The 68,648-nt window shown below is 37.6% G+C and overlaps 2 protein-coding genes across 5 annotated transcripts in view; one reads left to right on the top strand and one right to left on the bottom strand.

Annotated features, from left to right (window-relative positions):
- zfand6 (zinc finger, AN1-type domain 6) overlaps positions 1-6,755 on the bottom strand; it is a 19,843-nt gene extending 13,088 nt beyond the window's left edge. The window contains exon 1 of one of the 2 annotated variants that reach the window (XM_051712263.1): positions 6,591-6,755. The gene's annotated coding sequence lies outside the window, so the exon portion shown is untranslated. Of the gene's footprint in view, positions 1-5,526; positions 5,614-6,590 lie in introns of those variants that run through there. The other variant, XM_051712271.1, reaches the window with a different exon arrangement.
- A 1,937-nt stretch (positions 6,756-8,692) lies between these two features.
- On the top strand, positions 8,693-42,560 carry mthfs (5,10-methenyltetrahydrofolate synthetase (5-formyltetrahydrofolate cyclo-ligase)). Of its 3 annotated transcripts, XM_051712321.1 has the most exons (5): positions 8,693-8,992; positions 13,923-14,187; positions 16,421-16,608; positions 39,997-40,092; positions 41,996-42,138. In XM_051712321.1, the coding sequence occupies exons 1-5, from the start codon at positions 8,882-8,884 to the stop codon at positions 42,002-42,004; spliced, it is 669 nt and encodes a 222-aa protein (XP_051568281.1). In that variant the 5' UTR covers positions 8,693-8,881; the 3' UTR covers positions 42,005-42,138. The 3 variants fall into 3 exon arrangements, with proteins under 3 accessions (XP_051568281.1, XP_051568292.1, XP_051568285.1); XM_051712332.1 differs by lacking the exon at positions 39,997-40,092; XM_051712325.1 differs by lacking the exons at positions 16,421-16,608; positions 39,997-40,092 and having other exon boundaries at positions 41,996-42,560.
- Positions 42,561-68,648: the final 26,088 nt, after the last annotated feature.

Genomic DNA, 68,648 nt, shown 5'->3' with positions numbered 1-68,648 from the left:
GATTACACTCTGTTATTGTAATTTATGATGACACTGATACTACTGCAAAGATGGGTGTATAAAGGAGTGTTAATGGGCAGAATACAGACAAAAGAATTATGATATCTTACTTTAGGAAGATGTGTGAATGGCTTTTGGCTGCAGATGGCACATTAGTGAAGCAGCATATCAAAATTAGGGATGCACCAATACCACTTTTTCTCTTCCGATCCGATATCGGAAATCTCAGTATCGGCTGATACCGATCCCGATACCAATGTTGTTGTTTTTGCATAATCAGTTTAGAATATCTTTACATTATTGTGTGGAACTAATTGGGTGTACTCTTTAATATGTAAAGAAACACAAACCTCTGACTACACATTATTTCAATATAAATGTATAGCTTATTAAGAAAAACTTTATTGTTAACTAGTATACTGGATAATGTAGCAGCAAAATTTACAATTTTACTGGAATTAAATTATTCCAGTATAAATCATCAGTAGAAAAGAAGCCATTTTTTTTTTTTTTTTTTGCAATTTTATTTTCAACTTGTATCTGGACTTTAAAGGATTCAGATCTCTATTTTGTTCAATTTAGTTGTAAGAAATCAGCTCAATTTTCATTCACACGGTTATTTTTTGGAACCCATTCAACTTAAATATTATTATTACTTGTTTACAAATGATAATAATAATAATATATTATAATAGTAATATATAGTAATATATCTCAATCATGCACCTTTTGTGGGCACGATTAGCCGAGGGTGTGTGTAAACAGCACCTTATTGAATGGCGCTGCTCTGGAGCTGCGCATGCATTTTATATATTTACTTATTAAACACTTATTAAGCCTTTTGTGATTCACAGAGCTATTGCACGTCTTCAAGTGGCTTTGAATAAAATGCATGAGTCACATGAACTACTTTGTGTTTTAATGGTTCTTTTATGCCATTTTTTGAGCTTGACAGTAATGAACATGACAAACACACAGTATCGGATTTGGATTGGGCTCGTCCGACCGATACCCGATCTGTTTAAAAACGACAGTAACGGAGCCGATACCGATCCAGGTATCGGACCGGTGCATCCCTAATCAAAATGTTTTCTTATTTGTTTGAAATTTTGAGTGAATGGGAACTTAAAAGTATATGAGTAGATGAGATTTCTTTTGTAGACAAAATTCTTTGCAGGGTCCTTAATGGACTGCACTACTAATCTGTTAATTGACCAATGCAGTAAAACAAAGGTTGTAAACTTTACTGATTGGGTATAGCTTTAAGAGAAAAAGCACCTACATACAATTCACATAAATTTTTCGGCTTGCCTTGTCAACATTCAGTGCCAAGGACCATGTGAAAAACGTTTAGTAAACATAAACAAGGACATAAACAATAACAAGGGAATTAAAACGCTTCTGACCCTGAAGCATTTCCGGTATCATTACCGGATCCTTTAAATAAGGCTCTAAGTGAACATACTTTCCCAAAGAACATCAAACTTATCCAGACGTGTTGTTGATACTGAGCCTCTATGCGAGAGAGGCGATTAAAGTGTACCGTATTTTAGATGCTCACAATTATTTCCTCAGTGGAAAGATCTGGAATATTGGATCGCTCCTATTATAATCTATGAAGCCGTTGAATTAAGCTGTCTGTGTGACCTGCAGAGAAGGTAAGGATTTTTTTTTTTTATTATAAAAATACTTTTCTTGCCTGTTTCTGCTACTCCAGCTACTCTGAGAATTTAATAGTTCGATACTGCAGATATTGTTGACTTTTGTGTGACAAATTGCTTATGTTCCTCATTTGTAAGTCGTTATGGATAAAAGCATCTGCTATAACTAAATGTAATAGTAAATGACTTGCGCAACTTCATTTATTATAATGGGAACAATCTATAGTGTACCTCTCAAACTTACAATTAGTTGGCATAAATTTCATTCATATGTCCATTTGCAGTCGCTTTTTTGAAGATCTAAACACTTGAATTTCCATTAGTTCCAGGCATCTAGCCACCGTACAACATGGTCCACATTTTAATAATAGCATTTTATGACAATCTTGTTAACGTTAGTAAAGTTAATCGTGTTAAAGTCACTATGAATGAAGCATCTCCTGCAGTTGTTTTGAATGAGTTTGACAACTAGTAGGAAATGTTCAAGGGACAAAGACGACACTTCCATAAACCAAGGAATAGTCCTTGAAATTGTCTAAAGGACCTCGATTACAATAACAATTAGCATTCTGTTTAAAACATCACATTTGTGGCAAGATTAAAAGGAAAAATTATGCTGACATGAGTAACACACTGATATAGTGACTTATGTAGTAATGAAATCAGAGACTCTCCCTAACCCTAACCTAAAATCTTTTGACAACATTCAAAACAAATGCTGCTAAACAATCAAAGCTGCTTCAGATCAATTCAATTAGCTGGCGGGAGGTCATTAATCCCTTGACCGACAGGACTCCCTGCTGAGTTAATGGCTCTGAGAACTGGGAAACCAGATCAAACTTGCTAGAAAAAAATCACTCTGTCGCTGGGACTGCTCTAGCAGTCTCGTCAAGTGACCAGTGAGACTCTTTTAGTGAAGACTTGACAAGACGTCATACTGAAATTTTTTATCAGCAATTGCACTCACAGCTGCACATCATCACAAACGTCAACTGCAATCCATAGTGATTCTGACTCCAAGCATTTTCACTGGGGTTCTCCTACACTAAAATGATAATATAACATAAGCGTTCTACAGCAAGGATCAAGGAGATAAAAAAAAATTAAAAAAAAAATCACACACATTCACGGGGTAAAGTTACTCCATGAATTGCATCCTAAATCACTCTACTACAATATTTTATGTTCATGCAGTACTCCTGTTGTTATTTCGGCGAGTTCCAAGTGACAGGCAGAAAGAGTCGGGGGGAGTTGGTATGTCTGTCACCCCACCACCATTCTGAATCGGCAAGTGTGTCATACCTCTGATTGAAGAGTGCGAGATCTCTGTAAAAAAGTTGGTAAGTGTGACAAAATAGAGTTGTTTGGAGTCTGCTAGTATAAAGCCAGCTTAAGCAAAAGGATCACTACTTTGACTCTTGAATTGAACAGACTGAGCAAGAAAGAGCGTTTGCCAAGTCAAAGAGCACACAATACAGAGTCAATTTCAGACGGCATTTACATCTGAAAATTTGTCAATTTATACTCAATCTTTATTATTTATTTTATTATATATAAATCTTTTTTTCTCATTTCATTCAAGGTCACACTAAATAATACTTTTCTCAATTCTTACCTCTAGTTTCAGTCAGACTAAATGATTTTTAAAGTATGTAGCCTACATTATGACCCTTCTCTTCAGTCACTTGTTTCCTAGGAAGACGTGATGCAAACATTTGCTGAATTACATTTATATTGTTGTTCTGGGCTGATACCTTTAACAAATACTTTAATGGATGGTTAAAGGGCAGTTCATTTGAAAATTACATTTCTGTTATCACTACTTACCCTCACCCTCAAGCCTGTATACATTTCTCTCTTCCATGGAACAAAAATTAGATGTTAGGCAGAATGTTAAGTCTCAGTCACCATTCGCTAATATTTACCATTCACCAATCCCTAATGTTTCGTGCATCTAATCAATATTATATTCTTATTCAAATGTACATTGCAAAACCAGCTCTCTTTTTTGCAAGCAAGAGCATGCATACCAATCTGTTTTTTTCCCCTATCTGTCTTTTGGCAGAAAAAAAAAGGTAGAATTAAAATCATACAGAGGGACCACTTCTGTTAATATGCCCATCAAACATAGTTTTCGGACGATGTGATAATCTAAAAATGCCAAATAACTGCCTGGCCGATGAAATGGACTATCACAAATGTCTAAAGTTTCAGCACTAAATAGTACTTTAGCTTTGCATGATCTTATTGATATAGACATTGTCCACAGCCCTTTAACCTCATTTATAAGAGTACCCTGACCAGAAAGATACAATCACTTTTAGGACAAGTCATTAATAAAGTCATGCTTGTGGTGCTGTTTTAAGCAGTTACCTTAAAGAAAAAAAGATTGATTTGGACAGTTTGTGACACAAATACTCTAGTCCTTTTAGTAAACTCTTACGAGCCCCTAAGGGGACATGGTGGGGGAAAAAAATGAGTAGGGAGGGGGAAAAAATAATCAATGCTTTTGTGTTCTCTTGCAAACCATTTGCGGTCCCCTGGGAAATGTTGCATTCGCTTGCAAATTGCTTAATTGCAAATAATCAATGCTTCTGCGTTCGCTCGCAAAACTTTTGCGTTCTCTCACGACTTATGTTTCCATATATATTCCGTCACTTGAATGCTCAGCAGACTATTGCATTTGCAAGAGATATGTTGAGATGACAGGTGCCAGTTTTTTGTAGAAGTACTGTATCACGTAAGAAAAGTGAGAAGATATGGTGACTCCTCTTTCTGTATTGCATCACTACGCCATATATAAATCTGATATATTGCAATATTTAAAACACATATGAAAAATGTTCATATATGGTTTTCACTGAAATAAAAATTTAAATATTTGTACTGTACATATATACAACATATTTTTAAATAATACAAATGATTCAGATATGTAACACATTCTTTACCAAATCCCTGTGGAATTTAATATGTACATATATGCTTAAATATATGAAATATTTATAAGGCCATATATCAGATTTGAGCCCTATACCTTTCAGCCCTCCAAAGCTCTCACAGTGGAAGTCTTAGAAAGGATTAGTGCAGAGGGATGGTCATTTCCGAGTTGTTCTTGACCAAAACGAATCTTACTGTCCTTTATTATGTAAAATCTGTGTCTATAGATTAACTATGAAACTTGACATGACTTTCATTGTAATTAAGAAATGTTAGGCCTATTTATGGAGGGGAAAACACCACCATCACCACAACAACAATTATTGGCCTAATAATAATAATAATAATAATAATAATAATAATATGCAATTTCCATGTTTTCACTACAAATAACAACATAGCAAATCTTTTAAAATTAGGGATAATGCTTTGTGCATACCAATTATACTTGTTATAGGGCTACTCTTTTCATTACACAGCTGAAACCTCTCATGAAAACGCGAATTTTGTGAGAGAACGCAAAAGTTTCTCGGGAAAACGCATAATGTTTTGCAAAAGAACACAAAAGTATCGATTTTTTCCCCCTCCTTCTATACTACTGCAACCATGTCCTGTTTGGGACTCAGTAAAACTCAACAGCCATATGTTGTTCAGTACACTCTTTAGGACCACGCTATTTAGCCCGTGAAAAAGAAACATATGATTGTAAAAAATATATGTAAACAGACGATTAACAACTTAATACAACTATGATTTGTTGCAATTTAAACTGAGCAATGGTGCATCTTAGTTTTCAAGCTAACTTGCACTGTTTACATTGTGTCCTTTGTTTTTCATACAGTAACAATGAAATCATCATTTAGCAGCTGATTTCATCGTAATATCGTGTCATAATCCGATGCATTGAGAAGTATACCCTCCTTACCTGTGTAATCGTCTTTGCTACCACCTCAATGTTTTTCTTCAACTCAACGTCGACTCGCTGTCAGTTTAAATGAAAGCTGGACGTAATCACGCCCACTAAAGCGCTATTGGTGGCGTTCCGCAAACCACGCCCACACACAGTATAATAAAAAATAAATAACCACACAGAAAAGGTAAACAAGCACAGCGTTTGATCGATGTCATTTTCGTTTAATTTCAATTTATTACTCATCATCAACTGCTAAGAGCGACAACTCGCAATGTCTTAGAAAAATATAAAGTTAACTCTTAACACGACGACAGCACCTCCGTAACGATAGAAACAACTTCTTATATGCCGGTGTTATGGATCAACTGGGGATCAGCCTATGATGCTTTAGTGTTGCATATAAAATAATTCCACTTACGATTTACTGCTCTGACAAGTGTAATCAACAGTTCCCATTCAAACCAGTGTCCCACGTCAACATGGAAAACCAGACGTTACCCGGTGAAACCATTAAAATCGCGCTTAATCTGTGTAAAATTCATTAGAACAGACATCGATGAAACTACTCTGTTTAATAATGATACCAGCATTTTTCTAAATAATATGCAAAGCGTATTTTCTTTACTTATTGACAGTTCACATTGAACGAATCTGCTGAAAAGGCAAGTAAAGTTATTCACATGCACGCGCACATCCCTAGTTAACATGATCCCCAGTTGATCCATTACGCCATTTAAGTTTCAATAGATGACAATGGCGTTTAAGTAGACAGCGAATTATTGCATGAACTACAAGCCAGTAAAGCTTAAAAAGAAACGGCCAACATACTAGTAACTTTGGCAAAACCAATCTTTACTTTTCAAGCTCTCTGCTTAAACACATACGTTGGTTTGCGACCCATTCAACAAACACACACCCGGGCTTTCCACTCTCAATTATTTCTTGATCGGCAAAACTAATGTGAAGCACCTTTCGACACGACGCGATCAAATGTGAGATGTCTTGCTCTTGGCAAGTTGGCAAAGTAATCACAAAACTTTGCAGCTGATTCAATCGATAACACCTTATATACTCACCTCCTGCTGACTTCTGATGATTTACACTTTACGGACAGGTATCGCGTTGTTAAAAGTTTTCTCCTCTGTGCTTTTTTTCTAATTGACTTATACCATTAAAATGTTTGAGAAGTGTTTTGTGCCAGGGCAAGTTCCCCTTCCCCCACCAGAAACAGCCTGTTTGTTACTTTGTATAATCCAGCCTCCACTTTAACCTTGTCGATGACGTCATAAAGGGTCAAATAGTTTTCAAACGTTTTCAAAGTACTATTCAGTATACAATAATGCCTTATATACCATATCACTGTTTTACAAAAATACAAATAAATAAATAAAATAAAATAAAGATGTAGAGGGAAACTGCTCTTTTGGGGAGGCGCCACATGAATCTGCATTAATATATTTATTTTATGATTTTGGATCAATATTTGCTCACTCTCATGATATGACAGGTGTGTATGACTTTCTTTACCACAACACATTTGAAGAAAATTGAAAAATATCTTAGCTCATAGGTCCTAAAAATGCAAGTTAATGGAGATTTTTCTTTTGAAGCTCCAAAAATAACAGACAGTCAGCATAAACGTCATCAATACGACGGCGGTTAAATTAATGTCTTCTAAAGCGATACAATCACTTTTGGTGCGAAAAAAAGATCAATATTTAAGTACCTTTTAACTATAAACCATCGCTTCCGTTAGGTTTCATGAGAGGGTGGAGTCCAAGTGGTCTCTCGTGTGGCGTATTCGCATTGCCATGACACAGAGGTAATCTCACATTCTCCACTCAGTGGAGACATCCAGGATGAGCACACAATCACACCATTGTGAGTAAAGAAACAGATAAATACAGATCTAAACCAAAACCAACCAAGCTACTGTACAGCTTTCCTCCTTCTCACTTGTAAACAGCGCTGCTCTCCCGGCTGTGACGCACTTGCCTCAGTTCTCGTATGTTTCAAATTCCAATGCGATTACGTCACACGCGCATACCACTGCAGAACAGAGGCATGATTTAGAGTAAAAAAAGTACTTAAATACTTATATTTTTTGTACCAAAAGTGATCATGTTGGTTTAAAAGACATTAATTTAACAGCTGGTGTCATACTGATGATGTTTCTGCTGACTGTCTGTGATTTTTGGAGCTTCAAAAGTGAAATTTCTGATCACTTGCATTTTAAGGAACTAATGAGCTTAGGTATTTTTCTATTTTTCTTCAAATGTGTTCTGGTGAAGAAAGAAAGTCATACACACCTGAGATATCATGAGGGTGAGTAAATAATGAGAGCATTTAAATTTTTGGGTGAACTATCCCTTTCATCTTTTTAGTCTATAAAGTATTCTGGAAAGACCAGGCAAATATCAAATTTAGTAACCAAGCCTAATGTATTTGAAAGATGAAAATTAAATAAATATCCAAACAATCATAATTTCTTTATAGCCTAATTAAGCTGCTGTTAATTTGGTAGCACTTTACAATATGGTTAACATAACGTTTGTTAATGCATAGGTATCATGAACTAACAATGGACACTATTTTTTTTTTTTTTTTTTTTACAGTTTTATTAATCTTTGTTAATGTTAGTTAATAAAAATACAATTGTTCATTGTTAGTTCATGCTAGTTCATAATGCATTAACTAATGTTAACATATACAACTTTTACATTTAAAAATGTGTTAGTATATGTTGAAATGAACTTTAACCAAGGTTTATAAATGCTGTAAAAGTATTGTTTATTGTTAGTTCATGTTAACTAATGTTAACAAATGTAACCTATTCTAAAGTGATTCTGTGCTGTCTCGTTCAGTATTTTTTTTATGAGCTGATACATCTTTATATTATATATTACATTATTTCATAATGTATATTTTATAATTTACATAATCGTACTTTGTATTATATTGCCTTTGCAATATACACACAATTGCTACGAATTATGACACAATGACACAAAATCATCCATTAAAGACGTAGCCGCGCTTATAACCTTGAACGACGTTGATGTGAATCAAAGTTAAAGCTTTTTCCCTTGCACTAAACTAAAGCATAGCGATTTGTTTACTTTCCTAAGAGGGCAGCGGCTTTTACACTGCTAACCACGCCCTCTCAGAAAGACTAATCGATCCTGTGTTCATAGATCAAACACACATGTCCACAATTCCACTGGCTTTGTCACATTAGTTATCACGAGTAAATTATTAACCAAGCTACAGCAAAGTTTGCTGGCTTCAATCGCTAGTTTAATTTGTCAGTTTTCAGTCCAGTCCACTTTAAGTCGATCTGAGCAGTCCATCTCGATAGCTTCTCAGTATGGCATCCCTGCGTTCAGCAAAGCAAGCTTTGAGAAAAGAAATTAAGAAGCTATTGGCTGCAATGAGTGATCATGAGAAACTTCGGCAGTCTCAAGTTGTCTCACGAAAGGTAATTGCCATTTATATTTGTGCCGAGTTCAAGCTTTCATTGGCTTTGAAATGTGGGGCAGCAGTCATGCCCTTCATGGGGGTGTGCGATTTGGGTCTTTACATATCTTAGTGCATTACTTTTGCAGAATGTATTACTAACCAGGTCAGATTGAAGGTACGTTTACACGACAACGATGTACTAAAAACGGAATTTTTTTCCTTTGTGTTTTTGCAAAGTTTCGGGTACAGACGACAACGTTGTGAAAACGATCCCTGTTCACAAGGATCCGCGAAAACGACTAAAAATGCTGTATTATGCATGCCAGGCCAGTAATTGGCGATGTCACTTTGCAATGAAACACTACGCGCCTGCGCACCTAAGCATTCTTCCACAAAGCGGTGAATACAAACAATGAAAAAAGTAGACTATAAAAACATCTCTTCTAATGAAAAATATAATTAATATAATATAGGCTAACTTGTATAAAAAAGAAGGAATATATATATATATATATATATATATATATATATATATATATATATATATATATATATATATATAATTATTTTTTGTAAGAATATGTATAGTTGTATGTAAAGTATTGTACTATATCCCCTATGTATGTCTGGTTATAACTATTGTTTTGTTTTGTCTATTGTGTCACTGTTGATCAGTAAGCAATATATATATATATATATATATATATATATATATATATATATATATAAATATAAATGGCGAAAGCATCGAGCAATTTTGTCTGGGGACGATGAGGTTGCTTTATTACTACAAGTGACCCTGGACTATAAAGCACGCCACCTTTTTAAAGGCTCCAACTGGTGATCTCATGTTGGTCTGTTCGCCCTGGAGGTAAGGACGAAGTTCTCGAAGTTCATGCCTATAGACTGAACACGTAATACATGTGCGCATGACGTCATCGTTTTCAAAAACTTGCACTTTGAAACACATTTTAAGGCCCCAAAACGCCGTTGTCCTGTAAACGAACAGGCAAAACGCATCAAAAGTTTTCCGTTTTTCAAATTTTAAATTCCATATAAAATGAACTAGTGAATTTAAAAATGTGCTTAAAAATTCTTAAAAGAATGTTAAAGGAAATGGTGACCATTAACAAGACCTGTACATTCTGATTATAGCCTAATGCTTAAATTCTAACCTAAAATCTTGATGTAGCCTATCATTAATTTTACCCAAGAATTGTACTGCATTAGTGATTCTAAAGAACATCAAGGCAACATGGCTTAAAGTTTGTGGGTAAAACCAGAACTCTAAGGTGTGTTGACTAATTGAAAAATTTGTCATGATCCTGTTGTTTAAATATTTTAAATTTAAAATGTTAAAATTTTTACTCAAATTTGGTGAATCTTTGGTTGTCTTTAAAAATTGCATGTCCGCAAATATTAAAACAGCAAATTATGTTTTATATGTGTACAGGGGACATTTAAGTTATAATACAGTTGCCCCCCTACAAGCACACACGGCCCCGATCTTGACACTCCCATCCTAGCTCGGCAGCATTTCATAGCACCGAGAAGAACTGACATGTGCACATAACGCTCTCATGTGACTGTAAAACAGTACTTAAGTTACTAATAACAACATCCATTGATTATTAGATGAATACGTACATGTGATAATCGAATATTTGAATAATTTCCACTGTGCAGTCTACTGAGTTAATAGTATCATCTCAGTGAATTAGTGAAGAAAGAAATCTCTTATAAAAAAGAGTTAATTTATATGGTCAAATATTATCTATATAAATAAATAAAATGTTCAATTTATCTGTATGATTTTGGATTGCTATATTTTATGTTATTTTTAATCAAGTTTTGATGTGGCAAAAAGTAAAACATAACAGCCAGTGTGAAATAAAACATTGCAGGAATGAAATGAGGCTGTAAACTGGTGTCTCTCTCGCGCTCACCCACTCGCTCTCTCTTTCCCGCTCGCGCTCTCTCTCCCTGCACATCAGTCCTCCGCGCGTTGGATTATGGGAAAGGTAGTGTCGGCGAATGTACATGGACTGTACACTCGAAATCAGATTTCATTGTGGGTAAGAATAAGTGAACGAACGCAGGGAACGAGATGTAGGACACTACTACAAAATGGCCGACACCCAAAATAGTGCACTATATAGTGGATAAGGGGCGATTTCGGACAGTTTGAGGGCTCTGAGATATTTACCTGCAGAGTCATGACATGTGTTTTTTTTTTTTTTTTTTTATATTGATATTATGTTATTCGTTTAAACATTTGAGGAAGATAAACAACACAATTAATGATATTTTAATATTCAAGTGTTTTATTCCACTACACAGATGTCAATACTTAGAAAGTATTGACATCTTCATTTTATTCACATTTTGTTATGTTGCAGCCTGATGCTGAAATGCTTTAAATAATTTTTCACATCAGTCTATACTCCATAACCCATAATGACTTTTTATAACTTTGCCAATTTATTATAAAGAAAAAACTGAAATATAACGTTGACATACAAGTATTCAGACCATTTGCTATGACACTTGAAATTTAGCTCAGGTGCATCCCATTTCTCTGGATCATCTTTGAGATGTTTCTACACTTTGATTGGAGTCCACCTGTGGCAAATTCAATTGATTGGACATGATTTGGAAAGGCAGACGCCTGTCTATATAAGGTCTCATAGCTGAAAATTAGAGCAAAAACCAAGCCATGAGGTCAAAGGAACTGCCTGCAGAGCTCAGAGACAGGATTGTGTCAAGGCACAGATCTGGGGAAGGCCACAAACATTTTTGGCTGCATTGAAGGTTCCCAAGAGCACAGTGGCCTCCATAATTCTCAAATGGAAGAAGTTTGGAACAACCAGGACTCTTGCTAGAGCTGGCCACCCAGCCAAACTGAGCAATTGGGGGAGAAGGGCCTTGGTAAGAGAGGTGACCAAGAACCCGATGGTCACTCTGGTTGGGCTCCAGAGATCATGTGTGGAGATAGGAGAAACTTGCAGAAGGACAACCATCACTGCAACACTCCACCGATCTGGGCTTTATGGAAGAGTGGCCAGATGGATGAGTCTCCTCTGTGCAAGACACAGGAAAGCCTGCTTGGAATTAACAAAAAAACACCTAAAGGACTCCCAGACTGTGAGAAACAAGATTCTCTGGTCTGAAGAAACGAAGATTGAACTGTTTGGCCTCAACCCAAGCGTCATGTCTGGAGGAACCAGGCACCGCTCATCACCTGCTCAGTGCCATCCCAACAGTGAAACATGGTAATGGTAGCATCATGCTGTGGGGGTGTTTTTCAGTGGCAGGGACTGGGGGACTGGTCAGGGTTGAAGGAAAGCTGAACGCAGCAAAATACAGAGATATCCTTAATGAAAACCTGCTCCAGAGTGCTCAGGACTTCAGACTGGGCCGAAGGTTCACCTTCCAACAGGACAATGACCTTAAGCACACAGCCAAGATAACGCAAGAGTGGCTTAGGGACAACTCTGTGAATGTCCTTGAGTGGCCCAGCCAGAGCCCAGAGTTGAACCCAATCAAACATCTCTGGAGAGATCTGAAAATGGCTGTCCACCGATGGCCCCCATCCAACCTGACAGAGCTTGAAAATCCCCAAATCCAGGTGTGCAAAGCTTGTCGCATCATACCCAAAAGACTTGAGGCTGTAATCGCTACAAAGGTGCTTCAACTATGTACTGAGTTAAGGGTCTGAATACTTGTCAGTGTGATTTCAGTATTTTCTTTTTAATAAATTTGCAAAGATATCAAAAATCTGTTTTTTGCTTTGTCATTATGGAGTGTAGATTGATGTGAAAAATAAATACAATATTTTAAAGCATTTTAGCATAAGGCTGCAACATAACAAAATGTGAAAAAAATGAAGGGGTTTGAATACTTTATGAATGCACTGTCTAATAAGAGGTGTTGCTTGTAAAATGGCTGATATGAGTTTAAAGACACTACATTTTTATATTGCACAATGCGTTTTATAAGTGGACAATCCAAGTGCACTGCAAACAATAAGACTGTAATCTAAAAACACAAAATGAGGATACAATAATGATGACCCATTAGGTCTTCATCAGGCAAAAAATAAATAAAAAATACAGGTATTTTATTATTTTTACTTAACAATTGAAAGTGACAACAACTTGTGCATTTCTGTGACTGGGGTAAAAGAAATAAGAAAACAGCGGCACTCTTACACAGTCTTGAAACTGTTCCAATGTTATAAAATACTTAGAAGTCATGAATATTAGTAAACATGTAACAGTAACTTCACCAGAAAAAAACAAAAAACGTATAAACACGTCACAATCAGTACACAAGAATAATGTTAGATTCATTAAAGCATAACAACCAATATACTGTAAGCTTCAACAACCCTACCAGAAAACATATCCAAGCATTATAGCAGGTAAACAACTTTGCCAAACATTTAAAAATCCATTAGAAAAGTGATTTCACACTGCTGCTGTCCTGACTGTACAGCTGTCGCACTCCCTTTCTGCTTCCCAGACTCACTTTCTGAGCTTACGAACGTGATGTAAACACACAAGGACGAATGACGTATGCCTGCGATTTTGTGCCAAATTCGACCCGACAGCTCTAAATAAAAATAATTATTGTAAGCTTTCCATAGTGAATCGGGGTAAGACAAGACAGGGTTTTGAAGAGATTTTTTTTTTTTTTTTATGTACTCCCTTAATAATGAACTTAGTTAGAGTTAATTGTCTAAAGATATGAATGATGTGAATAGACTATTCAGATTGTTTGTAATGCATAATAAGTTTCAAGAGGACTATTTATTAATTTATCAGTGTAATTCCATCTTAAGCACAGTAATGGTAGCATAGGCGTGCAGTCTGTTATGCATGTGACAAATACATTTTGAACACTTAAAAAAAGGCTACCCTCTTAAAACCCTATTAACTCTTGTCTAGTTGTTCCAGCACCCTAAATACCTGTCCAGCCAACGTATCGCTGTCTTCCTCAACATGCACGATGAGGTGCACACAGAGGACATCCTCCAGGACATCTTCAAGAGGGGAAAAGTGTGCTTCATCCCCAGATACTTCACCAACAGCAGTCATATGGACATGCTACGACTGAACGACCCAGAGGACATCAACACCCTGGCCGTCACGTCTTGGAACATCCGTCAGCCAGGGGAGGAGGACACAGAGAGAGAGGAAGCCCTGACTACAGGTGGGTTACAGGAAGAGCGTTGTTCCATAGTGCTCTGTGTATACATTCACTGAGATAATGATGAACTACTGGGTCGCAGGTCTAATCTGGGTGCTGAGGCAAAACAGTTCAGAACCACTGCATTATGCAACAATAAATGTTTTAAAAAGTAGAATGCTACATTGTTGTCACATGACTTCATTACATTGCATGTTTAATTCAGAGAGTAGTGTCCAGTCGTGCCATTTTATTTTGCCCTGCCAATATTTTCACTAGCTCTACCACAAAAAACAAAAACATAAAATTTTATTTTTATGGATCATATTTAGGTCATAAAGTATCAAGTATAGAAAAAAATATATATATTTATATAGTTCATTCAACATTGTTTTCTTTCCCCAAAGAACATCAATTTTGAAACAAATTATTTGAATTGGCAACACTATTACTGCTAAAATGTAACTCTGTGACAGCTCAAAACAACACAAACACTTTTGCTGGAAAATGATGGCATACCAATGTGAAACATTACTGATTCATTTCAAGTCACTCCTACAATCTCAACAGATCCTCATCTACTGTATATTAACCAGCAGTAATGCTTTACAATAAGGTTACATTTGTATTTTGTTAACATTTTTTCACAACATTAGTTAACACAAATGTAGGGCTTTACTGGTTGTTTAGATCAGTGTTACTATCAGAAATAATTTGTAATTATTTATTTAGTTATTAATTAATATTTAAATTAATTAATTTAATCTAACTCATTAAAACCTTATATGGGGCTCCGGTAAATGTAGTGCGCTACGCTTAGAGCAGGTTTGGTTATTAGCAATAATTAATAATTATCAAAGATAATGATTAATTATTAAAATCAATAGAACATTGATTTGAATCAATGTTAGCTTTTTTTAATCCTTTAAATCAACAATTATCAAAGATAATCGTCAATTATTAACATCGATGAAACATTAATTAAAATTAACACTAGCTTATTGATCATTCAAATTCAACAATTATCAAAGATAATTATAAAAAAAAATCAATAGAATATTAATTAGGATTAATTTAGCCGGGGCACCACCCTGGAATCAGGGACTAATAACCAGATAGTATAACAGTCTCAATATTAGATTGTTTTCTTAGAAAAATCGACATCCGAAAAATATCGATTTTCGGGAAAAAAACAAAGAATGAAGGCTTGAATCCGAGCACTGACATCCCATTAGCATGTGACCCAGGTGTATGCAAAACAAACCAAAACACTTCTCTTTGAAATATAACAAAGTTTATTTATGCAGTAATATCAACTAATAATTAATACAATGCAGTCAATAAACTTCCGACTTACAACTACAAACTAAACAGTGATATGATTAGATATGGAAACCAAAATAATCCTATAATACATGAGGAAGGTGTGTGTGTGTGTGTGTGTGTGTGTAAGGAGGGACGCGCACAAAATGGCGGACCTGACTCTTGTGGAGAGTATGTCACACGAGACATCCGGCCAGAGAATATGGCCGCGAATGTGGGTGAAGAGAAACCAGTCAATGGCATCTGCCAGTTTACCGCATGTATCCGCTTGTACGATAGCTTAGGGACAAAGCTGAGCTTTATCACGAAGTTATCTACTAGCCAAAAATGTGTGTGAGAATGTTTGTGAAGGGTCGCGTGCGTGTGTGTGTGTGGTTAGTACGAGAGAGAGAATAAAGTGACGTTCCTAAAGCCGGTTTCGCGATCGTGGGAGAGAAAGCAGCTGTTAGTTTATCACTCAGAGACGCGGTGGACGGCTCGTAAACCGTCCCACGGTCTTTGGCTCTTTAATGGATAAACTCAGTTTGCCGGTCTATGGTGGAAATGCACAACAGTCCAATGTGGTTGGACTACAAAAAAAAAAAGATCTAATTCGTGATAATTAATACCTTGAGTATTAGCCACAATGAGCGGACTCGGCGGTCCGTAAACTGTACAAGCAATAACCTTGATACACAAGAATAACACACTATAATATTCTATCTCTGCCCAGACGTAAACCTCTTACATGAATCGTATGAGGACGTAGAATGTGTGTTCATCAGTCCTTTAACTCCGACTCGGTTCCTCGAGGCTCGGGTGATGATGAGAGGCCATTTCCTCGCTCTGTCGGCGGGCGGTACGGCTGCTGATTCTCGGCGGGCTGGCGGAGAAATCAGCGACATCGACTTGATTGAAGATGGAAGAGAAATCTTTTATCTCTTCACTTCTGCAGGCAAATGGATGAAGATATGGATTGCTCGGCGGTCTCCTTCGGATCCGTTAGAGTGTTCGGTGGAACACAGAGTAATCTCAACTCGTCCAGCGAGATGGAGATTGTATGGCCACAGTTTCAAGTTGGACGTTACTTCCTTGTGCCACGAGGCTACACCTGAGAGCAGCAATGAGCTGCGTCTACACACGGTGAGCAAAGTTGCTGGAAGCAAATCCCGGAAGCATTTCAGAGGTATTTCTACTCCTGATAACGTCATGGTTGAGGGGCGTTCTGTCGTGTGCCTCATCCAATAGGAGTTGAGAGTTCGATCCTTTAGTGAGCAGGGCTTCATGGGATTTGTAGTCTGTTTTGGACTCCCTTTGTTTGATTTTGGCATGGTTTTTATCAGTAAGATTTATGACTTGGTATGTGGGCCTGAGTTAGGCTTTACGACTGTGTAAGGCCTGCCTTTGTCTTCTATCTGAATTCATGAGGCCCAACACAAACTAACAATGAACAATACTTTTACAGCATTTATTAATTTTGGTTAATGTCAATTTGAACACATACTAACACATTTTTAAAATCAAAACTTGTGTATGTTAACATTAGTTTTGCACTATAAACTAGCATGAACTAACAATGAACAATTGTATTTTTATTAACTAACATTAATTATTAATAATGTAAAAAAATATATTGTTCATTGTTAGTTTCTGATACCTAATGCATTTACTAATGTTAACAAATGTAACCTTATTATAAAGTGCTAACTAATCTGCTAAACAGCATTACCTTGGTGGCATAGAATTAGCTAAACAACAATGTTTAAACTTTGTCTGTGATCAGTGAGTATGTCAGATGTAGTGACAACACAGCATTGGCCTGAAAAGGCAATTCACAGTTCTGTCAACTGGCCCAGGGTCATCCTTGTTGTTGATTCCTGTTTATGTAGCAGATCATCCAGGTACTCTATGCAAACAGAAATTTTGCATACTATGCACAGTATACTGCAGAAATAGTAAGAGTAGTATTTAATGTGCTATTCCTAACATAGCCTATAACACACTACTAAAGAGTAGAATACTTCATTGCCATATGTAAGTACAATGGTATCTTTGTACACACTGATTTCTCTAAATATACAAATGCAGCATATCCCACAACAGTACAATAAATGTAGTGTAAGTATAAACTAAAACTTTGGAGTATTACACATGCATTTATATGGAACAATAAGGCTACTTCAACTTAAAAGATTTATGAACTACATGCAACTCTGTATTGGCTTGTGCAATCTATGTATTCATATCGTATAATGCAGAGCTGGCAGGTAATATCTTAAAAATAGGTGAAGAGCGGCATTGTCATGTGGAAATGTGGAAGTTGAATGTAGTTTATGGTCTTGATGACCACTAGATGGAGATCTTATACCAGAGTTATATTTTGCTTAATATTTGTTCATATTTATGTGTATATGTGTATTGCATAGTGCCTTTACAGGTAAACATGAACTTAATCAATAACTAGTGATTTTATTTAGTTGTTATTATAATGATGCATTGTGGGAATTGTGCTGCACTTTCACAGCTAAAAGTGGGATACAGTGCTGGGATACAAAGTTCAGGGTCTGCACATTCTTTATATTGACTAAAAGGCACCTGTACATTAAACAGCCCTATGGTTTTTAAAAAAGTTGCTCCTGAGATTACAGCTCAGTATCAGACTAAAAACTGCAACCCACCTAGTTGTTTCACTCTCTCTCAAAATGGGATTTAAAGGCTATGGTCACAGTGGAATGCCAGCTCACTACTTACTGAATACTGCGCAGTATAGAGTTGTGCTCAAAAGTTTGCATACCCTGGCAGAAATTGTGAAATTCTGGCATTGATTTGGAAAATAGGACTGATCATGCAAAAACACTGTCTTTTATTTAAGGATAGTGATCATATGAAGCCATTTATTATCACATAGTTGTTTGGCTCCTTTTTAAATCATAATGGTAACCGAAATCACCCAAATGGCCCTGATCAAAAGTTTACATACCCTTGAATGTTTGGCCTTGTTACAGACACACAAGGTGACACAAAGGTTTAAATGGCAATTAAAGGTTAATTTCCCACACCTGTGGCTTTTTAAATTGCAATTAGTGTCTGTGTATAAATAGTCAATGAGTTTGTTAGCTCTCAGGTGGATGCACTGAGCAGGCTAGATACTGAGCCATGGGGAGCAGAAAAGAACTGTCAAAAGACCTGTGTAACAAGGTAATGGAACTTTATAAAGATGGAAAAGGATATCAAAATGTATCCAAAGCTTTGAAAATGCCAGTCAGTACTGTTCAATCACTTATTAAGAAGTGGAAAATTCGGGGATCTCTTGATACCAAGCCAAGGTCAGGTAGACCAAGAAAGATTTCAGCCACAACTGTCAGAAGAATTGTTCAGGATACAAAGAAAACCCCACAGGTAACCTTAGGAGAAATACAGGCTGCTCTGGAAAAAGATGGTGTGGTTGTTTCAAGGTGCTTTACTCACAATGGTGCATTTGTGTGCTCATCCTGGATGTCTCAGCCGAGTGGAGAATGTGAGATTACCTCTGTATCATGGCAACGCGAATACGCTTGGACTCCACCCTCTCATGAAACCTAACGGAAGCGATGGTTTATAGTTTAAGGGTGTGTTCACACTTGGCAGGTTTGGTTAGATTAAAACGAACTCTGGTGCGATTGCTCCGATTGCTCGATTGATATATGAACGCAACATGGACCAAAGACTTCTAAATGGACCAAAAACAGGAAGTAATTTGCCTAATACTGACCTCAAGCATACCTGGTTCTTCTCATCATAGGAGCTATGTTGCCCATTACAGTTCGGTACAGGCGTCGGAACCTCCATCAGCCGTCCTTGCAGCATATCTTCGTTTGTGTGTGCAACGAAGGAATTCCTGGCACTGTTTTGACTCCTTTACACATTTTATTAGCTCTTCATTTGTTCTCAGCTGGTAAAAATACCACCATATATACATATATGAATATAACGAGCGTATTTTGCCCAGCAGCCAGCATTGTTTTGAATGTTTGGCAAGTTTCGTCAAGAAATATACGTCATAAAAGCTGTCCAATCAGGTTGGGACTTTTTCCTGATGCCTTTGGTTTTGTATTGTTAGGTTCGGTGTTAAAAATGCCAGTGTGAACGCTAAGCGAACCAGGACTAAATGTATCATTTTCTTTTTTGATCCGGACCAAGAGAACCGAACTACAAGTGTGAACACACCCTAAAAGTACTTAAATATTTATCTTTTTTCGCACCAAAAGTGATCGTATCGCTTTAGAAGACATTAATTTAACCGCTGGAGTCATATCGATGACGTTTATGATGAATCTGTGATTTTTGGAGCTCCAAAAGAGTAATCTCCATTCACTTGCATTTTAAGTACTTACTGAGCTAAGATATTTTTCTATTTTTCTTCAAATGTGTTCTGGTGAAGAAAGAAAGGCATACACACCTGAGATATCATGAGGGTGAGTAAATAATGAGAGAATTTAAATTTTTGGGTGAACTATGCCTTTAAATGGAACGCATTATGCAATAATAAATGTTTGTGGCAGGAACGGGAATGTGTATAAAGAAAGTCAATAGTTAAAATTTTAAAGTTCACTTCATAGCTTTAGCACTGCCTTTTATGTGTGTTTCTTCTCAATTGCCTACACAATTACTGAATAAATAATAAAGAAATTGATGAAGTCTTTGTTGTCAGATAAGCTCTGTTATACTGCAAAAGTCATGAACTTACCATAATATTTAATACATTTCCCCACATTTACTGGTACAAGTGAATTATGATGCATAATCATGCTTATTCTTGTGAGCAGCCATTTGTTCTGAATATTTATGGGGGTTGTTATCAAGGTGGTGCTTTATTGTAATTGTTCTAATTTTGTCATCTCTATAATTTACTTGATCCTGTAAGTTATCATCTGACTAAATATCGCTCAAGTAAATCTTACAGTGTAGGAGAATGCTTTGTATTGTGAAGCAAATATGAGATAAATTTCCTGCCTCACTGTGTCCGTGTGGTGGAGAATATAAACTAGGCAGAAGTGAGCATGTGTTACAGGGCGGAGGAACACAGACCAAAACCTCTCACCCTGCTGGGTAAGTAATAACTCAAAGATTAGAGGCGGTGTGTGTTTGCATGTTTAGAGAGAGAAAGATTTGATGGGGTGTTTGTGTATATGCATTAGACGGAGAGAAGAGGGGAGGAAAAATCATGAAGCATCCAGGAGAAGGGAACAGGAGATAGTGGGAGGGAGGAAACACACTTGAGGATTGGTGTAATCACTCCGTTCTGCCAAACACATCCCAGTGTGAGAGGAAAGCAGGTGTTTCATGCATTTTGTTTCCTTGGAGTATAACAGTCACCTTGCTGAAATGTAGAATTTTAAGCTAAACTACTTTTTTTATTATTAATGAAATTCAGAATGCATAGAATGTTTTACTTGTTGTGGTCTGATGATTATTTAATTGTGTTACAAGCAGAAATAAAATATAAAAATCTGTTCTTCATACCAATGGGCGGACTGGGACTAAAAAGTGTTCCTGGACTTTCTGGCCCAGAGCGGCCCACCAAACCCGGCCCACAACACACCACTCTTTGATTTCATTTTTCGGCTCAATTTCAAATTTTTGTGTTGAAAAAAAAGAAAAAAGAAATTTCTATTGACTGCTAGTCATGACAACAGCCCCACCAGTGCAAAAATTTTCATATGTTTTTAAACATGTATAAAACTATTGTAAATGTGATGAGTGGATTGTTTTTAGAGAAAGCACTAAAAATAAGTACTTTATAGATCAGACAAATAACATGTTAGGTTAAAATGTACATGACATTAGTACAAGGGAAAGTGTGTATTTTAGGTGCTTTGGCAAGTCAACATCTTAATCAGCTTTCAACTGTTTCCGAGAAGTGCAAATAAACTATTGTCTTAGTTAATATGAGGTTGTGGAAACAACAAGTATAATAATATATTATATATGTATTTATAGCTATACAAGATCATAAAATGTGGTTTAAAATAGTTAGATGAAGAAAGTGTCACACAGCAGGACACTGATGACAATGCTTAAAATTTTATGTTAATTACTTTCATAACTATGTGTAAATGTTTATTTTTAAAATATCAGTGAAAACAAATTTGGCCAGAATATGTACATATACACTTTATTATGCCAAAAGTTTGGAATAATGTACAGATTTTACTCTATAGAAAGAAATTGGTACTTTTATTCACCAAAGTGGCATTCAACTGATCACAATGTATATGACATTAATAACATGAAAAATTACTATTACAATTTAAAAAATTTGTTCAGAACTTCTTAAACTACGTGTGTGTGTGTGTGTGTGTGTGTGTGTGTGTGTGTACACACACACACACACACACTCACACTGGTGCCCAAAAGTTTGGAATAATGTACAGATTTTGCTCTTATGGAAAGAAATTGCTACTTTTATTCACCAAAGTGGCATTCAGCTGATCACAGTGTATAGTCAGGACATTAATAACATGAAAAATTACTACAAAGAGTTCTCATCAAAAAATCCTCCACGTGCAGCAATGACAGCTTTGCAGATCCTTGGCATTCTAGCTGTCAGTTTGTCCAGATACTCAGGTGACATTTCACCCCACGCTTCCTGTAGCACTTGCCATAGATGTGGCTGTCTTATCGGGTACTTCTCACGCACATTATTACAGTCTAGCTGATTCCACAAAAGCTCAATGGGGTTAAGATCCATAACACTCTTTTCCAATTATCTGTTGTCCAATGTCTGTGTTTCTTTGCCCACTCTAACCTTTTCTTTTTCTGTTTCAAAAGTGGCTTTTTCTTTGCAATTCTTCCCATAAGGCCTGCACCCCTGAGTCTTCTCTTTACTGTTGTACATGAAACTGGTGTTGAGCGGGTAGAATTCAATGAAGCTGTCAGCTGAGGACATGTGAGGCATCTATTTCTCAAACTAGAGTCTCTGATGTACTTATCCTCTCGTTTAGTTGTATCTGGACCTTCCACATTTCTTTCTGTCCTTGTTTAGAGCCAGTTGAAACCTTCAGTTTTTTGGCAATTTCAAGCATTGTATAGCCTCAAAACAATTATTGACTGACGAGTTTCTAGAGAAAGCTGTTCCTTTTTTGCCATTTTTGACCTAATATTGACCTTAAGACATGCCAGTCTTTTGCATACTGTGGCAACTCAAAAACAAACACAAAGACAATGTTAAGCTTCATTTAATGAACCAAATAGCTTTCAGCTGTGTTTGATGTAATGGCAAGTGATTTTCAAGTACCAAATTGGCAATTTAGCATGATTACTCAAGGATAAGGTGTTGAAATGATGGCTGCTAGAAATGTGGCCTGTCTAGATTTGATCAAAAATGACTTCTTTCAAATAGTGATGGTGCTGTTTTTTACATCAGTAATGTCCTGACTATACTTTGTGATCAGTTAAATGCCACTTTGGTGAATAAAAGTACCAATTTCCTTCTGAAACAGCAAAATCTGTAAATTATTCCAAACTATTGCACAGTACTGTGCAAAAGTTTTAGGCGCTTGGGAAAAATGTTGCATAGTGAGGATGTCTTCAAAAATAATGCCATAGATACATTTTTTCTTGGTTGTTGGCAGATAGGATGTTCCAAGCTTCTTGGAGAATTTGCCACAGTTCTTCTATCTATTTCGGCTGTCTCAATTGCTTCTGTCTCTTCTTGTAATCCCAGACTGACTTGATATTCTGTGGGGGGCTCTGTGGGGACCATGCCATCTGTTGCAGGGCTCCCTGTTATTCTATTCTGTTCTATTCTATTTGCAAAAGAAATGTTTGGGAGTCTAAAATGTATATTTCCTATTGACTCACTAAAGCTGAAAATATAAATAACCATCTTAAGACAAATGTTTTTGTGAAGCATCTTATGTGCCTAAAGGCAGGTGCACACTGTACGATTTATAATAATCCTTTACGATTGTTGCTTGTCAGACTGTACGATATGAACGCGTTGATTTCACCATGGCACACTGTGCAACAGTATGTCAGACTGCACGATACACATCGTAGCCGACTGTGGTCCCAGTCGTCCCAATCAGTGAACGTGACTCCCGTTAAAGGTAGTGTTGCGGAATAGAAGCGAAACGGCAAAATTTGCCCACCATGGAGGAGCATTTTTTTTTCTCTCTCTCTCTGAAAATCAGGACATCAGCGTTTCTGTTGCTCCATTACCACTCCATCATGAGCATAGGCTAACATTTACAAGAAAGATGGATTTCATCAAATAGTCCTATAATAAGACAGCCTGATCACAAATACAGAAAATTACAGATGTTGAGAATGAATGTGAGTGCGGGAGGTAGCCTACAGTAATAATGAGCTACCACAAGCAAATATTCATTGTGGAAATAAAAAGACTTGTGGCCCGAAAAATGTACAAACTTCTCTGTTCACATTGGAGAAAACCAAAAAGGTGGGTTATAGTACGTCTTTCTCCTCTTTTAGATTAGTAACCTATTGGCCACGCAAAATTTCAAAAAAAATCATATAGTCTGATAATATATCACGCTTGCAAATTCCCTATGGATGATCCACAAACATGACATAGATTTCTATAATTGTATCCAACTTTATTTGCTGATTTGGATTAAAACGTCCCATAAACACTTACCAGTATAAATGGTTCAATCTTTCTATTTTATTTTATTTTATTTATTTTTAAATAAAATTGGAGTGGTGTGAATCTTAACTAAAGAAGTTTACAGACGTTTAAAGTAAATTTGTTAAAAGTAAAATAGTAATTAAAATAACGTTGTAAAGATAATGCATGATAAATGTAAAGAAAAAAAAAGTATTTATTTTCATTTGGTAGCCTATGCTCTGTATTTATATAATTCAGAGAATAATGGTTTCATATTGCTGATGTGTTACACTTTTCTCCAAGTATTTTCTGCTTATTTATTTAAAACTTTTTATATAAAATGATAAGAAGAAAAATATTGAAAGAGCTTGAGAAGAGTGATAACTGGGCAAAATGTTGCTATGGTGTTGCAAATGCGGAGCAGGTTTCTTTCCAAGTGAATTGGGGTGCGAGAGAGGGGTGGAATATCTCATCTGGCTGTCGTAATAGCAGTCACAGTATACGGCTGCAATGCTAAATTTCTGACACTGCCAGTACTTCGTCGGAGGCTGAAGGTCATCGCAAAGGCTATTAATCGTCTGTGAACATGACACACTGCATGTTGTAAGATTGACGAATTTGCCCTGCGACGACAGAAATCATTTAGGATTCCCGAAATTTGTCTCAGACGGCAGAATCGTGGCCAAAATCGTACAGTGTGCATCCGCCTTAAGACTTTTGCACAGTACTGTACAAATATAAATATATGTAAAAATAAATAAATAAACATACCTCTTAAAGTGTAGATCTTTGCAGATATTTTGAGATTAATTGCTAATATTTTTAGTCTATGTGAGTTTGTTTCGTAATTATATCTGCAGTATTTTAATTCCTTCCCCAGATTATTCTTTGACAAGCACTGTTTCTGCTATCCTCTAAACAAAGTAAGCCTGAAAGACTCAAATAGCCACAAAGTAATATTTTTCATGGCTTATTTTCTGCATGTTTAAAGGGGTGAGCATTGTTCAGCAAGCCGTTCTTCAGCTCCCAGAAATGCTATGAGGTATGAATAAATTATGCAAATGACTATGTACTGCCCATAGCATTACTGTTTTCACATTTTATTTACGCTACTATTATTGTATTTGGTGAGTTATTTGTCATTTAGCGATTATTCAGAGCTCAATTTATACTTAATATGTTGTTTTTGGTTGTCACCATTATTGTGATTTGTATGTCAAATAATGAGGTTGATGCATACAACCGAATATGTGCTCTGATGTGTAATTGATTTCAAAATAAAAGTCAGCCATTACACTATTTCAAAATAGAAACTATTGTATTGGCTTGTCTTGCAGAGTTTATGAAATTTTCACGTGGAAAAACGCCCGGTGCTCCCTATGACCAGTCCGCCCCTGTTCATACCGGTTAATGGACTAAACAAAAATATTTGGGATCAGTATCAATTATTAAATAACGAATTGGTCAGTCTCTACTTGAGGGTGAGTTAATTCCTGTCAAAATGCCTCGTAAATTCTTGATGGATAAAATCAAGTCCAGCCCTACATTTTTTAACTTGTTGAATACCCTGTTTTACTCATATCGCATCACATTACGTAAGTAAAAGGGGTTGCAAATGCTGTTTCATGTTGACTTTAGATGTGGCCAGATTTCCAAAGAAATTAAAGAGAGCCAAGACTAGATACTGAGATGAAAAGGTCAGATTTGTTTATTTGTTTGTGATTGAAGGAGAGACAAGGATTGAGTGTGTGAGACCAGGAAAATCTTTGCATGCTTTTATTGGTAGTACATTACAGTGACACAAAGTGCTAGCAAGACTAAATGGTTTGAATCCACTGAAGTGCATTTTATTTCCTGTCCGTTTGGTTTGTCTGATTGGAGTGCTCCAATACCATTTAATCTTGCAATAACACTCCATTACTTAGTGTCTTCCTTTAAGGTCAAATGATGCCGCTTGTAAATCAACAACGTTTTTATATGATTCCAACAAACATTTGGACTCAATGAACTGTGCAGTCTGTTTGGAATGACTCTCAATATTGAAACCATCTCATAGACGTAGCTGTGTACAGAACATTAAGTCAGTCTCAGAAATACACCCATTAGAGTAAACCAAAATTAGGGATGCACCAGTCGATTGGCCACCAATCTAAATCATACGAATTTCGTCTTAAATCTATGATAGGCGATCGGCCTATCTGCATTCCTATCTGATACCTAGGCTGCATTCCACTTCACTTTAAACATCCACTGCTAACTCCCTTGAGCACTTCCCCTTGGGGGATCCCCACCGCCATTTTGGAAGTCTGTTCCACTTCATTAAGTGGGCGAGGGAAGTTTCTGTTGACAGACCCTCAACCCCTCGATTCTGACCGAGTGAGCAAGCCTACTCGGATGTAAACTTCAGCTCCATACCCCACAATGCAACTCGATTTTGACATCACAGCACATGCTGCACTTAAACTACCCCAACCTCACACAACTCTAATGTATGATGGAAGTGAAGGTCAATTAAGCAGTTTAGAAAAATTATATTGAGATTTAACAACATAATGCTTGTAGCTACCTTAAACCAACTGTTTTTAACACAGTTATAGCCTATATGTTCATTGTTATGTTACCATTTTCATTTTTACAAAGCTTGATAATTTGTTTCTAACAATTCATTCTAATAAAAAGTTATGGTTTTCTTAACAAATAAGATTTAAATATAAGAGAGAGAGAGAGAGATGGAGCATGTGCAGTCGCCTGCGTCTGTTGCCACTCCCAAGCAGAGATGTTGTAGTGTGTTAGTCAGCTTTCAGAAGATAATGTCATTTTTGTCAAATGCATCCTCTTTTCTCTGTGGTAAAATAGCCTTCCAAGCCAGGGTATTCCTCCCTATTTCGCGGTAGCTGGTGCGCAAGAGTCATTCATTATAGAAACCGCAGTGTCCTCCGCCATTTTGAACAGTATTTCCTTTCCCATGTGGAAACTCCAGTAAGAGTTCAGTCTGTAATTAATCAGTCTGTTGTGTCTCTCAGCTGTGACGAGCCTTAATGCTGAAGTTGTTAGTTTAAAGCTATTTCCCAGCTTTAGTAGTGTACTAGTAATCCGAGAAATCACAGAGTGCCGATGAATGAAAATACTGACTGACTGGCGATGCATGTCTCCTCAGCTGACTCATTTACACACAAAAATGGTCTTTTGCTGCCACCTGTGATGTCATAAATAAATGTAAAGAGACACATCTAGCTTTTTTCACATCTGAACTGCTCTTACACTTTAGTTTAGAATGGCATGAACACAAGCGGAGTGAGACAAACAGTGAAGCGTCCGAGTGCTGATGTTCTGAGACATCAGTACTCATGGAACATCTTTCATTCAATCAGATTTGAGGACCAGAACTAACTGGTGTGTGTGTGTGTGTGTGTGTGTGTGTGTGTGTGTGTGTGTATTTATACACACACACACACACACACAAACACACACACACACACACTGGTGGCCAAAAGTTTGGAATAATGTACAGATTTTGCTCTTATGGAAAGAAATTGCTACTTTTATTCACCAAAGTGGCATTCAGCTGATCACAGTGTATAGTCAGGACATTAATAACATGAAAAATTACTACTTCAAAGAGTTCTCATCAAAAAATCCTCCACATGCAGCAGTGACAGCTTTGCAGGTCCTTGGCATTCTAGCTGTCAGTTTGTCCAGATACTCAGGTGACATTTCACCCCACGCTTCCTGTAGCACTTGCCATAGATATGGCTGTCTTGTTGGGCACGTTTCACTCACCTTTCAGTCTAGCTGATCCCACAAAAGCTCAGTGGGGTTAAGATCCATAACACTCTTTTCCAATTATCTGTTGTCCAATATCTGTGTTTCTTTGCCCATTCTAACCTTTTCTTTTTGTTTTTCTGTTTCAAAAGTGGCTTTTTCTTTGCAATTCTTCCCATAAGGCCTGTACCCCTGAGTCTTCTCTTTACTGTTGTACATGAAACTGGTGTTGAGTGGGTAGAATTCAATGAGGCTGTCAGCTAAGGACATGTGAAGCATCTATTTCTCTAACTAGAGACTCTGATGTACTTATCCTCTTGTTTAGTTGTATCTGGGCCTTCCACGTCTCTTTCTGTCCTTGTTAGAACCAGTTGTCCTTTGTCTTTGAAGACTGTATTATACACCTTTGTATGAAATCTTCTGTTTTTTGGTAATTTCAAGCATTGTATAGCCTTCATTCCTCAAAACAATGATTGACTGATGAGTTTCTAGAGAAAGCTGTATCTTTTTTGCCATTTTTGACCTAATATTGACCTCAAGACATGCCAGTCTATTGCATACTGTGGCAACTCAAAAACAAACCAAAAGACAATGTTAAGCTTCATTTAACGAACCAAATTGCTTTCAACTGTGTTTGATTTAATGGCAAGTGATTTTCTAGTACCAAATGAGCAATTCAGCATGATTACTCAAGGTAAGGTGTTGGAGTGAGGCATAACAATTTGAAGTGGAACGCAGCCCTAGACTCAGGACTGATCTTTTTTTAATTGCAGCATGCACAAAATCAAACATACACTGCGATCTTAATGAATGGGCACTTGCTCAGCCCTCGAAGCATGACATTGTTTTGCGACAGGAGGGTGAGTTATTGGCAATTCTAAGCATTTGCAAATTAACATTTTCAGACATGCTGTAATTCAGATGAATATACCGGTTTGTTTTAAAAAGGTGTATGAATTACGTGTGTATATGAATATTTAAGGTGCCCATTTTCAAAAGTCATTACGGTAGCAATTCTGACTCACTGTACAGTTAGTGACAGAGGACAAAGATGCTGCAAACTGATGTAAAAAACAAATTAACAAATAAAGATGCGATGTGAGTCGCGACAGTCTGAAGGTGTGTGGAGCAATAGAGACAGTTTGAGTGATTATGCACACTTTTGTTTTCACTTTCCAACATGCACACTCTCAACTCCAGGTGCTTTCAATCTCTCATCAGCCACTCATCCCAGCACTATTTTGTGACAACCCTGATTTTCTCTGAACATCAGAGTAAAACATGCAATAACACTAATAACAGAAAAATAGCAGTTTAACCTTCAGTAACAGCATCACGTTTTTACACAGTTGCTTAATAATTAGTGATTTGCGTTACAACAAAACGCCAAAGACGGTAAACAAATCATAGATACTAATGTCTTATCACTGGAGTGGTTTTGGAGCTTGTAGTGGATATATGTATCTTAGTTTTGAAAGTTTCTCTGCTGTGTATGATGCTCTCATGGTGTTTACTGGTTGCCAGTATGTCACAATGAAATTTTATGTTTACAACAGAACTATTTGTAATTTTTCAATTCAAATAAATGTTAGCATTTCACATTTAATGTAAATTGAATGGAATTTTAAAGTGTGGGACATTAACGTATAACTGTAGCATGTAACTTAAAGTGTGGTAGGGGGCACTTTATAAATAAATATCATGATTGAATCAATCACACTGTTAAAATATCGGTGATCAGGATTGGCCTCAAATTTTCTTAAGGTTGCACCACGAGAAAAAAAATCCCATAGATTTACAATGAAAGAGGGACAATCTAGGGACCAAAACATCATAGAAATGTCTTGGTTATAACTGTAACCTGGATTCCCTGATAGGAGGGAAAGAGACGCTTCACCAGTAGCTGAAGGGAACTAAGGGAACTCCACCCAGGAGTGACCATCTCTGAAGCCCGTATAGAATCATGCCAGTCTCATTTGCAGATGGCGCTTGGCACTCTGGCCCTTATGCACACATCATCATGAGCACATAAACTGGAGCACAGCCCCATAATGGAGAGCAGATCCTTTTTCAAGGGAATTTTCCATTGGGGAGCATCCAAAAGCTCTACCAGCTCTGAAAACCAAGGGTGGTTGGGCCACTCCAGAACAACCAACAGCATGGTTTTCATGTCTTCCCGAACCTTGCACAACACTTGGTGTAGCAAGCTGACAGGATGGAATGCATACTTGCGTTTACTTTACTGTCCATGTGGATCAGAACACACGCCATTTCCTCCAATTCCATTTGAGTCGGCGCCACCTTGACCCATTTGGTAAATGTGCAGGGAGCCAGGGACAAGCCAAAGGGTAGGAATTTGAACTGCTATGCCTGTCCCCTTGAAGGCATATCTCAAGAATGGCTTTGGCAAAGGACTATTTTAACATAAAACTACTCGTCTTTCAGGTCTATTGACATGAACCAGTGAAACGGAGGGACATGAGACAAAATCTGTCTCTGAGTAACCATTTTGTAGCGTGTTCCGGGCCTTCTTTGTAGCCAGTGTGGACTGTTCCGTAGACTTTAGTCCCCAATTCAAGGTCCTCATACCATTAGGAAAGCTTGCCTCTCCTTGACGGAGGTTTTCCGCTGGGACGAGAGCCAGAAAGCACAATTGTGCATTTTGGCCATAACCATTCTGGCCTCACCGCTGACTTAGTCTCCACCTTCTGGGGGTGAACTAGAGACCAAGGGCGCTTTGCTTAATGTAGCGCTACCCAGAGGAAGGGCGTGAGCAAACCGGCTGCGATTCAATGCCATCTCGTCTCAGCAAGATGTGCTTGTAGGCAACCGACTGGTTCTTTTCCTACTGGAATCTCTCGGTGAACGCACTCATGGTGTAACCAATGCGTCGAACAATGGCTTTGTCCTTTTTGCATCGTTTTGGTATGTTCAGCCAGAGAGCACGTTCAACGGACATCAGACTTCCCATTGACCTGCCAATTGCCTGGGCAGTAATCTTGGTGGCTTGTAGCGGCAGATCAGTGGCGTGACGCAGCCTTTTGAAGGACTCTGGGCCTGGGTTGCTTTTGTCCATAAACAGGTCTGTCTGGTAGGTCTGCAAGACCGCTATGGTGTGCAGGGCCAAACCAGCCTGACCCACCACAGTGTAAGCCTCACTGACCAAAGAGGATGTGAGCCTACATGGCTTGGACAGGGCATAAGTGGGTTGCAAAAGCCTCTTCTACTTAACCTCTCTGCACTGAGCGATGATGCAATTTAAAGGCTGCTGCACCAGAGACAAGCACTCTTGCTGAGTAGGGAGAGTATCATGTCTTAACCAGCTGTTCGTGCAGTTCAGAAAAGAATAGCACCAGGTGACCAGACTTGGAGTTATGCAGACTTTGTAAAAACCATTCAGCAAGTCAAGAACGATCGGGGGCATCATGCATGGGCCATTAAAGCTTAAGTGTCTCTACTGTGGTAACCTTCAACTCAGCAATGGAGGCCATCCTTGCTCTGTTTTCCACCCCGCAGGGGGAAATACCAATGGGCCCATCAGCCAAATGTGATTAGGTCTCACTGTCATAGGCCTCCAGCGATATAACATCCCCTTCATCATCATCTACAGCGAACGTGATCTCACAACGTGCAGCAATAGTAGGAACTGAACAGGCAAAGCTGCATGAAATGGAGGAGGAAAAGTCTGACCAGCCTGAACCAGTGACATATCATCCTCAAAATCTCTGCGCTCTGCATCCCGTCCTCGCTTAACTTCCTCATGCGGTCGCTCGGGAGCCGCAGAGGTCGAATATCGTGAGGACAGGGGACTGGCATCAGCTTTTAGAAAGAAAGCAAGCTAAGCATCTTGATCAGGGCTTGACATTAACACCTGCCAGCCTGCGAAGTGCGGGTAGAAATTAGCACTGGTGAATAACTCCATCACTCTTACTAGCCACTTTGACGGGTGACGTTTTCAGGGTTTTCTGCATTGAAAATTCTGTGAATTTCAGGCCTCCGAAGCAAAGTAAATTACATGCATCTTGCACACAGTGCTTTATGTGCTCTAAATATTTTTCTGATGCAGTTAAAAAATTTTGTGCGGCACAATCCATCATAAACCCCTCGTGTGCGTGTACCGCGCTCACCTGTCTCTGGAGCCTGTGTCCTTCTAAACTCATTTCATTGTCTTATATATGCAGTTAAAGTCTCCTGTTACTTTTGTCACTTTTTGGCTAGTGAAAATGATGAGTGGCTAATGACTTTGGTTCACCACTAGCCACATGCCCAGTGAGACAAAAAGTTAATGTCAAGCCCTGGTCTTGAGTTTTATGCGCTCATGGTGAAAGCAATCAGTCTCAACGAGCTCCGCATCCACGTGGGCCTGACCCAGGCAGATATGATTGTCAGAAAAAGGGATATATCACTTGCAAGGAGTGAAACACACAAACTTTTATGCAGTGTACTGCCAAATTAAAAGCTTGTTGGTTTAGAACTCAGTGGTTTATTCTTTGGATGGATGATTTGTTGCATATAGCAATGCCCCATGCAAGTTAAAATTTTACAACAAAAATGTTACCATTGTATAATAATAATACTACTACTCAACATAACATAATAAAGATTGCAATAATACATATATTCAAGTTGACTGGGTTCCAAAAATAATGATGATGAATAGTGGGCTGAAACTCTTTCACAAAGTGGACAAAGACAGTTACACATTAGTAAGGTGCAATGTGAAAACAAAGACAGTGTGTGTGAGTTTTTTTTTTTTTTTTTCTCGGTTTCACTGTTGTTTTTGTTTATTTGTTAACTTGTTTGTGACAGAAGTGGAAAAAGGTCAGTTGTTGTTTTTTTTTTTTTTTTTTTTTTTTTTTTTGAGAGGACTCAAGTGTGAACCCTCAAAGAGTTGCCCAAGTCTTTTTATTGAAGTAGAACATGGGCAAAACATTACAAAATATTGATCAAAAGGATTTTTTTGTTTGTTTTGTTTATCATATTGCAGTTCAAATCGCAATTGCAATATTTTTCAAAATAATCGCAATATGAATTTTTGTCCAAATCGTGCAGTCCTACAAGCAAGCATGTGTGATGATCCTATTATTTAGCAATATTTTCATAATGATACTTTTTAAATGTATCAGTATAGGCCATTATTTTCTTTTGTTTTAAATTTGTATATCAGTTTCTTTAATTTGGGGTAGATGTGTGTTTATGTGCAGTATTTACAGTTCAAATGTTTGTCAGCATGAAACACTGTTTGCAACCCTTTTTTCTTCTGTAATGTGAAAATGTTGGTGATTGACTTGATTATATCTATCAGGAATGATTGGGTCATGAAAAGTGTGGTTGCATACCAGAATGGAACCAGGTGGTTGGAGGGGAGGGATTGAATCAGTTAGAGGGATTTGGGATCAAATTTTAAAAAATTAAAAAATTAAGTTGTTTCAGAGGCAGAAAAACTTTATACATTTTGATAAAAGATTTATTGGACGGCAGTTGTGCAAAATAAGACCAGAAATGTGTATTTAAAAAAGTTGAGCATATTTTGATTTCATGTTTACTTTAAATCCTCAAAATGATGGAGCCAGAATGATCTCAAAAATAATATATTTACAAAATACTAGGGCTGTCAATCGATCACATTTTTTAATCGAATTAATTACATGGTATGCTGATTAATTAATCAAATTAATCGCATATATAAATATTTGCTAAGAATGCCCCTCAAATAACAATAATTCAATATATAATGATTAAATACTTATAAATAGTTATATTTAAATAATTATACATAAAATACAGTGTGTGTATATATATATATATATATATATATATATATATATATATATATAATATAATATTTAATTAAACAAAAACACACAAACACATACAGGGCAGCTGCCCGTAGCTCTCTCTCTCCCAAACTGCAGCCTCCGGTGGCCTTTATCCCTCTCATCGGCTTGATTAGCCTGATTAGGGGCCGGTCGTGCATCATCATGGCCCGGCCCCGCCCTCCTCCTTGCCACAATATATTATAAAAAATAATATAGATAATTAAAATGCATTACATCATTGTAGCACACGAGTAAAGATGAAAAAATACGGTAACACTTTATAATAAGGTTCCATTTGTTAACATTAGTTAAAAACATTAGTTTACATGAAATAACAATGGACAATACTTTTACAGCTTTTATTAATCGTATTTAATGTTAATTTCAACATATACATTTTTCAAATCAAAAGTTGTGTTTGTTAACATTAGTTAATGCACTATGAACTAATATGAACTAACAATGAACAATTGTATTTTTATTAACTAATATTAACAAAGATTAACAAATGCTGTAAACAATATATTGTTAATTGTTTGATCATGATACCTAATGCATTAACTAATATTAACGAATGGAACCTTATTGTAAAGTGTTACCAAAAAAAAACAAAAAACAATTCAAAAAGTGGCTTTAGTATGCAATATATAGTTTATTTCCATATTATTGAACATAAGCCTATCATTGGCCTACAGTTCACAGCAATCCATTTTGCAGTTGAATTCGTCAATCTGTCCAAGAAAGATTTATTATGAGGGCTTGTCTACGGACGCATCAATGTACACCTGCGTCAGACGCTTTTGGAGCGTCTCTGTTGCGTCGCTTCATAAACATACAGTTTTAGGTCGCTGTGTCAAGTTAAACATAGTTTGATACTTAGAAAAACACGTTTTGAGATCCCTGCGTTCGGATTTGTACTCCATCAAGCTGTTTGAACGCAAGAATGTGTTCTCATCTTGTTTTGTCTGCTGTCTGTGAGTGTGGTTTGTTCTCTGTATAAGCATGTACTTCAAGCTTGAATTGCTCACATGGAAGGAATATTCCTTATTAGGGTCCGGGGACATGATTAATTGCGTAATTTTTTTTTAACACGTTATTTTTTTATATAATCGCACTGAATTAACGTGTTAAATCGACAGCCCTACAAATACAATTCAGAAATGCACAGAACAGTTCACATTCACAAAATCAGATTCATAAATCCAAAATACAGTTCATTAATGCACAAGTCAAAGCACAAATATTACCCCAATTGCACACACAAATACTTCTCACTTAAATACAAATATGTTTTGATCAGTTCTTGAATTAATTTGAATCAGAACATTTGTGAATGTTGTTACATTTATTTATGAATCATTGAATCTGCATTTGCAAATTGTCACGTGTGTGGATGGCTTTGGATTTGTGTGTGGCTATTTTGAGGTTTCGAATCACAAATTGCAATTTTTTAGGAAGTCTTCTTTAGCCAATCACATTACGCTTTTAATCCAACAAATCATAACACGCCTTGCTGAACTCTGGTGGATATCGCCTCTGACGCATTCGATCGTGGTTGAGTGTGGGGGAAATTGATTCCCTGTCACCATAGTTACTCATTCCTATGAGAATAATGGGGAGAAATATCTGATAGATTTGGCTATTTTAAAAATGAAAAACATGACAAAAAGCTGTTGTGTAATTTTTTGCACTGTGGACACACAGTGTTATTTTTTTATTGCCTTTCAACCAACAAATATAGACGCCAAAAGAATACTACTGTGACTGCAGTCGACCTGTATGCTGGATATGTTATTTAGTATGTTTGAGAAACATTCGAGCGGATTCAAGACTAAATCGATCATCATATCATCACAAAAGCGGTTCCAGTAGAGACATAATGATGAGTTAACACCAGAGAACAAGACAAGATTTCTGAAAAACTTGAAATGATCGGAGTGGAGTGCTGCTTATATTGGTTTTCATGCTTTAATGTGTCAGATTTCTGGGTTTGGTGAAGTGTTTAATTAATAAGGTAAAGTTGCTATAAAATATTTAGGTACACACTACACAATACTTGGTATGAATGTATATGTGTATACTCATCTCCATTAGCACTGTCTTTACTGACAAACAAAGTACTTATTAAGAAGAAACAATAATGAAAACTACTAATGATTGTATTCTTAATTGTTGTAATCCCCATCATTATTGAATCCCCCTTCTTTGTGTTTTTTGTTGATTAGTTTTATTCTATGTGTACTATTTTAACCTTATAAAAGTTTAAGCCTTCATGCATTGTCTGCTGAGGCTGTAAATTATAATATAAAAATAATTAAAGGTCTTCCACTGAAATTGCATCAGCTATCACAGGTTGCACCTCTCATATATATATATAATATGTACATATACACACACACACACACACACAACAGTTAGTTCCGGTCCTTGAATCTGATTGGACGAGAGACGTTCCATGAGTACTGATGGTCTCACACCATCATCACTCGGACGCTTCACTGTGTGAATCACTCCGCTTGTGTTCGTGCCGTTCTAAACTAAAGTGTAAGAGCAGTGCAGATGTGTTAAGCGCTACTGTATATGTGTCTCTTTACATGTAATTTTTTTGACATTTACAAATGTTAGCCAGCAGGTGGTGGCAAAAGATCATTTTTGTGTGTAATATTAGCCAGTTAGGTGACGTGAAGTCGGCGTCAGTCAGTGTTTACATTGTAGGGCTTTACTGGTTGTTTAGATCAGTGTTACTATCAGAAATAATTGGTAATTATTTCTGTAGTTATTAATCAATATTTAAATTAATTAATTGGATCTAACTCATTAAAACCTCATATGGGACTCCAGTAAATGTAGTGTGCTACGTTTAGGAGCAAGTTTGGTTATTAGCAATAATTAATAATTATCAAAGATAATTATTAATTATTAAAATCAATAGAACATTGATGAGAATCAATGTTAGCTTTTTTTAATCCTTTAAATCAACAGTTATCAAAGATAATCGTTAATTGTTAACGTCGATGAAACATTAATTAAAATTAACACTAGCTTATTGATCATTCAAATTCAATCAAAGATAATTATCAATTATCAAAAATCAATAGAATATTAATAAGGATTAACATTGACGGGGCACCACCCTGAAATCAGGGACTAATAACCGAATATTAAAACAGTCTCAATATTAGATTAGATGTTTTCTTAGGAAAATCGACATCCGAAGAATATCGATTTTCGGGAAAAAAAACAATGAATGAAGGTTTGAATCCGAGCACTGACATCCCGTCAGCATGACACAGCTGTATGCAAAACAAACCAAAACACGTCTCTTTGTAATATAAACGAAGTAATATCAATTAATAATTAATACAATGCAGTCAATGAACTTCCGACTTACAACTACAAACTAAACAGTGATATGATTAGATATGGAAATAAAAATAATTCTATAACACATAAGGTGTGTGTGTGACAGTGTGTGTGTGTGTGTGTGTGTGTGTGTGTGTGTGTGTGTCAGTGTGGTTAGTGAGAGAGAGAGAGAGAGATGATTAAGTGACAGCTTGAAAGCTGATTTCGCGATAGCTGGAGATAAAGCAGCCGTGTTCATCACTCAGAGACGCGGTTTTACGAGCGGGGCTCGTAAAAGTCCCTTGTTATTTGACTCTTTAATGGATGAACTCAGTTGCTGTCTCACCCGCGATGGCGAAAATGCACAACAGTCCAATTTGTTTGGACCACAATACAGCAAAACAAATTCGTGATAATTAATACCCTGAGTATTAATAATTAGCGGACATGGCGGTCCGTAAACTGTACAAGCAAAAACCTTGAAACACAAGAATAACACGCTATAATATTCTATCTCTGCCCAGACGTAACCTCTTACTTGAATCGCATGAGGACACAGGTAGAATGTGTTTTCCTCCGTCCTTTAACTTTGACCCGGTTCCTTGAGGCTCGTGTGATGACGAGAGGTCGTTTCCTCGCGCTGTCAGCGGGCGGTACGGCTGTTGATTGTCGGCGGCCGGTACAGCTGTTGATTGTCGGCGGCCGGTACGGCTGTTGATTGTCGGCGGCCGGTACGGCTGTTGATTCTCAGAGGGCGGTACGGCTGTTGATTCTCGATGGGCTGGCGGAGAACTCAGAAATGTCGACTTGATTGAAGATGGAAGAGAAATCTTTAATCTCTTCACTTCTGTAGGCCAACGGATGAAGATGCGAATTGCTCGGCGGTCTCCTTCGGATCCGTTAAGAGTGTTCGGTTGAGCACAGAGTAATCTCAATTCGTCCAGCGAGATGGAGATTGTATGGCTACAGTTTCAAGTCGGACATTACTTCCTTATGCCACGAGGCTGCACCGGAGAGCAGCAAAAAGCTAAGTCCGTATTCGGTGAACTAAGTCGCTGGAAGCCACTTTGGAAGCATTTCAGAATTATTTGAAGTCCTGATGATGTCATGTTTGTGGGACGTTCTGTGGTGTGCCTCATCCAATAGGAGTTGAGAGCTCGATCCTTTAGAGGGCAAGGCTTCATGGATCTGTAGTCTGTTTTGGACTCCCTTTGTTTGATTTTGGCGCGATTTTTATCAGTAAGATTTACGACTTAGAAGGAGGGGGCTTGAGGAATGTTTTTTATGACTGTTAGGCCTGCCTTTGTCTTTTATCTGAATACATGAGGCCCAACAACATACAACAGCACTACATGATCACTTGTATTACTACTACACTACTAAAGCTAGGAAATAGCTTTAAACGGCTTTAAACAAACAACTTCAGCATTACGGCTCATCATAGCTGAGAGAGACAATGCTTCCCTCTTACCGGACTTTCCACATTGGAGAGGACATACTGTTTAAAATAGAGAAGAAGATTGTGGTTTTGATAGTGAATGACTCTTGTGCTCCAGCTACAGCGAAATAGGAAGAAATACCCCTGCTTGGATGGCTATTTTTCCACTGAGATAGCTGATCTTCAGAAAGCTGACAGCATCTCTGCTTGGGAGTGGCAAAAGGTGATGGCACACGCTCCATCTCTCTCTCTCTCTCTCTCTCACACACACACACACACACACACACACACACACACACACACACCCCATCCTTGTTTATCCAATAGCTTGGTAGAAACAGCACAAGGCGTGATACTATTTCTGAAGTGACATTTTTCAATTACTAACGAAGGCTTGAACGCATCATTTGTTTTGAACCAGCAACGGCAGATTCTGATCCATGGCGTAAGAAAGTAGTTCCATGCACAAATATGTTTTTTTATGACCGTACTCAGTTTTCCCTAATTTTTTAAAAATGTACTTGTTCATTGAACTGTTGTATATAAGCAAAATCACACTCGCAATCATGGTATATGGCCCTAATTCAGTACTGCTGTGATCACCTGTGGCCAAATCACAGCAGTGCTGATGTAGGGCCAGAAATATATAAATTTGTCTCCCTATTTTTAGCAGCATAATTGAGTGAGAGTTTGCCATTGAGATTTATGTTTTCTTTAAAGAAATCATAAAAGTGTGCATTTAACTAAAGGAAAAAACAGAACATCAGTATTTCTCACTCTTTAACCTGGCAGAGGAATTCCCATTAGGAGACTCCTGTATTTCTTCAAACCTATTCTACTTTTTCACCATTTATTCCATAGGGTTGTGTACTGGGACTGGAGATAAATAGATGAGATGAAGAGGTAAACAGAGGCAGTGTCATTTTTTGAAATCCTACAAATGATTGATACACTTTTAGATTGAAACCATGAGCAATATGGGGCCAAAAAGGGATTGTATAGAGAGATTGGGCAATCCCAAATATTGCTCTGAGAGCAATCCTGAAGGAGTCATGAGATATGTATTGTAGAGCTGATAAAACTAGATTTACGGAGGAATCGCACTCGCTTTGTGCTCGCTATGTTGTTAAAAATCTTTTCCTGTCTATTTGAAATGGTCTGGTTAGTTTATGCCCTTTTAATAACAAAACATGCAAGCAAGCATACTTCAACAGAAGTCCCTTGTGTCATTTTACTGTCTTGTTGTATATTTACAGTATAGCGATTCCTCAACATTGTTTTCTCGCTCATTTTATGTTGGAAAAAATGTGTGGGTCATATTGCTGTTCTGCATAGCTAAATTATTAATGAATGTCAAAAACTAGCTTATTAGAAAAGAGTCGAGAGTGATATGTTAAACAGCTGGTGGAGGAACAGGCTGTTTTTTTTTATTTATTTATTTTTTTTTTATTATTTATTTATTTTATTTTTTTAAATTTTTATATATATATGTTTACATTTACATTTATGCATTTGGCAGAAGCTTTTATCCAAAGCGACTTACTGTGCCCTGATTACAGGGACAGTCCCCCCGGAGCAACCTGGAGTTAAGTGCCTTGCTCAAGGACACAATGGTGGTGGCTGTGGGGATTGAACCAACAACCTTTCGCTTACCAGTTCAGTGCTTTAGTCCACTACATGACATACATTTTGTGTAATCCAATAAATCAGTCTGCCCAGCCACTGGAGTATGTCCCTTATTGTTTATCTTCCATCATAATTAGGCAAATTTGTAAAGCCTTTACATCCAATGGGCCTCATTCATGAAACATGAACAGAATGTAAATCCGTTTGTACGAATAATTTTATGAACAATTTACTCTTACTTACGAACAATTTACTTATTCATTCTGCTTGTGTTGAATGTAGCATGATGTTGGAATTACAAATGTAGAGTGTTTATTTGTTGGTTACACAAGCAGAACGTTAATCTGTTTGTACGTAAATTGAAATAAATTGCGACCAACTTTGGTACTTTTACGCAAATTTATTCTGCTTGTGTTTCAAGAATGAGGCACAATGTGTGAAATTAGAAGTGTTCGTTTTTTACATAAGCTGAACGTAAATCTATTTTTATGTTAAACTACAGCATTGAACTGAAAGCAGCAATTTACTTACAAATAGGTTTATGAACAATTTACAAAAACGTTGTTCTGATTGTTTCATGAATGAGCCACAATGTGTTAATTTATAATATAGTGAATGTAGATACTTAACTACACCTATCTCTTATGAAGAAATGAAGATGTCAGAATTGAGATTCAGAATTTAAATTTGAATCACAATGACATTTACTTAGACATACTTTTGCCGTATGTTTATTTATTCTCGAGTTAATCAGCTAGTTGTCAGAGTGTTTGTCTCATATCACAATCAGCCATTAGGTTCAGCTAGTTCTGTGTTTTATACTTGCACAGCTGACTGTTAATAATGAATCCCTAATCCTGAAATGGCCATGCTTTAGACAAAGTATTGATTATTATATTCTGCAATTAAGAAACAACAATATTTAACAATATGATTCAACTCATCCATTTTATATATATATATATATATATATATATATATATATATATATATATATATATAAAATAATAACAATTATTATTATTATTATTTTTATTTTTTTTTCTCCCCAATTTGGAATGCCCAATTCCAAATGCGCTCCAGTCCTCGTGGTGGCGTAGTAACTCGCCTCAATCCGGGTGGCGGAGGACAAATCTCAGTTGCCTCCGCATCTGAGACCTTCAATCCACACGTGGCTTGTTGAGCGTGTTACCGTGGAGAATAGCGTGAAGCCTCCACACACGCTACGTCTCCATGGTAACGCACTCAACAAGCCACGTACAACTCACCACGTGCCCCACTGAGAGGGAGAACCACACATTATAGCAACCACGAGGAGGTTACACCATGTGACTCTACCCTCACTAGCAACAGGGCCAGTTTTGTTGCTTAGGAGACCTGGCTGGAGTCACTCAGCACACCCTGGATTCGAACTCGCGACTCCAGGGGTGGTAGTCAGCGTCAATACTCGCTGAGCTACCCAGGGCCCCAACTCATCCATTATAAATCTAAAAAGAAATAAATAATATAAGATTTATAAGCATTTTATATCTGTCTACAAAACTAAATAAAAGAGCCTTAGCCTTTAGATCAAAACAGTCTTTAAGATCATAAGAAACATAAATTTAGTCAAGTGTGCCCCGAACTTTTGACTGGTAATGTAAAAGGACAGAACATACACAGAATATTCACAAACAATATGAAATTACACAATACAGATCTTTTCACCTGCCTGTAAACACACAAATATTGGAGGTTTATGCCCCATAATGATGATCTACACTGCCTGAAATTCACATTTTTGTGAATTGACAGCAGATTTACCATATTGAGTGTTCTGAATAAAACCTCTTCAAGAGTTTCAATGTATTGTGCTCTGATGGTCTCTGATAGAAATCTATAGAATCCACATAATCTTTTTATAACCATGTTTCCTTTCTAATATCTTCAAAGGTGGGCTAGATCTTATTCTAATGCCTGGGTTGGGATTTGATAAGAATGGCAATCGACTTGGACGTGGAAAGGGCTTCTATGACACGTATCTGGAACGCTGTAGGAGGCACCCGAAGGGAAAACCATACACCATCGCCTTGGCTTTTAAAGAGCAGCTGTGTACTCAAGTCCCAGTGGACAACCATGATATCCTTATTGATGAAGTCCTCTATGAAGAAGAGGAATGAACTGTGCAAGTCACATTTTAATTTGAAAAATGTTGAACCAAATTTGTATATGAACAATTCCTAAGACATTGTTTCTGTGAGTCCTGTTTCTGCATATATAAAATTAAATGGATCAAATTTCTCTTTAACCTTGACATTTATGCAATCAGTATTCTGAATTGATATTTCCTTTGTTTCAGCAAAGCCTAGAAAAGAGTGTATTTTTCAGTGTAAGGTTTACCAAGCTGTGACTACAAAAGGCTAAATATGGAGTCTCTGTCCTAACCTTAAAATGTGTACCAATACATGAGCATTTCTTGATTTGCTTTGTATCATTTTCATAAAATGGTTTCCTAGTATCATTGCTCACAGTTTTTTCTCTCTCCACTAATCGATCTTGTTGCATTAGCTCACATTACCAAGCTTACTTTTAGATCAAGACTATAAAATCCTCAAACTTAAGTTGTCTGAACAATATTGTTGTGTACTGAATCTGATAGACCAATACATATTAATCGGGCCAATATTTGGCCATTTTTGAGATTATCAGCATTATAATTTTGCACACCCAGCCAACAGTTAAAGTTAGTAATTTCACCAAAGATGCTGACTGCCACCCCTGGAGTCACGAGTTCTAATCAAGGGTATGCTGAGTGACACCAGCCAGGCTTCCTAAGCAACTAATTGGCCTGGTTGCTAGTGTAGAGTCATATGGGCTTCCTCGTTGTCGCAACGTGGTGCTTCTTGCTCTCGTTGTGGCACGTTGTGCGTGGACGCCAAGGTGAATAGCGTGAAGGCACTTCCACACTAGGGAAAGCTCAGATGGAGCGTTTGACGCTTGGGAGTACATTAAGTCCATTTGAAAGGGGTGTACCACAGAGAGTAGAGGTGGTCATGGATAGAAATGGCTATTTAAAATATATATTTTTGACAATGGATAAGTAAACATTGAAACTCTTCTCCAGGCTCCCTCTCTACACAATTACAGTCTTTTTACCCTGACAGAGAAAGATAATAGAGGACAGGGAATGAATACGCCGCTTGTTTGAGTTTGTTCGCCTTTTTGTTTTATTTATTTATTTTTTAATCTCACAGCGCAACTAGTCCCATGTCTCTGAGATTCTCATAGGTCAGTGGATGCCTACACTAGAGTGCGTTGCAGCAAAAGTTGAAATGTTTTCAACTTTTGATCACATGACAGAGCTTCACTATCAGAAACCCTTGCGTTTCTTTCTCCATCCTTCCGACGCACCATCCCCATGGAAATCAGTGCATTTGCAGCATTCTCTGATGCAGCATTATCTCTAGTGTATAGACGCCCTGAGCCTCCACACACGCTTTCTCCATGGTAACACGCTCAGCAAGCCATGGGATAAGATGCGCAGGCCGACTGTCTCAGAACTGGAGGCAACTGAGATCCGTCCTCCGCCACCCAGATTGAGGTGAGTAACTGTACCTCCACGAGGAAGTAGAGAGCACTGTGAATTGGGCATGCCAAATTGGGGAGAAAAAGGGGAGGAAAGAAATGTATTTCACTGAGCAATTTCACTGTTCTATATGATTCATCTCTGTCTACATACAAATATATTATTTTTTTAAAAAGATGCGTTGAGAACGGTATCAGAAATTACCTGCATTGAGTACGTTTGATATACAGTGATACAGAATATTTTTCATCTTGTTCATGTTATGATGCATTATACACTGCTGCAATTTATATACGCTTTCACCTCCAGAAAGTTAAGTTTTAGTAGCAAGAAAACTGATCCCTTGTCAATTTAGAATTAAATCATCTTTTTTTTTTCTTTTCTTTTTCTTTTTTTTTAATAGCAATGTATCCTATTTGTGATCAGATTTTAATAAGCAAGTTGTGCAGCCCACCACTAATGTTAGGCGATCAAGCCGCAACAGTGCCCAATTATGACCATTGGTGAAGCAAAAATAAAAAATTGAGCCAACCTATTAATAGTTCACACAGTTACAGATTTTCTCAGTCGATTTTATAAATTTCTCCAAACTGTAATCAGTGCTCTCAAAACAATTCACACAGCGGACAAAACAGACACTCAGTTTTGCAAAACAATTCAATTTCACTGCATAATGAAGCAAAATATTCTTTTCTGATAATGCATTTATTAAAACTAAATACTAACATCAAAACTATAGATTGTTCTCTATTGAATTCATAACATGTTCAGCTATAGACACACAACTCTATGATTGAAATAACACATTTATCATAAAAATCCACAGTAAAGACCTTTTTTCCATGTGTTCTCATAAAATGTCTCTAAATTTGTAGTTTTCCCTGCTCTTCCTCTTCCAATGCCATTCCTCCTCCTCCTTTCTTTTGTTGAGATTGAAGTCACTGTAGATCTGCTCACATTAGGCCGAACACTCTGTGTGTCTTAGAGAGGCCATAATTCATAACATGATCAATTAACTCGCAGATCATTTGAGCCTTCTTTATTCTAATCTTCCACCCTGATGTCCTCTTTCTGTTCACCATCATTACACCATCTCCATTTGGTCTTTCCTGAAGTCTTTCCATGCACACACCTGAAAGAGTTGACAAAACATTCCCATTTTCTCATCACTTCTTCCTCAGATTTTCTCTTTCTTTACCCTCTTCCTCTTCTTCCTCATTGTTTGTTTGCTCTGAATTTTCATATTTGACCCCTTTTATAGATAGCAGAGTCATGATAGTTGTGTGAAAAGTTTAGTAAATTGCATTTGCTTTGTTGTGTGCATTACTAACTATGTAGTGTTTCGAGAAAATGAGGAAAATCAAGAAACATGCACAATCTGTTTATGACTATTACAAAGTTTTCAGATGGCTGTGTTGATTGTTGTGAGAGCAGTGACCTGAGTTTGGAGATATGCTGTGGCGGAATGATCCGCCCCTCTGGCTCGTCATCGTCGCCCCGCCTCTTAGGGCCGCACTTCAGCCAGGCACAGGAACGGAGTTGGGCGGGAGAGCGAGAAGAGGTGCATAATTAATAAGCCTCGCTTGGTCAGCGGTGAATGAAGCACACCTGATGGGGATTAATGCTTCATCACTGCTGTCTTTAAAACGCAGTGCGCACCTCTTCTCGGGGAGCTGGCTTCAAATCTCCATTTGTGCACACACTCTGGCATCCTCGCACGGCCAGGACCAGAGATGGGAGGGATCGGACGAGTGGACGCGCTGCCGGACACGTTCTTCGGACCCCCGGACGCCGTAATGAGTCACCGGGGGTGAACTGCTCACGTTGCCGCTGACAGGCTAGATGCCGGGCTGCCTTTCCCTCACGCTTGCTGTGGACCTGGGAAAACAGGCCACCAGTGACGCCACCGCCCCACGCTCCGTGGACTTTGGAGGAGAGCGTGAGTGGCCGACTGACCCAGCCCATGCCTGGGCTATCCTATGAACACTACCCTGCCCCTTTCACAGAGCCCCGTTCACCGCGAGGATGCCAGATTCCCCTTGGACACTTTATTACCCCTTTTGGACATTTTTACGTTTATTATTGTTTCCAATAAATGCCTCTCCGAGGCTTGACGCCACACCCACTGTGTCTGTCTCTTGCTCACCCTGCCACAATGCGTAAAATCAATCGAGAAAAACTGTAAGCTCATGTGATCTGTAGTCGAGTAGAAACACCTATTCATAGCCAACTTACAGTAACTTGCCACCTCCTGCAATTAAATCACTGGCAGTGTGAATGCCCCTTTAAATGTTTTTCTCATTAAGCTTCAGACGCGCTGAGATTTGCACCAGTGCTCTTTATTGACTAACAGCATGTGAATTAAGATATAATCAGCAGTCTGTCATACGATCTTGTGCCATAATGACATTTCATACTGCCAGTGATGCAGCTGCTCTCTCTCTTTTCTGCATTTGACTGTGTTGACCTGATTGCAATGAACATCTCTGAAATGGTCTTATCCTGCCCTGAAATTCTGCATTTCACCTGTTATTGCTTTGGTTACGTTATGGCGAGAAAGTGTGATCTCCAGAATGTTTTAGTTTTCACAGTCCTAACTTTGACCATCTTATCTATTTGCTTATGTAAAATAAGTTAAATGTGAAGTAATTTATTCTGTTGAAATACTTACTCCTATGCAACTTTAATATACAGGAGTCAATAATAAATAAGCTGTTCATAAGTTGATTTCCCTGAAAAGTGTAAACATTATGGCTATGTGGCACTTTCAACATTGCTCTGATTGTTTGACTGGCCCAATATAGTAACACAAATGGCAGAACAGCAGAGTGCTGTTAGCACAGTAACAGATGATGCACTTATTTGAAAATGACTTGTTCTCGGTGAAAAAAAAACAACAAAAAACGGTGTGTTGCTGTCTTGCTGTTATTATATAGCAAAGACATGGTCGGAATAGAAACATACTATTGTCATCTCAGACATAAAAACTTTTGGCAGTCCAATGAAATAATAATTCAAGAAGGAGACCTTAAAAATAATGGCTGATATTACTTCCAGTTTATTCATCAAACTGGATATGGAAGATTGAGAGCATTGCAATGAGGGATGTTCCATGCAGTGTACTCTGTTTATATACTACACATTTTGGCAAATGGATTAAGTCATCAAGGTATTCAAAGCGTATGGAAAATTTGAGCACTCTGCATGCATACTAAGGCTAGGTCATTTATTGAATATTCACAATATAATCCCAATGATTTTGCTGACGATATAAATTTAAGCAATATTGTGATATCGCAATAATTCTAATGTGCCTTTTATTTGGTCACTGCATTCCTTAAAAAGCTTGTCATTAAATGAATTTCACGATCCTTCAGGGTTGCACAATTAATCAAAATAACATCAGAACCACAACGCAGTCATATGTCAATATTAAACTGCAAAAGGCTTTGAATTTATAACATTATGTGCGCGCTTTAGAGGGAATGGATGACGCGCTGCTCTGTGTAGTCCCTGATGTGAAAATAGTGTAACATGAGAAGCACATCTGTGAAGCTTAGTTAACACAGTTACTCCACTAAAATAACTGACAATTCTGCTCTAAATGTGATGTTTGCGCTTATATTAAATGCATGCATAATTGGCAGAAATGATGCGCTGTTTTAAAAAAAAAATAATGTACAAAATAATGTATATAGTTTGCGCTTTATGTATGTAGTCATGAAATCAGATACCCTCTACTCAAAATCCAAACACAAAAGAGACACACAATACCAGGTGTAAATGATGATGGTGCCATATACATATCTTCAAGTTTCAAGTTTTATTGGTCACATACATAACCATACACAGTACAACATGTAGTGAAATTCTTGGTACGACTTTTCTCCCCACAGTTTACGATAAAATTATCTATCTATCTATCTAGATAAGGAGTAGAAATAGAATTAAAAAAACACAATTAGAAAACAATTTATAACACAATAAAATACACAGTAAAATAGAAGAAATATACTGTATGTACAAAGTATGCATACAAAGAATATGAAATTCATAAATAGAAATATGTAATATGCATATTAATACCAGGGAATAAACAGGGCACATTCACAACGGGAATGTTAGAGACAAAGTCAAAACTGATGCACTAGATTAAAATGTTTTTCTTGTTTCTTTTTTATCTGTCAAAATGACGGACAAAATTTGGAATTATTCGTCAATGATTCAAAGATCGGTCAAATAATTGATTGTTAAGTGACTGTTTGTGCCCCACACAAAATAATGACCCTGAGATGCCACTGCTAAAAACATGACAGTTTCAGAGAAAAGAAGGAAATAACAGCATATTGCCAGATTTGGAAGGAGGAACGCTGTAAACTTTAAAATACACACACTAACACTGCAGTGCAGTTTCAGTGTTCAGGTGAAATAAATATGAAAGAAACACATTACTGTTGACAATAATGGCTGTTTAATTGAAATGTTGGTTCCTCTGAAAACAAAAACAAATCACTTTAAAGCCAATTCAAAGCAAAAACATATATATATTGCATATCATCAACTGGCTGAACAATATGTAGATATCATTTTTGTAGCCACCCTACTGCATACTACACAAATAAAATGAGTAGTATGCTATTCCTAACATACACATGATGTGATTGACCAAGTGTAGACCAAAACCTGTTTATTCTGTGTGCACCAGCCAAGAATGAAGTTTATTTTTGGATAAACTATCCTATCAATTTTCATTCATGGCTTCATCATTGAGACACAATAGACTGAAGGATTGAAATTGGAAAGAGTAGGCCAGCAACTTTTTATTAAAATTTTTTTCTCCCCTTTTCTCCCCAGTTTGGAATGCACAATTCCTAATGCGCTCTAGGTCCTCATGGTGGCATAGTGACTCGCCTCAATCCGGGTGGCAGAGGATGAACCTCAGTTGCCTCCACGTCTGAGACAGTCAATCCGCGCATCTTATCGCGTGGCTTGTTGAGTGCGTTACCGTGGAGACATAGCGCATGTGGAGGCTTCATACTATTCTCCGCGGCATCCACGCACAACTCACCACGCGCCCCACCAAGAGCGAGAGCCACATTATAGCGACCATGAGGAGGCTACCCCATGTGACTCTACCCTCTTTATCAACCGGGCCAATTTGGTTGCTAAGGAGACCTGGCTGGAGTCACTCAGCACGCCCTGGATTTGAACTCGCAACTCCAGGGGTGGTAGTCAGCGTCTTTACTCGCTGAGCTACCCAGGCCCCCAGTCCAGCAATTTTTTAATATGTGAAATAAATTCTATGAGTGATGCCCCAGGTTCCATAAAGTACAAAATTAACACCCTCTGAATTCAGTCTTGGCCTTTTGGATGACTAGTTGTGATGGAAGTGACAGAAATAGAGGAAAATCATCAAGTGCACGATTACGCACTAATGTCTTTTTCTGAATATCTGGCATTTACTGAGAAATCCCTGTAGACTTTGTGATTAATATAAAACTGCTCTTTGCCCAGTATATGAGGACGGCAGAAGGTTCCTCAGCCCAGCACTGTGTTAATTATCTAAACCTGCTTAATCAAAAACACTAGGTTCCAGGGAATGATTAATTGGGAAAAGAAATTAGTGGGAATGCCAGCTCACAGTACGGGCTCTCATTATAAGGAATTAATAAGGTGAAATGAAGACATTTGCTGGATGAGCTTCACAGTTTGACAGGTGGAGCTGGATGACACAGGATGAGCCCAAGCAACCGAGAGTTTGCATCTGGAGTTTGCTCAGCCATCTAATAAAAACACTCTATTTATCTCCAGCATCATTTCTCCACACGTTCAAGGAGCGTTGAGCTGTCTCATTTTATTTTTATCTCATGGCTGCATGTCTGTAGTTTGTCAACAAGGATAGGTAGGTTAAAAAAAAGCAGGGCTCAAAGGTTGTGTTAAAACTGCTGTTTGTACTAACAAAAAAGTACATATTTTTTGGATATTCCATAACAACTATTAAGTAATTACACTGATTTAAGTTTCATGAGTACAGATAAATCAATAACTCATGAGTTTGACACTAGGTTATTGACTGATTCAATAAAAAATAACCTGTTCATAAGATTCAATTTTTTGCAAATCGGACTACACTTGTCTGGATCTTTTCAATGGTGCTGTAGATTCAGTAGTGGTGCAGTGCCATCACTAAATAGTAGTGCATAAAACACTATCGTGCAGTATTTTAGTATTGTGTTGCTAAAATAAAGTCTAAAAAAATTTGTTTAAAACTTTCTTCCATGGAACACAAAAGATGTTTAACAGAATGTTAGCCTAAGTCACCTTTCACCTTCATTGCATATTTTTTGTTATTTCAATATGATGAATAGTGACTGTCATTCTGCCTAATGTCTCCTTTTGAATTCCACGGAAGAAAGAAAGTCATACGAGTTTGGAACAACATGAGGGTGAGTAAATGATGACAAAAATTTTATTTGGGGCTGAACTATCCCTTGTCTTAAAAAAAAAAATAAAATAGAGGGAGCATTGGTGGTAACTAAGAGTTACTTCAATGTTCTGATTTGATCAAAGAGGGTGCTTGACATTAAACAGTTTGAGAACCACTGGTATACTTCATATCTTCATATCTACTTTATTCTGATCTTTGTACTAAAATCTAGTAAAAATCTTGAGATGAATTAAACATGAATTCATAGATTCCTTTTGAGCAATGAATATTCATTGAACATCTCAAGTGAAATTAGCACCACATAATTTCAGAACACTCACAACATGATGGAAAAGCATCTGAGAATAAAAGGTGTGTTCCTAGTAAGCATTTATTCTTGGATGGCTAATTAAATTAAAAAGTCTAGCTTGCTGTGGCTCTTCAGTAGCACTCTGTGCCAAAGGATGAGGGTGGCTCACCACAGCTTACATACCACTTAGCGTGAGGCCTTCACAGGCAGAATTCGCGCTGTCAGGCTGGCATCAGGTGGAGTCTGTCTTGGCAGGACAGTTGGACAGTGATGGTGTGAGACATGGAGAGAGGCTGCAGGTGGCCTGCACACCGGTATTTCTTCTGTAAATTACAGAAATTATATACTTCAAGATGTGGGTTTGAGGGGAGTAATGGAATAATTAAAAAATGTCCATACTCATTCTCATATTTAATTTAACCCATACTCATATTTAAAGAGTGTTCCATTGGCTGACTCATAACCAAACCTCATGATGTCATGTCGCAACCTAACCTGCTCTTGCAATGTCATGACATTTGGCTAAGAGATGTGCAAGAACCAATAAATTGATGTAGGGTTTATAATTGTGTCTGACATTAATACAGCAGCATTTGAACGATCTGAATCTCATTGGCCTTTCTACACAATAAGATGGTTTGAAATAATTTTTGAGAATATGTGATTATATATATATATATATATATATATATATATATATATATATATATATATATATGTTTTTAGAATATGTGATATCATTTGAAATTAAGCATATCAACTGAACTTTTAAGAAACATCAGCATTTTTTTACGTTAGAACTTTAATAATTAGAACTACAAATGTAGCAACCATGTATGAATTCATTTTAAACAAAAGAATTATCATATAATTTAATGACTGCTGTAAAATATTTCAAACATTTTTCCAGTCAACCGAAAAATCAAGGCATAAAAAATATTCCATAATGTTAATGTCAAATATGATCTGAACAATTTCAGAAGCTTGTGTCAGCTCTCTGTCTACGCTGTTAAACCTGGTCACTGATCTTTTTTTCTTTTTTTTTAATTGATATGCCACAAACATCAACATTATTATTAATCTAATTCATTATAATAGTCAAACAAAAAAACATAGAAAAATTAAAGAACAAAATCATTGTTTAGATGTATACTTCAACATAAGAATATAATTGTCGCACACATGACCCTATTAAAGAAATCCCTAATGTCTGTTCCCTTTAGTTTTTTGGCTGGTGGTTGTATATGACATTTTATTGGTCATTCAGTGTTTCAGTGAAAAATACTAACAATAAAGAGGTCAGAGATTAAAAACTTTCTAAAAGTTACCAAAATATAAAACGTTTTCATCTGTTTATCAACATGAACTTTCAGTAGCCAAAGATGCTCATGTCTTGTCTCAGGTAGATTGCATATTGCCAACAGCTCAGTGTCTGTCCCACTAATGCCTGGCAGGCTGTTGGGCTCATTAATATTAATCATGTTGTCTGCATTCACCCGAACTGATTTTCTGAATCAAAACGGGGACTGTGACATGTGAGCACTAGCCAATGGGATTACAGCTTTTGAGTTAGCAACCAGCTGGCAGAGGCTTCTGCTGGGTCTTAAAGGTTTTGTTTTAGGCAAACGGCTGCACTTTTTTTCTTTGTACTACAATTAAGCAAAATAAACATAATAAAATTTAATTATTATTTCTCAAAATGTGTTTTTTTTAAACATCTGGTTTAATTTAGTTATTTCTAAAAGTGAGGAGGACATGTCCCCCCTTGTTATAATGGTTGCTGTGCCCTTGCATTGAAATATAAATAACAGCAAGAGAACACTGTTCACACTTTCTGTTAGGAAACCATTTAAAAAGCCCTCCGTCTAAAGAATGTGATGCCTTTCTGTTCAGCTTTACTTGAGAGAGAAGAGAATACACGCATTTCAATGTTTATGTCTAGGATAAATCTACTGGATTGTTGCTGCTGATGGTGGAGGCAGAGAGCTCTGGATGAGAGAGAGAGAGAGAGAAATTGACAGTTCCAGGGGGAGATGTGTGAAATTCACAGGAAGAGCGGTGAGAGGAAATGGGTAAGAGTGCAAATTAGGTAGGTTTACTGCGTGAGGCAGAGGAGCAGTTGACAGTCGTCAAGCCAGTCTCAATGGGGCAGAGGGAGAAAAATGATCAGCCGTTCAGCTAACAGAGTAGTAGAGCCCCCTGTGACGGTATAGACTAAATCAATGTGTATTGGATGCATTTGTGTTTTGTATTCCCATTACAATATTTACATCATTACTCATGGGTTTAATTCTGAATTTCTTGTCTTTACTGTACATTTCAATAAAATAAATAAGCAAAAAGAATATTTTTTAAAAAAAGGCAGAAAATAAATAATAAAAATGCATACAATTTCTGGAAACAACCCTTCATCAAGGATCAGTGAACAGACCAAAATGTATGTCTTTATTCACTGACAATCTTCCGCTCTGTTGAAGCTCTGAAATCTCATTCATGTTGCGTTCACATTCAAAAATAACAGTTTTAAAACTTTTTGGAGCTTGATATGATTACTGTAAAGTGCCATTGTATGTAAAAGAGCAACAGAAATGTTCTTCAAAACTTCTTTTGTGTTCCACTGAAAATATAACTGAAAACAGGTTTGAATGACATTAGTGAATAAAGTAGTGTTGGGGTCAAGTCCACCTTAGTCGAGTCCGAGTCAAGTCCGAGTCTTTAAACAATCGAGTCAGACTCAAGACCGAGTCCATAACAGTCCGAGTCGAGTCCGAATGAATCTGTCCATGAATCTGAATTCAAATTGTAACCGTAAACTCAACATCAATATTTGAAGCTTATTTTAACTTTAATTTTAAGAAAAAAACAATTGTCAATGTTAATGTAACAAAAACACCTCTATATTTTATGATTAGTTTCCTGCTGAACAAATTTTAAAGTGGTTTCAGAATGAAAGCATATGCTTTAGGTGTATGAAGACAAAACTGTCCTTCAACACTCTTCTTTTTGCGTTCTGTTGACATTTCAGTTACATATTGATTTTTCTCCTCCACTCAAACATAGACTAAAGAAAGTGAAAGCTGTGTTAGTCATTAAAACCAGAGTTATTATTGTTTTGAATTTTAATTTTAAAATAATAATTTTTTATTTCTACTTAATTTTCAATTTGTCCTTTCAGTTTAGTTTAGTTTTATCTAAAATGATCTAAAATAAATAATATATACTGAGATTTCTTTTTTGTCTCTGTCTGCCCACTGGTTTGGGAAAATAATGAGTCAACACAGTAGTAATTAGCACTTGTTGAGAAGTTACATCTCACGACTTGACTGCAAATGCTACAACTGAAAACACTGGTAAAGCCCACTGCTAATATTAGGGCCATTTAACACATGATTGTTAATTCGTGGAAAACATCGGGCAGTTCTACGCACTGCTTGTGCACCTAAAACCCTGATGCGTCCGTGTGTTATTGTTTAAAAAAAAAAAAGAGGTATTTGACAACAGATATTCACATACTGTGTATTCCACAAGACAAAATAGTAACTGAATACAAACAAATTATCCGGTTCAAAAGTTTACATTCCCTTGGTTCTAAAAGGATTAGTTCACCCAAAAATTAAAATTCAGTCATTGTTTACTCACCCCTGTGTTGTTATAACTCCATATGATTTTCTTGCTTTTTCCTAAGACAAAGGGAGAAATTGTGAAGAAGAAAAAAAAAAAAAAAAAAGTGCTCAGTGATGTCACACAATGGCAGTTTATGGTGACCACTCCTTCAAGCTTCAAAAGGAAACAAAAGTATAATTCAGAAGTCTAACAAATTATTGTATGCAACTCGTGTCTTGTTCTGAAGGAATACGGTAAGGTTTGGTGAGAAACAAACTGAAATCTGATGTTTTTAAGTGAAACTCTTCACCGACCATTGATCTCCTGTGCATGTTCATGAGACAGACTGCACGCGAGCCTTAGAGCTACTGGCACGAGAGCAAACCCTTTAATATGGTGTGTTGTTTTCTCTATGATTAATGACTGTTTGTGTAATAATTGTTAATGAGTCCCTGCATTGTCCTGAGAAGTGAAGCTGCCCCCTTTTCTTAAGAAAAATACTGTACATTCTTTGGTTTCCCTGCATCTTCTGCACATTTGAGTTCTTCCCAACAGTGGCTAAATGATATAGACATCCAGCTTTTGACAATTGATGGACTCATACACAACTATTACAAAAGGTGCAAACATTCATTGATGCTCAAGAAGGCAACACAAGAACCAAGGGGATGCAAACTTTTGAACAGGATGATTTGTTTAAATTACAGTACATTTTGTGTAATGTAGCTTTTGAAAGGCAGTACTATATAAAATATATAATCTTTTATCTCTTATATTTGCATACATCCTGAAAGGGGTATGAAAACTTATAGGCCTAAAACAAAAGGGTTATGCAAACTTCTGTGATATATAGTTTGTGAAAATTTATATTTTATTTTATATTTTGTTTTTCACTATTTAACCAGATTTTAGCTTTTTTTAATTGCCAAATTCCACGTAGCCTTTTCTATCCATATAATTTCATATTGCATATGTAATTATGAGTAGACTTGTCATGTCAGGTACACATTTTAACACAAAATTCACAACATTGGAACCTAAAATTCAAAATACAATCCACACATCTCAACATTTAAAGGAATGTTCCAGGTTCAATACAAGTTAAGCTCAATCAACAGCATTTGTGGCATAATATTGATTATCACAAAAAATAATTTAGACTCATCTCTTTTCTTTAAAAAAGCAAACATCTGTGTTACAGTGAGGCACTTACAATGAAAGTGAATAGGGAAAATGGGTTTAAACAAAGAAATGTGAAGCTTATCATTTTATAAAAGCACTTGCATTAATTCTTCTGTTAAAACTCATATATTATTTGAGCTGTAAAGTTGTTTAAATAGTCATTTTTACAGTCGTTTTAGGGTTTGTTGACATTACATCGTCATGGCATTGTCATGGCAAAGAAGTTGTAAAATTTGCTATAACTTTACACCGAAAAAGTCAGTAAGTAAAAATCACTTGTCTTGTGCCTATACTTTTGAAACAGTCAGTATTTAAATGTTAAAAAATGGGCCCTTTTCACTTCCATTGCAAGTGCCACACTGTAACCTCGATTTTTAAAGAAAAGGAGGGACGAGTCAAAATTTAGTTTTATGGTAATCAATAATATGCCACAAATGTAAAATTTCATTTTTATAAAACCCTTTTGAATTGCAACACTATTTAAACAGCTTACAGTATGTTTGAAATTAGGGTTCACAAAGCTAGCTTGTCAGGCCTGTGCACAAAGTCTGTTCAAAATGATCAATAATTTTTTTAATTTTTTCCCCCAAGTGTCAGAACAAAGAATGAAAAATGTTTATCTGGAAACACACTGCAATATATAGCACAAAACTGAGAATTCTTTCTAGCCCTACAAAAAAGACTAATGCATAAATACAGTGTAAAACAAAAAGTGCCAACTGTGGAATCAGTGCAAAGCAGTCAACGTGCAAGTATGTATTGCAGTAATAAATATGTAAAGTGTCTTGTGCCTTTAAAGTGAATGCAGTGTAGCAAGGATTGGGCTTAGGGAGTTGAGAAGTCATAAATAGAATGAGGGGTATAATGAAGGCAGTGGGTAGACAATCCAGTTGTACCTTGTCAGATGGTCATTCAGTAGTTTGACAGCTTGAGGGAAGAAACTAGTCTTTATTTGGGTAGTTTTGGCCTGAATACTTCTCAAACTTCATTATGTCCCTCCACTGATATATATATATATATATATATATACACACACACACACACACACACACACACACACACACATATGTATATTCTCATTTGTTTCTACTCCATATGCATGTTATGAACATATAGTGCACTGCGATTACATAACAGTTAAATATCACTACAAACCCTTTTAAATAAATGAATAACAAAATGATTTTGTTTTAAATTTTTTTATTTTGGTTCCTGGGTAGTAAGTGTTATTTACTAATTGCTTATGCCTCAAAAGTATAGAAAATGGCTATTATTCCCCACAAACTTTGCTTTTGTGACCAGGACAGTGATATTTTGAAATGTACCTATTTTCCAGAACATTCCAGATAGATTCAGTGCTGAGTAAACTTGGAGTAACTTCTAGAACTTTCTAGAACTTTCCAGTAATATAAATAGTAGTATAAATACAGGGGCCTTAAGCCCACCTGTTTAGTTTAGTTCCAGCTGCCTAAGTGGATACATATCTGCATTTTTCTGAGATGGCATCAAGAGGCTGCAAGCATCTGGCAGACGCATTTTGCTATATCTGCGGCCAATTTATCAATATAAGAGCGAAAAAGTACTACGTGGAAGCATCTGTTAAGATGTGTGAGGCCTACAAGGCATATTTCGGCATGCCTGTCGGGGATCAAAACAAACCCTGGGCACCTCATTTCACCTGCGAGCACTGCAAATAAAACTCTGGAAGGTAAGATGGACAATTGTTGCTCGGAATTTTATGTTATAAAATTTCTAAATTTGTAAAATTGTAAAAGTTTTTAATTTAAAATGTTTTACAATTTTCAATGTTATTGAAAAAATATACAGTGCATCCGGAAAGTATTCACAGCGCTTCACTTTTTCCACATTTTGTTATGTTACAGCCTTATTCTAAAATTGATTAAATTCATTATTTTCCTCAAAATTCTACAAACAATACCCCATAATGACAACGTGAAAGAACTTTGTTTGAAATCTTTGCAAATTTATTAAAAATAAAAAACGAAAAAAAAATCACATGTACATAAGTATTCACAGCCTTTGCCATGACACTCAAAATTGAGCTCAGGTGCATCCTGTTTCCACTGATCATCCTTGAGATGTTTATACAACTTCATTGGAGTCTACCTGTGGTAAATTCAGTTGATTGGATATGATTTGGAAAGGCACACACCTGTCTATATAAGGCCCCATAGTTAACAGTGCATGTCAGAGCACAAACCAAGCCAAGTCCAAGGAATTGTCTGTAGACCTCCGAGACAGGATTGTATCGAGGCACAGATCTGGGGAAGGGTATAGAAAAATTTCTGCAGCATTGAAGGTCCCAATGAGCACAGTGGCCTCCATCATCCGTAAATGGAAGTAGTTTGGAACAACCAGGACTCTTCATAGAGCTGGCCACCCGGCCAAACTGAGCGATCGGGGGAGAAGGGCCTTAGTCAGGGAGGTGACCAAGAACCCGATGGTCACTCTGACAAAGCTCCAACATTTCTCTGTGGAGAGAGGAGAACCTTCCAGAAGAACAACCATCTCTGCAGCACTCCAACAATCAGGCCTGTATGGTAGAGTGGCCAGACGGAAGCCACTCAGTAAAAGGCACATGACAGCCTGCCTGGAGTTTGCCAAAAGGCACCTGAAGGAATCTCAGACCATGAGAAACAAAGATTGAATTCTTTGGCCTGAATGGCAAGCGTCATGTCTGGAGGAAACCAGGCACCGCTCATTACCTGGCCAATACCATCCCTACAGTGAAGCATGGTGGTGGCAGCATCATGCTGTGGGGATGTTTTTCAGCGGCAGGAACTGGGAGACTAGTCAGGATCAAGGGAAAGATGAATGCAGCAATGTACAGAGACATCCTTGATGAAAACCTGTTCCAGAGCACTCTGGACCTCAGACTGGGGCTAAGGTTCATCTTCCAACAGGACAACGACCCTAAGCACACAGCCAAGATAACAAAGGAGTGACTCCGGGACAACTCTGTGAATGTCCTTGAGTGGCCCAGCCAGAGCCCAGACTTGAACCCGATTGAACATCTCTGGAGAGATCTGAAAATGGCTGTGCACCGATGCTCCGCATCCAACCTGATGGAGCTTGAGAGGTCCTGCAAAGAAGAATGTGAGAAACTGCCCAAAAATAGGTGTGCCAAGCTTGTAGCATCATACTCAAAAAGACATGAGGCTGTAATTGGTGCCAAAGGTGCTTCAACAAAGTATTGAGCAAAGGCTGTGAATACTTATGTACATGTGATTTTTGTTTTGTTTTTATTTGCTTAAATTTGTAAAGATTTCAAACAAACTTCTTTCACGTTGTCATTATGGGGTACTGTTTGTAGAATTTTGAGGAAAATAATTAATTTAATCCATTTTGGGATAAGGCTGTAACAACAAAATGTGGAAAAAGTGAAGCGCTGTGAATACTTTCCGGATGCACTGTATCATATATGAAAAATGTTGCGAGAATCTCTTACACATTAGTCATGGTTGAAATAAATGTATTTTTGTAGGATAGTACAGAGGGGAAAAGAGAGCCATGAAGTTCGCTATCCCAAGAATTTTGCGGGAACCCACTGACCACTCAAGTAAATGCCATTTCTGCATGGTGGACCCTTCCAAACTTCGAAATGGCAAGAATGCACCTGCTATCACATATCCGGACCTTCCTTCATCCATCGCCCCGGTGCCACACTGCCATGAGCTCCCCATACCCACTCCTCCGGAGAGAGAGCAGCCATCTTTAGAAGAGAGCAGCAAGTCAGAGAGCGAGGAAGACGTTGTAGATCCAGATGGCAATTTCAGAGGTGGAACTGAGGAGAGAAACCCATACTACCCCAACCAAAAAGACCTCAACGACTTGATTAGAGATCTTGGTCTCACCAAGTCCAGTGCCGAGCTTTTGATGTCTAGGCTCAAGCAGTGGAACTTGTTGGATGAATGTGTGCAAGTCACAGATCAGAGGAAGCGTCACCAACCCTTTTCCAGCTTCTTCACCCATCAAGATGTGTTCTGCTTCTGCCACAATGGGACCAGTCTGTTCGAGGCAATCGGAATCGCCTGTAACCAGAATGAGTGGCGCCTCTTCATTGACAGCTCATCCAGGAGCCTCAAAGCTGTGCTGCTCCATAATGGTAACAAGTACCAGTCTCTTCCCCTGGCTCACTCAGTGCACCTCAAAGAGGATTACAACAGCATCAAGACCTTGCTGGATGCCTTCAAACTGATTCATGAAAGTGATTTACAGTATAATCGTAGATCTCGAAAAACTACTCACTTCTAAATCTTTTGTAGTCATTTTTGTATTACTTTAGTATAAATACATGTTAATTTGGATTCATATGTTGTTGTTTTTCTGACTTTATGTGAACGAAAACACACACATTCACCCGATTTCTCATTGGAAATAGGTCAATTTCAAAATATCACTGTCCTGGTCATAAAAGCAAAGTTTGTGGGGAATAATAGCCATTTTCTATACTTTTGAGGCATAAGCAATTAGGAAATAACACTTACTACCCAGGAACAAAAATTGTGTTACATAGTGTAATAAATAAAAGTGATATGACCAGGAAAAAGCTGTCATTAATGTGTGTAAAAAAAAAACAAGACTGGGAAAGTGAAAGTTTGTAGGCTATTAGTGTAAAACTGTATTTAAGTGTAAACATGGATGTGCCATGGGCATATTTCATAGATAACATAATTAGTTATTTATTTAGTACATATTTAAAAAACATATTACATATTTCTCGATCAAGAACTCACCTCAAAGTTCCCCACTGCCGACTGAAATATTGAAAAAACAAAAAAACAATCATGGTGGACTCAGGATGGAAGATGAACAGCAGAAGAATTATTGGAATGAAGTAAGTGGGATTCGAACCAAACAATCAAACAAATGCTTTTGACTTCTTTATGGAGGTGTAGCATAGACCCTGTGTCCGAATAGGTGTACTTCCCTGCTACCCAGTATGCAAAAAGTAGGATGTCAGATGGAAGGGCGGAGGATTGGTTTGAAAGTTGGTAGCAACATATTGCAAGGAGGACATTATTTAAAATGTTGATATTAAGAATGTGAGAATGTATAGTGTTAAAAATTAGATTTTTTTTTTTTTTTTTTAACTAGCACTAATTTGATCATGAAGGTCTAATTTTATTTCCTGTATTTTAAAGACAAAACATGTTTTACCTATCTACCCTGATGTTCTTCTCCAATGTGCAAAATAAAACATGTATTGGCTAAATGTATGCTATACATTGTGTGCAAAAAATATGAAATATCATTAACAAATGCAAACACCCTTGCTCTGACATAGACCGACTCATATTGACAAGCTGCTTGCTTGACTGTCTCACACACACCTATGTTGTCATAGAAACACACACACACTAGACGCATGCCTAATATTTTCTGCTCTCTGTATCTTTATACACTTTATGGATGAATGCATTAAAATCATACTGCAAGTTAATTTGTATACCGAAAAAAAAAAAAAAGTCTAAAACAGTTTTATTCAACCGGCCCCAGGTGTCACATGCCAACACCTTTTATGAGCTGCTTCAGTTTTCTATTCCCCCACCCCACTATAGCTACACCTAATGTGATCCCATTCATGCCAACATGTGTTCCATATTTATTCCTCTGACACTCCTCAGGTTTTGCTAAATGTCCAGCTGTGTATATCAAGGTGGCGCCGCGGATGGCCGCCTAAGTGTGGTGTGGATTCATATCATTTCACAGCCTTGCGAATGCTCACTCCAAAAGTCATCTTGAACAAGCACTAACAGCCCAGACATTCAGCATCAGTCACAATCAACAGATGCCACATTTATTCAGGCTAAAGGGAGCTGTTGATAGACAGACTAGCAAATTAAATGAATCCAAACTCATTTTCCCAACCTCCATGACCACAAACATAACATCGTCACATCAAAATATGGATATTGTTTAAAGATTTGTTATTATATGATTCTCACACCTAATTCTGAGGGTCACATTTGTCTGCTTAATTATTTTTAAACTCTATAGAATAAATCCATTTATTAGTAATAAAATTATTACCAGACTGTTTTTGTTAAAAAGGGTAAAGTGTTGGTGTAATAGAATGTAGAAGTTTTTCAGCAGAAGTTAATGAGGAAATACATTTATTTGATCTCTGCTTGTGGAGACAAATGAGCCGTTCCCTCTGACGTTAGTCTTCCCAGCTTCATCTTCTCTTGTCATTTGTTTTTTGTTTGTACTTGCTGAATTTATAGAGAACCTACCAATGTTTTCATCTAAAAATACACAACACTGTCTTACCACACGTTGCTGGGTGAAGTGTCACTTCCTATCTGCGTCCTCCTGATCACTGAGACTCCAACTGACTTTTCTCTTTCCTGTCATTCTGTCTGACTTTCTTTCATTCTGTATCCATCTTTTTCTGTTCTCTTCAATGAAAAGAAGTCTGCTGATGAATGAATGTAACGCTGTAGCTGTGTTCCAAAATGTAGTGAGCTGCCTTGCTGTCAACTGTCTTGTACGTATCCTTACTGAAATAGAACCTCATTAGTGAATGATTTGGAATGCTCTACATAGATAGAAACTTAAATAGCACTCCTCACACAAAATGCACAGGAGACTTGACTGACAATAATTTCAACAGAATTTGGCATAGCATGTTGCTAAGCTAAAACCTCTATACTTGTAAGACAACATCCTAATCTAAATAAGCCCATGCCTTTTTCTGCCTTTTGTCACAGGCCACCATCCTTCATTTCAAAGCAGTGGCGTAGCCAAGGATTAGACCCAGGCCCACCCAGAATATTAGAGATTATCTTTTGACTTCAAATATATATTTATAAAAAAAATCATAAATTCTGCTTTCTGAAAGTGTGAAAGAATTGTTTGAATGTGCCGCCTTTCAACTTTTCTGGAAAAGTTGGAGAAAAAAATTTGGGCAAAAATTTGGCCCATCCATTTTTTTTTAGGCCCGCCCAAAAGTAAAATAAGCATGGGAGATGAAAATAAGCAACTGTCTGTGATGGCACCCATAAACTGATTTATAGAATCTAATATAATAATCCTTTGAGATTTAGGTGACACCAAATGACATAATAAAAACAAAAACACCACAGAAAACTTAGTTCATACAAAATAATTTTTTTTAATCATTGACCCACAACAGTTACTTAGTTTACTAATTTTAACCACTGATAGTTCATAAACATAAATAAATAATATTGGCATTAAATTCATTCATTTTCTGTTATAGCATAATGTCATGTACAGCTGCTTTGAACAATACCTGTTGTGAAAAGCACTATACAAATAAATTTGACTTTATGTCTATTGGAAAGGACACTGGGTCTTAATAATGCTGCCTACATATTACGTAAGCAACTCAGTAGGTTTTGGAACAGAGCCTGTGTTTGTTGCTCATTTGTCTTACTCGCTGAAGGTTAAATAAGGTTCATCTTTAGTCACGATCACTGCCAATACAGATTCTCATAAAGTCAGGTCTCAAGTTTGTAATTTTCTAGCTATGGAGTCTGCAATTATTGTAGAGGCTCGAGACATGGGCCACCACCAGAATAACTTGTTTAAAAGAAATACTCAGGCTTGAGGCTGCTGTCCTCCACTTTAAGTGACTAATTGATGGCAGTATGTTTTTATATGCTATTAATATTTTTAAATAGCAGAATGACAAATATAGTAAACACCCCTTTATGTATAACTATTTTCATAAAGTTTTATGAAGATCACCACAGAGTACTGTATACTAATGTGTGTACACATATGCAACTATGAACATATTTTCCTGGCATCAATGAAAAACATGGTTCTGTAAGTACTTGCTGTCTTAGTGCAACTTCCTGCTCTGAGCATATCAATATCAATAATTCAATAACACAAATCAATAACACAAATAAAGTGCCAGTGGTATAAAACTTTAATGACTTCGTATTCAGTTACCTATACAACTATGAACTTTAAGCAATAATTAAGCAATAATAAGTAATTATAATAATTGTTATAAAATAAAATGAACAGGTTTAATTTTAGACCAACCCTAGTTTTTATGAGGCATTTGACATTAACAAAAATATGAGAAATTTGTAAGAAATTTGTAATGTCCTTATATAAAAAAATTGTATGCAGACCTAAAAGCTACAACTATTCTACAAAAAGAGCCAATTACATTTGACAGCTGCGTTCGAGATCATCCTAATTGGTGCAAGACAAATGGTCAGAGGAATCCGTGCACAATCTGGGGTGGGATTGCCAGCTCTGCGCAGTTATATGGATGATATCACAAGCATCCTCCAGACTGCTGCATGTACAAACCGGCTATTAAAAAAAGATTAAGCTAACAAAATCACGATGTCTTTCTATTAATAATGGTGTGAGGGACGATTGGATTTCATTTGAGATGGAGGGGAAAAGAATCCCGGTTGTGGCAGAGCAGCCTATTCAAAGTTTAGGGAGAGAATACACAGCAGATCTTTTAGACAAACACATGGCAGAGTTGGTCCTGAAGCAACTGAAAGAGGGCCTAGATAAGACAGACAATTGTCATCTCCCAGGCAAATTCAAGGTTTGGTGTTACCAATTTACACTCTACCATCGCCTGATGTGGCCGCTAAAAATGTGTGAGATTTCTGCAGCGGCAGTTGCAAGGATGGACACCAAGGCCATCAGTTATATCAGGAAGTGGCTAGGCCTGCCATGTTGTCTCTCAGATGTAGCATTGTTTGGAACAAATGCTTTACAACTGCCTCTAAAATCACTCACTCTGGGCTATAAGCAGGAAAAGACCAGACTTGTTTTGGAGCTATTGGAATTGACAGACCAAGCAGTGAGGGCAGGTCAAGTCCAAGTCCGAACAGGCGGAACTTGGAAGGTAGAGGAGGTCGTAAACCAGACGGTATCAAGACTGAAGCATAAAGATATTGTTGGAAGAACACAGTCAGGAAGAACAGGCCTTGGATGGGGATGGCTCCCAAACTGTGGTCAGCAGCCTCCTGAAAACAGAGGAAAGCAATGGCAGTTATGGAAGTAACTTGGAAGGAAGAGGAAGGGTATAAGGTTAGGACAGTCAGTCAGCAGCAGCAAGGTCGCTGGATCATATGGGAGGAGATATCTGATATAGTATTAGGATGGGCTGACCTATGGAAGGTACCCCAGGCCAGGCTATGTTTTCTAATAAGATCCACCTATGATACCCTACCAAGCCCTGGGAATTTGTCTCTGTGGTATGGCAAAGAGGAGAGTTGCCCCCTCTGAGAGGCCCCAAGAGCAAACTTGCAGCACATATTGGTTGGGTGCAAGACTGCCCTGGCACAAGGACGGTACAGGTGGCAGCATGATCAGGTCCTGCAGAAGTTGGCAGAGATCTTAGAGGTACATAGAGTAAAGGCAAACAAGGCTCAGCATGGAGGGAAGCCAGATCAATCTTGGTGCATGGAAGTGATTGGGCAATGATGGTTGACCTTGGCCAGCAGCTAAGATTTCCTACTGAGGTTGCCATTACCTCCCTGAGGCCAGATATAGTGTTGTGGTTGACTTCAGCTAAGACAATAGGAATGATTGAGCTTACTGTTATGGTAAGAGGGTCTGGAGATAGCCTATGAGAGGAAGAAGCTAAAATATGCTGATCTGGCCGCAGAGTGCAGGAAAAATGGATGGAGGACTGCCACCTATCCTGTGGAGGTTGGGTGCCGATGATTTATGGGAACATCAATGCAGTACCTATTTAGAGAGATTGGCATTGTAGGAGCAGCTTTAAAAAGTATCTGAAGGAATTGGCAGAGGAAGCTGAGAAAGGGAGTTTCTGTCTTTGGTTAAGAAGGAAGGACAAATATTTTGGTGGGCCTGGGTAGATCAGCGAGTATTGACGCTGACTACCACCCCTGGAGTCACGAGTTTGAATACAGGGCGTGCTGTGTGACTCCAGGAAGGTCTCCTAAGCAACCAAATTGGCCCGGTTGCTAGGGAAGGTAGAGGCATATGGGGTAACCTCCTCGTGGTTGCGATTAGGGGTTCTCGCTCTCAATGGGGCATGTGGTAAGTTGTGCGTGGATCGCGGAGTGTAGCATGAGCTTCCGTGCTGTGAGTCTCCGCGGTGTCATTCACAATGAGCCACGTGATAAGATGCGTGGATTGGTGTCTCAGAAGCGGAGGCAACTGAGACTTGTCCTCCACCACCTGGATTGAGTTGAGTAACCATGCCACCACAAGGATCTACAAAGTAGTGGGAATTGGGCATTCCAAAATTGGGAGAAAAGGGGAGAAAATAAGAAAAAAAAAGAAGGAAGAACTAAAAGTGGGGGGTCAGAAGTAGGAAACTGAGGAAAAAGGAACCTGGGTGATATGGGGGCTGGCGCGTATGGTCGTTTCGAGGTATTATGACACATAGAACCCTGGTTACAAGTCATTTGTGAAGGAAGTATGTCTGGATGGGAAGGCAAGGATGAGAGGCATTGGAGGGGATCCGGTGTCCAGCTGCAGAGGGTGGCAGGGAGATGTCCCTGGCTGCTGCCCCACCACCAGATTTTCCGGGATTAATGGGGCGAAACATTGAAGATACTGTAGGTGGCTTCTGGCTGATGACCCCGTAGCTGGGCTGAAGGCACTGGTGGAGGTGCAGCAGGCAATAATGCCCGGCAGGTTATTACAGCTACCAGTGAATCTGTGTTTTTTTCCTGGAAACTAGTGACTACTGTGAATAGTGCAGTTGGAGTCCAGGGAAGACTGAAAGATGGTCAGGAAAGACTGGCTGACATCAGTAAAGTCTGCACAGGGGTAGGGCAGGATAGTTACTGTACCTTACCCACAGGTCCATACACAGGGGACACCCTTACCAACTACGAGCACAATTAAACGAAAACAGCCCAGTGGTCCTCCAAGAGGCGGATGGAAGATGGACCAATTAGGACAGACAATATGGACATGGCCATGGATAATGAGCAAAGGATCCTTAGAAGATGTAGTTTTGGGTGGATGAGGGTAACAACCTTAAAAGGCCTGCGGATTCATCAAGGAAGGATGAAGTGTGTTGGGAGCAGCCAGACACAACCTTGCACTGCATCAGCAGGTCAGACAAGAAGGATACAGAACCTGGTCGAGCACCACAGTGCTACTGAATCCACTGTTGTGGAGGGGCACCAAGAAGACCAGCACTGCCAGCAGGACAGGTCAAGCCTGCAAGGTCAAGTCAAGTCATTTTTATTTGTATAGCGCCTTTCACAACACACATTGTTTCAAAGCAGCTTTAGAGAAGATCAGGCATTAACAGAAGATACAACTGTAATATCTATAATGTCTTAGAGTCATAATTGTGTAGTCTAATAAAATACGATTGTGAATTGTGTTTAAAAATAAGTAATTAAATAATAATTGTATTTATGACCCCAGTGAGCAGGCTGAAGGCAACTGTGGCAAGGAACACAAAACTCCATAAGCTGTTGGTTAATGGAGAAAAATAACCTTGGGAGAAACCAGACTCATTGTGGGGGCCAGTTCTTCTCTGGCTAACATCATGAATATAATGCCAATATTACTTATGTATAGTGCAAGTCATGGTTTAAAATTATTAAACTAAGTAAGTGTTAAGGGTCAGTGTTTAAAACAAAGATTTTGTATGAATTGTATGATTAATGACTAATGTCTTTGAAGTCCATCCTGGATTAACTGCAGAAGTTCACATAGATGCAATTGTCCTTGTTAGCAGCCTAATTGTGAGTTGAAGGATAAATTAGGTGTATGCCTGGCTAAATAGATGAGTCTTTAGTCTAGACTTAAACTGAGTGAGTGTGTCTGCATCTCGAACAGTGTTAGGGAGACTATTACATAGTTTAGGAGCCAAATATGAAAAGGATCTACCTCCTTTTGTGGATTTTGGTATTCTAGGAACTATTAACAGGCCAGAATTTTGCGATCGTAATGAACGTGATGGAATATAGTGGGGTAGAAGGTCACTAAAGTACTGCGGAGCAGTACTTTGTACGTAGTTAACAGATTTTTTAAATTAATACGAAATTTAACAGGTAGCCAATGTAACAATGATAAAATGGGGCTAATATGATCATATTTCTTGGTTCTCATTAGCACTCTGGCTGCTGCATTTTGAACCAATTGAAGTTTATTTATTGTTCTTGTTGGACATCCTCCCAGTAATGCATTACAATAATCTAGTTTTGAGGTCATGAACACATGAATTAGTTTTTCGGCAATCAGCAACAGAGAGCATGTGTCATAATTTAGCAATATTTCTTATGTGGAAGAATGCTGTTCTACAAACATTGGTAATTTGATTTTCAAAGGACAGATTGGTATCAAATATAACACCTAAGTTCTTCGCTGTTGAAGATGATGTAACAGTACATCCATCGAGAGCCAAATTATATTTTAGCGGCTTAATTTTAGAGGTTTTTGGTCCAATGATTAGTACCTCTGTTTTGTCGGAATTGAGTAGAAGGACATTTCTGGCCATCCAATCATTTATTTCACTGATACACGCTGCTAATTTGGAGAATTATGAAATCTCATCAGGTTTTGAAGGAATATAAAGTTGGGTATCGTCGGCATAACAGTGGAAACTTATTCCACGATTCCTGATAATATCTCCCAGGGAAGCATATACAAGGAGAAAAGCAGAGGCCCTAAAACTGATCCCTGTGGCACTCCATACTTTTTTTTGGGTTTGACAATCCCTCATTTACATAGACAAAGTGGTAGCGGTCTGCTAAATAGGACCTAAATCATGCTAATGCAAATGCCAACATAATTCTCTAGCCTATTCAAGAGAATGTTGTGATCAATCGTGTCGAATGCAGCACTAAGATCTAAAAGCACAAGCAGTGAAATGCAGCCACGATCAGATGATAAGAGCAAGTCATTTGTAACTGATAAGTGCAGTCTCTGTACTGTGATGAGGCCTAAATCCTGACTGAAATTTTTCATATATACTATTTCTCTGTAGAAATGAACAAATTTGGGAGTATACTACCTTTTCTAGTATTTTTGACATAAATGGGAGATTTGAAATTGGTCTATAATCAGCCAGTTCTCCAGGATCAAGTTGTGGCTTCTTAATAAGTGGTTTGATAACTGCCATTTTAAAGTTTCTTTGGAAATGTCCTAAGGATAGCGAGGAGTTAATAATATTAAGAAGAGGTTCTGAGATTACAGGGAATACTTGAACTACATCTGTCCGCTGGTTTTATTGACAAGATGACATCATCGATCGTAGGCCGCTTTCAACCAGTGGCGTTTGAGACTGGGTGCATGGGCGGGACTTCACATCCAGTTGTGAAATTGTGAAGGATCCTGGGAAACTGAGTTCAGTGTCTCTCCTTTGATTATAGAACAAAGGGCCATGCGGTCTCTGCTGCCATTTTGAGTGGTCCAAGGCCCTATATTGCGGTGCATGAAAGGATAGTGTCTGTAGCTACAAAAGGCCTATTACGATAAGAAAACGTCTGACCACGAATATAAAGTAGGTCATAAAGTCCTCTACTTCAAG

Source organism: Myxocyprinus asiaticus, chromosome 1, assembly GCF_019703515.2.
Source record: "Myxocyprinus asiaticus isolate MX2 ecotype Aquarium Trade chromosome 1, UBuf_Myxa_2, whole genome shotgun sequence".
NCBI classification, from domain to species: Eukaryota; Metazoa; Chordata; class Actinopteri; order Cypriniformes; family Catostomidae; genus Myxocyprinus; species Myxocyprinus asiaticus.
The sequence above is the reverse complement of the archived record's forward strand: the minus strand, read 5'-3'. Positions and strand labels throughout refer to the sequence as shown.

Coding starts and splice junctions, on each gene's coding strand:
- mthfs (XM_051712321.1), top strand. CDS start 8,882: ATGGCATCCCTGCGTTCAGCAAAGCAAGCTTTGAGAAAAGAAATTAAG. Junction 14,188..16,420: donor AGAGGAAGCCCTGACTACAG/GTGGGTTACAGG, acceptor TCACTTCTGCAG/GCAAATGGATGAAGATATGG. Junction 16,609..39,996: donor ATGAGCTGCGTCTACACACG/GTGAGCAAAGTT, acceptor CCCTGATTACAG/GGACAGTCCCCCCGGAGCAA.